The sequence below is a fragment of the Lactuca saligna genome, chromosome 5, assembly GCF_052625555.1.
Source record: "Lactuca saligna cultivar CGN05327 chromosome 5, ASM5262555v1, whole genome shotgun sequence".
Taxonomy (NCBI): domain Eukaryota; kingdom Viridiplantae; phylum Streptophyta; class Magnoliopsida; order Asterales; family Asteraceae; genus Lactuca; species Lactuca saligna.
In genome coordinates, this window is record NC_136421.1 from 317,069,259 (window position 1) to 317,141,347 (window position 72,089).

Sequence of the window (72,089 nt, forward strand, 5' to 3'; positions counted from 1 at the left end):
TTCCTTCTAAAATTTTATCCATAGACTTGTAGGAGCCCCCAACTCCCCGAGTCCCAGAGTAAAAGTGCAAAATTTCATATTTAAAATATGTACCAGGAACCGGGCGCAACAAATCTCCCCCCACTTATTTTAGAATTTGTCCTCAAAGTTTGCTATTGCGTCTGGAAAAATCTCAGGGTAGTGCTCCCTCATCTCGTCCTCCGGCTCCCAAGTCCATTCGGAGCTCTTGCGGTGATGCCGTTGCACCTTCACCAACTCGACCCTCTTATTCCTCAGATCCTTCGACTTCCTGTCGAGGATAGATATTGGTCGCTTGATGTAGTTTAGGATGCCATCCACCTGAATATCCTCTAGATGCACCACTGCAAAGTCGTCTACCAGACACTTCCACAGCTGGGAGATGTGAAAGGTATTGTGAATATGACTAAGCTTGACCAACGGATAAAGCCTATACGCCACCTTGCCCAACCGGGCTGCAACCCTGACAAGCCCAATGTACCTGGGGCCCAATTTTCCCCTCTTCCCGAACCATATGACACCTTTCCAAGGTGAGACCTTTAGGAGGACCATATCCCCCACCTGGAACTCTAGGTCCGAACGACACTTGTCGGCATAACTCTTCTGCCGACTATGAGCAGTCTGAAGCCTGCTCCGGACCTGCTGGATCCTCTCTGTCGTCTTGAGCACCACGTCGGTACTCCCGATGACCCTCTGCCCAACCTCACCCTAGCATATCGAGGTTATGCACTTCCTTCCATATAGCATCTCAAAGGGAGGACGGTTGATACTCGCGTGATAGCTATTATTGTAGGAAAACTCTGCCAAGGGAAGGTAGGTATCCCAGCTACCACCAAAGTCTAAAACGCATTCCAGCAACATATTCTTCAGGGTCTGGGTGGTCCTCTCACTCTGACCATCCGTCTACGGGTGAAAAGCGGTGCTGAAGTGCAGACGCGTACACAACTCGGTGTGAAACTTCTTCCATAATCTGGAAGTGAACCGCATGTTTCTGTCTGAAATCATGGGGACTGGCACTCTGTGTCGGGCTACTACATCTCGAATGTAGATGTCTGCCAGCTTCCCGACCAAAATGTTGTCCTGGATCGGTATGAAGTGCGCACTCTTAGTCAACTGATCCACGATGACCCAAATCGAATCCACTCCACGTATGGTCCTAAGAAGCTTCGTAATAAAATCCATAGTAATGTCTTCTCATTTCCACATAAGGATATCTAACAGTCGTGTCTTGTCGTGAGGCCTATGTTGCTCGGTATTGACCTTACTAAAGGTCAGGCATCTCTCGACGTACCGTGCTACATCCTGCTTCATACAGGGCCACCATTAGTCAGGATGAAGATCTGTGTACATCTTCGTCGCCCCGGGATAGATAGAAAACCTGGATTTGTGGGCCTCATCCATCAAAATCCATCGTATACCTCCCCAGTAAATACACCCAGACCCTACCATGTAGGGTCAGCAGCCCACGACTTTCATAGTCAAACGAGGCCACCTGACCTATGATCCGCTCGCACTTCCGGTTCTCCTCCTTCATACCCTCAACTTGCGCCTCTCGAATCCGATCCAAAAGTGGAGTCACCACTGTCATTCTCAAGAAAATATCTCTAATCGGGGCTACCTTGCGATGAAGCGCATCGACCACAACGTTGGCCTTCCCCGGTTGGAAGAGGATCCCACAATCGTAATCCTTCACCACGTCTAGCCACTGACGCTACTTGATGTTCGGATTTGGTTGATCCATGAGGTACCTCAAACTCTTGTGGTTCATGTATATGGTACATTGGACACCATAAAGGTAGTGTCGCTAAATCTTGAGGGCGAAGACAACTGCCCTCGACTCCAAGTCATGCGTCGGGTAGTTCGCCTCATGAGGCTTCAGCTGGCTCGAGGTGTAGGCGATAGCATGCCCTATATGCATCAATACCAAACCCAAACCCAAAATAGATGCATCACACTATACCAAAAAATCCTCTACGCCCTCTGGTAGGGCTAGGACCGGTGCCTCACATAGCCTCTGCCTCAAAGTCTCGAATGATGTCTGCTGCTCAGTACCCTAGCGAAAGACCACGACTTTCTTCGTCAACCGGGTCAATTGTACCACTATCTTGGAGAAATTATGAATGAATCTCCATTAGTAGCCTGCCAATTGTGACATCCCCAAAATCACGGCCAGAAAAGACAGGTTTCATTTATGCTTTTAAAATAATTTCAGAGTAAATCCTTTTGAATTGAAAGAGTTGCGGAATTTGTTCCCAAAAACAAAGTATGATAAAATAATATTTACCAAAGCATTTCATAAAGAAATGTATTTTCATTATATAATCAAAACTCGGGATGTCATGTTCTGATACAGACCGTAAAGCATAAACGATAACATTACAAGTCATTCAACGAATATATACATATACAAACTTATAAACAAAACAACTTGATGATTCATCCATCTTATGCCCTTGTGCCACTTCCTGTAATACAATTAAAACTGAGTGGGTCAGGCTTGGGAGTCTGGTGAGCATATTGGGTTTTCAACCCACAATAAATAATTTAGTTTAATTTCACCAACCAACAATAACCTGATTACCCATTCCCGTTATCCTCACTTTACGTCCCTAAACAACATTTATCTCAAGGGACCTAATCTAGGATTTTCATCGGTACGGACATTACTGCTAAGGGGTTTCCTCAACAATAGATGTCCTAAAGGCAACCATGAGGGGGATAGAGTACATCGGTGAACACATCGTTCACAACACTTACAGGTTATGAACCTGCTAGCGTTCCACTGGACTGTCTAGAAAGAGTCAGTGGTCATTGTCTATACTTCGCTAGATGACTAGGTCAACAATAACAACGAGGCCTCTCATTTGTTTATCACACATCATCTATCTACCCATGTTCTACCCAACATATTAGTAGATAAAAATATATATTTTTATACGTAGTTTAAAACCTGTATAGCATTCTCATTCAATACATTTTCCAAACAACAGATGAGACACATACACATAACACGTATTTCATAGAGAACAAATCATATCTATGAGATAGAAGAAAGTGAATATACATTCACACATATAACAACAAAATATACACATAACACGTATTTTATATAAAATACTTCATAATTATGCGTTAGAAGAAAGTAACTACACACTCACTTGATTAGAGATGATCGGACAACACTACGAATTGTAGAAGTAGTATTCTTCGGTAGATCTCGAAGATCTTCACAAAAATCGAGCTTCTCGCGGGCAGAGCTTCGGCTCGGGAATTGCACTTCTCGGGATCTTCGGGGCTTCGGGACTTGCTTCGAGGCTCAGGAATGATACCGGGGCTTCGGGATATTTCTTGCACGTAAAACGGGGTAAAAATGCGAGAGAGAGAGAGAGAGAGAAGAGTTTGAGCAAAAGAAATCGGCTGCCTTCGCATGCTATTTATAGGGGCTCAAATTCGGGGTTATGTTGGGCGCAATTTCGGAGTACGCTGGGCGTACTAAGCCCTACGTTGGGCGTACGCTTCGGATCAGACTTCCAGATGGCGAAGTCTCGGTGGAGCGATGTGGAAGAAGCTGGACCGAGCAATGCAGCTGTACACGGGGATTACTCCTAGGTACGCTGGGCGTACCCTTCGGATAAGATTGGTGACTCCTCGGCCTTGGATAATATTGGTATCTCCCTTACTAATAAACAAAACCGGTCATCCACGTGTCATTCAAAAATCGATTTCCTCCCAATGTAAATTCCCAATTATACCCATCCTTGGTATTACGTATCACGTATCATGAGAATCGGATTCAGAATCTTAATTTAAATTGGAATTTCACAATCTGAATATGGCAATTTCAATGTGCAAATCCGAATATAGATGGAAATCGAATGCAATATTCAATCAATTTTTGTTATATGGCCGATTAAATGCATCTTTTTATGGTATAAAGATCAATCGTATCAATTTTCATTATTATTTCGATTTCATCTTATTATGTTCAATATATAATATAATTCAAACATAGGAATAACAATTATTCTTTACTGCATTGTCTTCCACGAATCAATAATCATTCTTCAATCGGCCATAACAATCATTCTGTAAGTTTCTTATTTTTATCCAATTCTCAGTTTTTTGTTTATTCTGAAGTTGATATTCTTGAATGAATCTTCGTTATATGGTCGATTAAGGACATTAAAGCCAGTAATTCTGTAAGTTTCTTATTATCGATTATGGTTCTGATTGTGTATATGTATGCCCATGATTCTCGATTGCTGTGTTAATTGCAATAATACGATCATAACAACTATAAAAAAAAAACTTATGTTCTGTTCGTCTATCGGTCCTGTATCTGAGTATTGAATGTACGTTATCGATTGGTAAACATTTTACGCTCTGTTTTTTGTTTTTTCTGAACTTCATATGCTTGAATCAATTTTCATTATATGCTCGGTTAAGTACATTAAACACAGTAATCTGAATATGATAGCATTCATTAAGCATAGTATTAAGCACAGTAAACTGAATATGGACATTCAACAGGGACTTTATGGTCGGTTTGATATGCTTGAATCATTGTTTTTTGTATGAATATGCTTCAATCTGAATATGACAGCATTTATTTATTTTTTTGTATGAATATGAATGTGTTTTGTGAATAGTGTACAAAAATCCGACTTTGTGAAATAAGATTTGCATTATATGTTTGGTGTTAATTGTTTATATTAGTTTGGAATTTAAAACAATAATGTTCATTCTTACACTGAATATGGACATTCAACAGGGACTTTATGGTCGGTTTGATATGCTTGAATCACTGTTTTTTGTATGAATATGCTTGAATCTGAATATGACAGCATTAAGTAAGAATTTATAATTAAGTACAATGGACAAAAATGCCCTCGCCAATTAACTTTATGTTACTAATTTATTAAGATTAAGATTAAGATTTATTAAGATTAAGATAAGATTAAGATATTAACATTCAGATTAAGAATTTATGTTCCTGCTATCTAAATCAGTTTCTCAAATTTAAACATTTGTTATGCGACTGTATATTTATATCAACACTTTTATTAACAATATATATGCAATAAAATTTGAAAAAAATACATATAAAGGCATTGTAGTTTTATTTTTCATGTTATAATTAAGTCCAATGGACGAAAATGCCCTTGCCAATTATATAGGGGTATATAGTTTGTTTTACCATGTTTCTGAAAGAAACTGGGTTTACCCCTTCTTTGTTACAATTCTTTGTTTCACTTTTAATTACCGGTTTTACCCCTACTTTGTTTCACTTATCATTATTATTTTTAAGTATGAATGTTGTATAGGGGTATATAGTTTATGTTACCATGTTTCATTCGGATTCTGTTAGCATGTTTCTTTTAGATTTTGTTTTCTTTGTATGAATGTTTCAATATAACCATATTGTATTATTCAATTTGTTCATATATTATTAGTACTCCATACACATAATTCTAATTATTTTGTGTACTTTTTTGTTATAGTGACAATGGCAGAAAGAAAGATCACTTTGATTAAAGACTTGGACAATATGAAGGATGATTACACACTAAAAGTGTCTATCATCCGGCTGTGGAAATCGCTTTCAGATGGCAACCCCACTATTGTCAGATCAATTGAGATGATACTCATGGATGAAATGGTAAAATCTACTATTCTAATACCATTATTCAAAACCATTTTTTTTATTTGATCATTCCAATAATATTATTCAAACTCAATCATTGAAGATGTTATCTTCAATTGTGAACAATTTATATTTATTAAAGATTCCCTTTTTAACATTATATAATATTCTTACCCTATGTGAATAGTGTACAAAAATCCGAGCAAGTGTGTATCCAAGAGATTTTCAAAGGTTTGAGTCCAAACTGAAAGAAGATCAAGCTGTTTACATCCGATCCCCCACTATCGCTCCTAACAAATACACTTTTAAAATAAGTGATGTAACCTCCAAGTTAAATTTGCATGGAAGAACAACTGTTAACGAGTGTCTACACTTTCAATCCAAAACAACATATGGATTTTCTTTTGTTTCTTATGAAACAATTATCTCTGCAACAGCTACCTCTAATGAATCAATTGGTAATTTCCCTCCTTATTGATTGTATATTATATTTAATTCTTTAATTCTTTAATTTCACATCATTTTGACATTTTGTATTATCATTTTCTAGATATTATTGGTGAAGTTGTTTCATTAGGAAAGCTTGATTCCCGTGATGTCAGCAAATCTCTACATAGGTTGCCTTTACAAATCAGAAACTTAGAGTAACGAAAACTTTTTTTATATTATATCTTATATCTTATATATTACATTCATTACTTTACAACTTGCATGTACAATTTTAGTATTATATATTCATTTAACCATTATTATATTTGCAGAGGTTTGCAGGTTAACGTTACATTGTTTGGAGATATTGCATACCAGTTAATTTCTTATCTTGAAGCTCATAAACAAGTTGGTCATGTGATTGTCCTTTTGCAATTTGCAAGAATTAATGTCTATAACGGTATATTTTTTATACAAATCAACCTTATTTTAGTCTTTTATATTACTCATTCTATTGACTATTTTATTTTGTTTCATCAGCACCACCTTCTGTTAACAGTTATTATGAACAAACACGGATGTTCATAAATGCTAATCTTCCCGAAATTGTTACCTTCACAGATGGGTAACAAAACATTTTTAAAAATTCATCGTTTTTTTGTTTCTATTTAATGATTTAATAATTTTATTTTTAAACTCCTAAATTAAAAACAGATTGGTTGGATTACGAGGACTTCAAAACCCTTCTGCTTCTTTGACTGTTGAAAGCTCTAAATCATATTCGGAATCTGATGACTTCTTGAATAATTACAAAGTTAAAAATGTTGTCGATTTGATAGAATCACAAGAGGTATGTGAATATTTTATCTGTATTGATGTTATATTGTTTTCTATTTAACACATAATAAAATTATAAGTTTTTTAGGTCGGCAAATATATCATTGTCGGGACCATTTATGGTATTCGCCAAGATATTGATTGGTATTATGATGCGTGTACAAACTGTGGAAAGAAAGTTGAAACAGAAGATGTGTTCAACGGTCCAGATAGTGGTGATGCAAGTGTCGTTTTAAAATGCAATGGTCATAATTGTAAAAATAAGAAGATCTCTTCCGTTCCAAGGTTTTTTTACATTTAATAAAATATCAACTTAACAACTTAACTAAATTATTAACCATTAAACATATTTAATGTTTATTTATGTGGGAAATTTTTTATAGGTATAAAATACCTATTCGTGTGCAAGATGATTCTGGAACAATCACTCTAACTCTCTTTGATAGAGATGCTTATAGACTTGTCAAAAAACGCGCACGTGGTCTTATAGATCAAATCAAACAGGTATAACATAATTATAATTTTTGTTTTCTTAATTGCTGTTATTTATTGTATTTTCTTAATATTAATGTGCTTTTAAACATAAATATATTATATAACACATTTATTCCAGGCTGGGGATAATCCAAGATTATATCCGTATGACCTCAAATGTCTGGAGCATAAAAAGATGGCTTTTAAGATAGATGTTAATAGTTTTAACGTATCCAATAACTACAATCGGTTTGGGATACTTGGCTATACGGTTGATAGTAACGTTATCGATGCTTTGGAAAAAAAGTTAGCTGTCGAGGTATTTATATATTATTCTTATTTATTTTTTTAATATTATATTTTATGATCCATATTTTTCTTTAATGATCCATATTTTTCTTTAATGATCTTCACTAATAAATTGTAAATATATATTGATTGAGAAATATGTCCCACAAATTATATAAATATTTAAATTTCTGAATCAGGCAGGTAGTCCTGCAAATTATGATGATACAGAAATCGCATCTCATGAAGTATCCAACGAAACGAAGTCATTAAAGGTTATATTATAAATTTACATTATTTAATTTTATATAATCTATTTTAAAAATTACTTTTTGTTAATATTTTATTACTAAACCTATTTACAACATTTTGTTGTAAGGATGCGATATCGCAAACAGGTGATAATTTGACCCCAACAATGGCTGGCAAATTTGAAGCTACAAGTCTGTTCAAGTGTAATTCCCCAACAATAGTAAAAAAACGAAATGTTGGAGATACCATTGATGTTGATGATTATGATAATGTGAATTCATCCACCAAGGTCCCTCGATTGAATTCCAAAGTTGATGGCAACACAGGTCTATTAATACCAAAGCTTGAAAAGTAATTTCAGATTGTCCTTTTTTAATCAACAATGTTCTTGAATTTGGATTTTTTTTGGATTCTCTTTCACAGTATTGCTCTTTCTGGTGTCCAGTGTTCAAACATTGATACTTCTTGCTTTATTTTCGTTGGTATTCTATATTTTAATACGATTATGATTTTATGGTTATCATTATAATTAGACTAATCTTCTTTTAACAAATGTGTGGCATATATGTTTGTGTATTTATGTGTAAAAGAAGCAACCAACATAAATCTAAAACCTGTGTTGTTTCTATCTTCATGTATCACATTCAGCAGTATCTCATTCACTATAAAAAACTATTTTTTGGGTTATGGTTGTAATTAGATCAATCTTCTTTTCAATTATGTGTGTCTATTAATACTTTAACTGAAGGAAACCATTATGTTTTTACAGATTTTTTTACCAATATATTTGCAATAAAATATAAAAAAATTACAAAAATATAACATTCTACTTTTCATTTTCGTGTTATAATATTCCAGTATACTTTATTTATAAAAAACTAGGTTACAACCCGTGGAAAGCACGGGTGAAAGAATTATAAATCTTTATTAAACTATTAAGATTAAGATATAAACTTTGTTTCCTTTATTAGTGAACATTTAAGGAAAATGATCAAAGGAGAGATCAACTTGACCATTGAGTGAGAGCCGAGTATGTTTTTACCTACATTTATCAGTGAACATTTAAGGCTTGCGAAACCATTATCCCCTGGTAGCCTAGGTGTGCTAAGCACAGTGACTAGAAACATAAGAAAACAATAACCAAACTATAAAACTACTTATCAATAAACAATCAATCAGCCATTGATTACAAATCTAGATGTTTGTCTTCCCGTCTGTCATTTCTTCCTTCATAACACCAGCTAAACCTACAACAAAACATGGAAAAATAGAATTTACCAATATACCCCCAGCTAGATATAACCAACAATTCTCTGCATCTAACATTACCTTTCCTAATTATTCTAAAACTTCTGCAAACTAAAGTGATTGCCTCATCAGCGGAGTATAGCCATCTCCATGTTCTAATCTGGAACCATAATTCAGTGTAAGAATGAACATTATTGTTCATTATTCCAAACTAATATAAACAATTAACACCAAACATATAATGCAAATCTTATTTCACAAACAAAATACCTTTTAAAAAAGAACCTGATCGGCAATGGACATCTCTGAAAATGCTCTTCAACATGGACATATTGGTAATGTATTAATTTGTAATGTATTAAAAAAAAAATTGTAATCAACCTGTCAAATGAGATTTCTTAATCTTAATATTGAACACGCAGTCAAGGAAGAAACAATGCATCAGATGTCAATTTTGCCCTTTGTCAATTCTTTTGATCAGCTCTAAAATTTCAATCATTTAAATTCCATTAAAATTGTTTATTGATTGTTATAATATTCAACACGCAACAGCAACAAACAATGCATGGCATATTAATTAATCATTCTCCAGGTTCAAAGGGTAGAACGGTAATTAGAACAACCTGTTAAAAATAATGCTCATTCTTTGATACTGACATATTAGTAATTTCAGAGCAATGGTATATATTTTGTGACTTTCTGTGTTCTTCCCTTACAAAGAGTATAATGGTACCAGATCATTGATACTGAACAGAATCATTCACAACTTACTCATATGTTCCTGTTTCTTAAGCTCTACAAACTACAAAATAATCCACATAACAACATTTATATATGCTAAGGACGAAAATGCCCTCGCCATGGGATTCCTTGTGATGTAATAAATTAAGCCCAAAAGAACATATATCTGTCAGATCAATAAAGCACATACCACTAATATGTAATCCTATCAACGTATGCAAACTCTTGGTTTTTTTATACAGGTATTATAATTCTAAATTACTTCAAATAAATCCGAATAATAAAAATGAAATTTGAAAAGGAAATTTGAAAATGAAGATTGAAATTTGAAAGTACACCAGGTCGTATTCGGAAACAGTGTTGCAAAAGGTAAAATGAAAGAATTACATCTTGAATGTATTTTTCCTGACTTTCTTTACAAAAATTGTTTAAATTTGTAATGTTTCAGGTGGAATAATCATTTGAATCCAGATATAAAAAAGGATGCTTGGACCCTGCAAGAGGAATTAGCCCTCATGACAAATTACAAGTTATATGTATGTATTTATGTATGTATGTATGTATGAGTGATAGTACCTGTATGGGGAACATGAGATCTAGCAATAATGCACCAAGGACTGAAGCAACACCAAGTTGTCGGTAGAGAAGAACCAAAGCAACAATGAAACGAAAAGGTGCAGACCATAAAGTGTGAAGTGATTGGGTTGCTTGCTGCTGGAAAAGAATTAGAAAGAAAATTAGAAAGATGATAAAAATATATAATATATGACTAAAATGGAGGAAAATAGTAATAAAACAGGTTGCAAAAGAGTATAATGGTACCAGATCATTGATATTCAACAGGATCATTCACAACTTACTCATATGTTCCTGTTTCTTAAACACTACAAACTACAAAATAATCCACATAACAACATTTATATATGCTAAGGACGAAAATGCCCTCGCCATGGGATTCCTTGTGATGTAATAAATTAAGCCCAAAAGAACATATATCTGTCAGATCAATAAAGAACATACCACTAATATGTAATCCCATCAACGTATGCAAACTCTTGGTTTTTTTATACAGGTATTATAAATTATAATTCTAAATTACTTCAAATAAATCAGAATAATAAAAATGAAATTTGAAAAGGAAATTTGAAAACGAAGATTGAAATTTGAAAGTACACCAACTGCAAAAGTTTGACTTGTGTCCTAACAAAAATTCACGTTCTTAGCATATATAAAATCGCATTTTTACCTCTGATTGGTTTCACGTATTATTACAATCTTTGATTAATAATCGAAATATATGGCATTATTAAAATATGGTAATTTCAATGTGCAATTCCGATTATGGATGGAAATCCAATGTACTTTTGAATCAATTTTAGTTATATGCCCGATTAACTACATCTTTTTATGGTATCAATATCAATCGTATCAATTACATTTAAGTTTCATTGTTGGGTCGATTGGATTTTATTATGTTCAATATATAATTGAAACATACGAATAAGATTCATAATTTACTGCATCGTGTTCCAGCAATCAACCATCATCGACACTTCAGCAATCAAGCATCATCGACACATTGTGTTCCTGCAATCAAGAATCATTCTTCAATCGTCCATAACAATCATTTGTAAGTTTGTTATTTTTATCCGATTCCCTGTTTTTTGTTTTTCCTGAACTTGATATGCTTTAATCAATTTTCGTTATATGCTCTATTAACGACATTGACGACAGAAATTCTGTAACTCAATCATTGAAGATGTTATCTTCAATTGTGAACAAAAATGCCCTCGCCAATTAACTTTATAATTAAGTAAGAATTTATAATTAACTTGAATGGACAAAAATGCCCTCGCCAAGTAACTTTCTTATTATCAATTGCGGTTCTGATTGTGTATATTTATGCCTATGATTCTCGATTGCTTTGTTAATTGCAAAAATACGATCATAACAACAATAAAAAACTTATGTTCTGTTCATCTATCGGTCCTCTTTCCCAGTATTGAATGTATGTTATCGATTGGTAAAGAGTTTACGCTCTGTTTTTTGTGTTTTTCTAAAACTTTTTGTATGTAGTTAAAATTAATATAATATATTTACTTGAATATGTTATATACATACATATTATGTAGTGACTAATTAACGAGGGGATAGAGAAGGTTAGTTGATGAACTCACATTAGTCATTTCGTTTGTAGGGTACATGCTTTAGGGAATAGAGGATGCATGCTTGCTAAAATGATTTGAACTGATACTCTTAACACTACACATGTTCCACACTACGGTTACAGACTATAACCTTATTGATGTATGTCTGTTACTATGGATTTAGTTTGCTAAAACTTGGAATACAATACATTTACCTGTATTTTGGGATTTTATAATATTTAATCTTGAAAGTCAAAGAAACAATATTGAATTTAATACTTGAGAATAACATACATGCATTTATAAACACAATCTACTACGTCTTGCCCAAAATACCCTTAGAGTCTTCAGGGAATATTTTGCTTCTTTTACAGTAGTAAAAAATGAAACTATGTTGTTATCTATATACAAATATCATTGCATCCTACTATGTGACAAAATTGCCCCTGTCCATCCATATACAACTTGAAAGACTTAGCTTATGAAAGTCTGCTGCAAGGAAGGTATATGTCATATAACTTTGAATTGGAATTAGAGATTTCATTCCATGGTTGCCAAAAGGATAAAATTCAATTTAATTTTTCTTTTTATTGATGAAATTACCAAAATTCCCTTCCAAATACATTTGTCTAACAAATTTATATGTTTTAAGTATTTTTGTCATCGAATTTGAAAGAGGTATAGAAGGAACAGTACAAAAGAAAACATTTGCCAATAAAAAACTCAGAAAAAAAACCTCCAATGGAGTCCAATTATCGGTTTTTTGTTTTTTCTGATCCTGATATGCTTGAATCACTGATGCTGTCATTCTTTGTTTTTTTTTTATCTTTTTATATGCCTACTACTCCAGCACATATTGGTAATTTTCACATCAGGGGTATATAGTTTCTTTTAATATGTTTGGACTTGATATGCTTGATATATCATAATCTGTAACTATGGAATTCGAAGTCATTCATCAAAATCATCCTCCCTAATAGTATCTTTTCCAACAATGCTTATCTTTATATAACATAATAAACATTACTTCCAATAGTTACAAAGTAAAATAACAGAATGAAAGAAAAATGTAATCCAACAATACAGTACAAAAAAATTTATATGTGCAACAAAATTCGAAAACATTACATATAAAGGCATTGTACTTTTGTTTTTCACGTCATACGTAAGTTGAATCGACAACATTTTTTTTTTTAATTTCACAATAAATTTTAATATATAATGTTTTTGTATAAAGTTATATATTTTGTTCCATTTCAGATAGCAACTACTAACATGGACTCCTTTAAGACTAATAAGAAGATAAAATTAAATAATTTCTATCTGGATAATACAAAAAAATTACATTCGTACACTACATCAGTCGGTCAAATTCCAACTTCTACAAATGTTACTAACCCTGGTGATAACGGTACGTTCATTATATATTTTACAACTTTCTTTATCAATGTTTTTAATCTAAATTGTAACTATTTCATGTGTGTATATTTCATTATGCAGATTCAAATAGGAACATCTATCATGTTCAGGCTACAGAAAAAAGAAGAATAAGAAAATTATACTTGGACAATAAAAAAAAAAGGTTCGACCAAATGAATCCATACAACTACATCAACATCAGATCTTTTTAAAATAAATGAAAATGATAATTTACTTAATTTGTTATACACTTTTCTTGTTTATTGTTTATTTAAATTTAAATTTAAATATCTAAATTGAAAATTCTAACATGCTCATTTTTTGTATCATGTTTTTTTGTATATTAATATTCATAGAATATTTTCTGGAGTTACATTATTATTTAAAATTTATCCATTTCTTGTCACAATTTTTTGTTGCAGCCAAATTCAAAGAAGTTGTGCATCGAAATAAAAACCGATCGGCATCTACATCAAGTGCCAATGTTTCAAAAAAATCAAATTTCCAAACTTCTTCACATCTAAATGTTACAACTCCGTTATCTAACATTTCAAATGGTAACTCATTTATATTATCATTTTATTTTATAATATATATTATCATTCTATCACATTTAATAATGTATACCTTCAATCTTCTTTTACCAGTCATGAATATTTCCGATAACAGTTTTCAATCACGTTTACCAAACATCAGATTGGATTCAAACGGTAACATACTTGATTGCTTATACACTTTTTTTTTCTCTTTTTTTTAAATTTGTAAAATATAAATTCTGTCATCCATATTTTTTTATATTATCTATTTATCATTAATAGTATTCATATACTATTTAATTATTTAATATTTATCCATTTCTAATAAGATTTTATTTCCAATCAAATTAAAAGGAGTTGTCGATCGAAATAAATTTGGATCCACATCTACATCAAGCGCAAATATGTCAAAACAAACAATGTTACGTACTCCTCCTTCACATTTAAATGTTAGAAGTCCGTTATCTAACATTTCCAAAGGTAACTCATTTATTTTTCCATATTTTTTTATAATATATGTTGTTATTGTATCATATTTGATAATCTAAATTTCAATCTTCTTTTCTCAGTCATCGATATTCCCAATAACAGTTTTCAGACACCGTTACCAAACATGAAATTGGATTCAAACGAAAACGTACTTGATTGCTTTTATACCTTTTAACTTTTTTTTTTTAAATATATGTAATAAAATTTATTACATCATAGTCTTTTTATATCATCTCTTTATCAATATTCATATTTATATAATATTAAAATAATTATTAAACAATTTTACATTTCTGATAATCATTTTTTTTGTATATGAATTTAAAGGAGTTGTACATCGAAATAAAAGCACATATCGATCAAAAACAAGTGCAAATACATCAAAACAAGCAATGTTACAACCTCCTCCATCACATTTAAATGTTAGAACTCCGTTATCTAACATTTCCAACGGTAACTCATTTATTTTACCATTTCATTTTGTAATATATATTATTATTGTATCATATTTAACAATGTATACTTTCAATTTTTTTCCGCAGCCATGGATATTTCCAATAATAGTTGTCAATCGCCGTTAACAAATATTAGACAATTCTCTGTATTTTCAAATGGCGACACATCCAACAAATCATCTACAATAACATCAAAATCGTCTTCAGTCCTGTTAACTAATCCAAATAATAAAGCAAAGAAAAAAAGGGCAAATTTAACTCCTATTCCAATATTTGGTTTGAGATCCGATCAAGACAAAATCGATGGTCAAAATGATCAAAACATATACAACGGTATATCAAAAGGTAATTTACATACAAATATAATATTTACATTTGTTCATTCAATGTTTTTCACTTATATAAACTTACAAACTTAACATCTTAATGTCAACCTTAATTGACAGATTATTTGGATCATGGTGATCAGATTGTTGTATGCCAAACATGTTTTGCAAAATTATGGAAAGATGAATCTATCAAATGTAAAAAAAATGAGAATCAAAATTATTCTTTATGTTGTGGTTATGGCAAAGTTGAACTACCAGCTTTAAAGAATGCACCTTCAACCTATGCCCATCTTTTTACATCGGGAGATTCTAAAAGCAAACACTTCATGAAGAACATCCGTTCTTACAATTCTATGTTTTCTTTTACGTCAATGGGTGGAAAGATTGATTCCTCAATCAATAGAGGAAATGCTCCATACATTTTTAGACTTAGCGGTCAAAATTATCATAGTATCGGAAGCCTTTTACCGGAACAGGGGTTAAAACCATAATTCTCTCAGTTGTACATATACGATACTGATAATGAGATCGCGAATAGACGGACATGTTTTGGGTACACTTTTCACAATTATCACATTAATAGATATCTTATTCATCAACATTATCTTATTTATTTATCTTTTGTTTATATGTTCATGTTACTTGCAGTGGAGAGAATCAACGATCTACGTCAAATTCTTCTATCCTTGATAATGATATTATACAAGATTTGAAGTTGATGTTGGATTCAAATAATGTCTTGGTTCAGTTTTATAGAATGTTTAGGGATTGTTTTCATCAAAACCCTCATGTTGATATCAAGTTGAGACTTATTGGAAGAAGGGACCATGATGGAAGGATATACAACCTACCATCTGCTTCTGAGGTTGCCGCTTTAATTGTTGGAGATATTGGTGATTCAATTGATAATAGAGATATTGTTGTTCAAACATCATCAGGTTCTCTACGGCGTATTAGTGAATTACATCCATCATACCTTCCTCTTCAGTATCCACTATTGTTTCCATATGGTGATGATGGTTACAGGGTTGACATACCACATCGAGGTGTTACACCAATAAGCAACAGCAAGAGGCCCAATTGTACAATGAGAGAGTTTTTTTCTTATAGAATACAAGACAGAGATCAATATTTTTCACTAATTCTTAATTCAAAAAGGTTGTTCCAACAATTTTTGGTTGATGCTTATACTATGATTGAAAGTGAGAGATTACATTTCATAAGGAGCAAACAACAAATTCTTAGATGTGAGTCTTATGAAAAGTTACGTACTCAACAGAACCTAGGGAATAAAGATATATCCAACGTTGGACAACGTGTAATCTTACCTTCTTCATTCACTGGTGGTGCACGTTATATGATGCAAAACTACCTTGATGCCATGTCCTTATGTAAATGGTTTGGATATCCTGATTTCTTCATAACCTTTACATGTAATCCAAAATGGCCTGAAGTTAAAAGGTTTCTTCAAAACACTTCACTAAATCCTGAAGATAGACCTGATATCTTATGTAGGCTATTCAAAATAAAGCTCGATTCTTTGATTAAAGACATACGGGAGAATAAAATTTTTGGCATTGTTCAAGGAGGTATTAAACTTGTATTTCTTCCTAATAGTTTTGTTATAATGATTATTTAGTTTGTTAATTTTTTGGGTTATTTGCAAATATATTTCATCCAGTACAAAGATTATCTTATTTATAAAATTAATTTGCAGTGGTCTATACGATTGAATTTCAAAAAAGAGGTTTGCCACATTGTCATATTTGTGTATTTATGCATGCTGACTCCAAGCGGCCTACTGTTGAATATATAGATCCGATTATTTCTGCTGAGATTCCAAATACCAATGAAGATCCAGAATTGTATTCACTTGTAAGTGAATTCATGATACATGGTCCTTGTGGAGCTGAAAATATGAATTGTCCATGCATGGTTGACAAGCAATGTTCGAAAAATTTTCCAAAGCAATTATGTGATCATTCTTCGGTTGATGTCAACGGTTATCCCTTATATATGAGAAGAAACAATGGATATTTTGTTGAAAAATCAAGTGTCAAATTAGACAACAGAAATGTTGTTCCATATAACAAATATCTGTTGAAAAGATATCAGGCACACATTAATGTTGAATGGTGCAATCAAGGATCTTCCATAAAGTATCTGTTTAAATATATAAACAAAGGTCCGGATAGAGCTACAATTGTTGTTGACATCAACGCTGATTCTAATCACGAAAAGGTTGTCGATGAAATAAAAGAGTATTATGATTGTAGATATATATCTGCATGTGAAGCATCATGGCGAATATTTAAATACGATGTTCATTACTGATATCCTTCTATGATGCGACTACCTTTTCATCTTCCTGATCAACAACAAGTCATATATGATGCAGACGATGATATTGACGATGTTCTTGAACAACCTTCAGTTGCTGCTTCTATGTTCACATCTTGGATGGAATGTAATAAAATTAATAAAGATGCACGAAAACTTACATATGTTGAATTTCCTACAAAGTTTGTTTGGAAACCTGATGATAAGTTGTGGAAGCCAAGGAAAATTGGACGTTCAATAGGAAGGATTCACTATGTTTCACCTAAACTTGGCGAAGTGTACTTCTTACGGATTCTTTTAAATAAAGTGAAAGGTCCAAAATCATTTGAAGAAATTCGCACGGTAAACGGTGAAGAATTTCCTACTTTTCGAGATGCATGCTATGCTTTGGGCCTCTTAGATGATGACAAAGAATACGTTGATGCGATTAAGGAAGCAAGTCATTCAGGAACTGGTTTTTATCTTCGTTTCTTATTTGCTACGATGTTAATGTCTAACAGTTTGGGTAGACCAGAGTTTGTTTGAGAAAATACATGGAAACATTTGTCAGATGGTATTCTTTACAACCAACAGTGTAGATTAAAGTCTCCAGGTATTATAATTTCGTATCATTATATGTAAAAACGAATTATATATATTTTAAATATGCACGGTATAATTTTTTTTACCATTACATTGGTTAATATTATATTCTTTTTGACATATTGTTCATTTTTTACAGGTTTATCACTCAATGAGGATCAACTCAAAAACCTGACTTTGTTCGAGATCGAACATATTTTACTTCGTAACAACACGAGTCTTAAACATTATAAACAAATGCCTTACCCTGATTCCGACACAGTTTCTTCTTCAACAAATCGACTTATCATGGAGGAGCTGGAGTATGACATAACGCTTTTAAAGAAAGAGTTTGATAGTATGTTTCATGCATTAACAAACGAGCAACGCAATATTTTTCTTGATATCATGACTACAGTCAATGATAATAAAGGAGGTGTGTTTTTTGTTTATGGATATGGTGGAACAGGCAAAACCTTTCTTTGGAAGACGTTATCTGCAGCAATTAGATGTAATGGTGATATAGTTTTAAATGTTGCTTCAAGTGGTATTGCATCTTTATTATTGCCTGGAGGTAGGACAGCACACTCTCGGTTTATAATTCCGTTGAATCTTACCGAGTATTCTGTTTGTAAGATACCGCCTGATAGTGAACTCGGCAGATTAGTAAGAAAAAGCTCATTGATTATTTGGGATGAAGCACCTATGGTCCACAAACATGCATTTGAAGCTTTAGATCGAGCTCTGAGAGATGTATGTAAGTTTGATAAGTCAACCAACTCAGATATTCCATTTGGAGGGAAAGCGATTGTTTTTAGAGGAGACTTCAAGCAGATTCTACCTGTTGTTCAAGGAGGTAGCAGACAAAATATTGTTAATGCTTCTTTAAGCTCTTCATATATATGGCAACAATGCAAAGTCCATAGATTAACAAAAAACATGAGACTAACCGTTGGAAAGGATCCATCTCATATTCGAAAAATACAAAATTTTGCAAACTGGCTTTTGGACATAAGAGAAGGAAAAGTTGATGGTTTGAACGATGGTGAAACGATTATTGATGTTCCGGATGATATTCTCATTAGTGATCCACATGATCCTATAGGTTCATTAATTGAGTTTGTATATCCTTCAATCTTGGAAAACTTCAACGGTACGAGTTATTTTCAAGAAAGAGCTATACTAGCTCCAAAAAATGAAGTTGTCCAACAAATCAATGATCGTTTGTTAGCATTGTTTCCCGGAGAAGAAGTAGAATATTTAAGTTCAGATACTCTTTGCCAATCCGAGTTTGTTCATGATCAGTTTGATCCCAATTTATACTCCCCTGATATTTTAAATGGTCTTAAGGTATCAGGTTTGCCAAATCACAAGTTAATTCTAAAAGTCGGTGTTCCAGTTATGTTACTAAGAAACATTGATCAAAAAAATGGATTATGTAACGGCACTAGACTATAAGTGAAATCTCTTGGCAAACGTGTTATTGAGGCAATTATAATATCTGGAACTAATATCGGAAAGCAAACATTTATTCTAAGAATGTCTTTAAGTCCATCTGAAAAAAAAATTCCTTTCAAATTTCAAAGAAGACAATTTCCATTGGTTGTATGTTTTGCAATGACAATTAATAAAAGTCAGAGGCAGTCGTTATCAAAGGTTGGTCTGTATCTCAAGGATCCTGTTTTTTTACATGGACAACTGTATGTTGCCTTATCTAGAGTTCAGAGTAGAGAAGGACTGAAATTGTTAATTTTAGATAAGGATGGTAGACTTACAAACAAAACTTCAAATGTTGTGTATAAGGAAGTTTTTAGGAATTTATAAATGCTTCTAACCCATTAAATTCTAACAATTATGTTTTTTTCTGTTTTTTTGTAACATTTTTTTAAATAGTTTATTCTTTATATAGCATTGTAATCCATAATATTCAGTTTGTTTTGATATTTCATTTTTAGACTTTAATAGACGTCACATGGTGTTTTTTGATTCCTCCCTCATTACAAAAAACATTGATTTGCCATCACACTTCATAAATCATTCACATATTCAAAGATGTATTTTAGTTATCTTCATATTTAACTTTCGATGGATTGATTGCGTTTCTATTTAACATAGATTCAAATTTATATACTTTTTTACAAAATTATATTAATTTTAATTTTAAATAATCATTACAAATAATGCTAAACAAACTTAATTCTTATTAATAATATAAATATGTTTTCCAATTTTTGACCCGTGGTTTCCACGGGTTGTAACCTAGTTAATAATTAAATTTAATACTTTAATTAATTAATAAAGTTCAAAAATTCATATCTTCTTCATACGAACTCTGTTTTCGACGTTCTTTATATCCACGCGTAGATGAGACTAAGCTCTACAACTTTCGTCAAGACTTTGTCGGCTAATTTGAATTTTGAATTTATTTTTTATTATTTATTTTTAGTAGGCCGGGATAGGAAAACTCTGTTATAAATTCATAACTTCTTCATCCGACGTCCGTTTTCGTCTGTCTTTTTACCGTTGCATTACCATTGACGAGATCTTTGATTCTCATTTAGATTGTGTCGGCTAAAAACCGCTCTAACATAAATTTCACTCTTTACGTCATTCAACGTTGCCGGTTCTGTCGCGAAACTTTGACAGATCATAACTTCTTCGTTATAACTTGGATTTCGGCATTCTTTATATATTCGAAAACCTCGTTTCAACTACTACAACATTATCCATAGATATCAGCTTTATCTAACATTTTATTTTGATGCTTATTTTCATTCTTAATTTAATTAAGTCACACAACTAAGCACGAAACACATAATACTCATATAATACACATTTATTATTTCAAGATGGGTTACAAAGGTTAACCTAGACTATTATATCAACATTAATGACTAGCCCAGAAGCACAGGCATTACACCAATCCCAGGAAAATCTGAATCTCATATGGAGACTTCAGAACCTCCCATCTCATCACGGCCTCTACTTTGGCCGGGTCGACCAAAACATCGTTCTGGTTGACAAGGTGCCCAAGAAACTGCACCTCGCACACCAAGAACTCACACTTGGAGAACTTGGCATACAAGCTCTCCCTACTCAGGGTATCCAACACCTCTCGTAAGTTCTCCTCGTGTTACTCCTGCGTCTTGGAATAAACCAAGATGTCATCAATGAAAACTATCATAGATCGATCCAGCATCGGTCTGTATACGCGGTTTATGAGATCCATGAATGCAGCAGGAGCATTGGTGAGCCCAAAGGGCATCACCGCGAACTCGTAGTGGCCATAGCGAGTCCGAAAAGCCGTCTTCTATACATCCTCATCTCTGACCCTCATTTGATGGTAGCCCGACCGCAAATCTATCTTGGAAAACCAAGATGCCCCATGAAGTTGGTCGAAGAGATCATCAATCATCGAGAGTGGGTAACGGTTCTTTACCGTTACCTTGTTCAGCTCCCGGTAGTCTATACACATCCGATGCGACCCGTCCTTCTTCTTCACAAACAGGATCGGGATCCCCAGAGTGAATTGCTTGGTCTAATGAATCCCTTGTCTAACAGCTCATGCAGGTGTGTATACAAGTCTTGCATCTTGGGAGTAGCCAACCGATATGGTGCCTTGGTTATCGGAGTTGCACTAGGGACCAGGTCGATCCTGAACTCTACCTGTCTCTCCGGAGGTATTCCAGGCAACTCCTCTGGAAATACGTCTAGGTACTCTCGCACTACTGGCACGTCACTCATAGTCGCATTGCCTGTCTCTCGGTATCCATAACATAGACGACATGCCATGCGCAACCATGTTATAGGTAGCGCCTAGCCCTCACTGTTGAGCATAACGTCGGTCCATGTTGTGGCCTCTCGCCCTGAATCACCAACTCTCCCCCATTTGGGGTTCTGAACCATACTAACTATTGCACGCAGTCGATCATTTCCCCAGTGGGTCTCAACCAATCCATGCCTATGATAACCTTGTTCCTACGCAACAAAATTGGAACCAAGTCTATTAGGTAGCGCTCCTCATACAATCTCAAAACACAATCTCTAAAGACCTCTGATGCTCATATTGATTGGTCGTCAGCAATCTTGACCTCTAGAGGGTAATCTAACATGCCGAAGACTCAGGAAACCTCTTGCTAAGTGCGAGAGAGACAAACAATAGTGTATCTCCAAATCGAATAATACCTGGACTGGGATATCGTCCATGTGGAACGATCCTAAACAACACATGAAATATAAACATAAATATCATAAATGACATATAATAAGATCTAGGGAGAAGAAAACATACTCGTCACCACATCCGGCGCGGTACGCGCCTCCTCAACGGTCAACTGGAAGGATCAAATCCTCGCCACCGGAGTATCTGTCTTGCCCTATTGGCCATCCATAAGCTGCAGGGTCACTGGAGCTGGCACCACCACTGGCGCTGCTGTTGCTGTCAATCTTCGGCAATTGGCCTTTTTATGACCCTTCTGATTGCAGTGGAAGCAAATTAGGTATGATATCTGGAATGTGGGGGTGGGGACAGTACAATCCATGCTAAAGTGCCCGATCTTGCCGTACTTTGTAGCAACCCGATGATCCCAATATACAAACTCCCTCATGCGGCCTGCCGCATTTCCTATGCCGGCTCTAGCCCGATTGACCCTTTGACCTAGTGTCGGATCCCTTGGGTTTCTTCCCCGAAACCCCACTAACTTACCCAACCTACGCCTTCCTCTTTCGGAGGTGCTCTATATCAATCTCTATCAATCTCACCCTAGCTATCATGTCATCCAATGTCAGGCATGCCGAGTAGCTGACATGTTTCTGAATGTCAGCTTTATACATGTCAAGATAGCGTATCTTCTGCATCTCCTCACCCCCGCATACTGTGGCACCATCAAATCCCTCTCTTTGAACTTGGTGGTAATCTCTGCCACCGACTCAATCGTCTGTCTCATATCAAGGAACTCCCTTGCCAGCTACTGAATCTCCACGGATGGCGCGAATTCAACCCTAAACCGGGCCACAAAATCTGACCAAGTCATAACCTTAATGGTTGAGGCCCCCAAGGAATCACCAACCGACTCCCACCAATCTCTGGCTCTGTCTCTCAAACATCCTATTGCATACTGGACCTTCGACCCCTCAGGACAGAAGCTCGTCAACTGAGCAGACAACATGTCTGCGATCCACCTCCTGACAACAAGGGGTCCTTTACCCCCGTGGAAGTTTGGCGCACCACATCCCCTGAAATCCTTGAAAGAGAGTGTGTGTGTGTCCGTGTCTGGCTATATGCAATGTCACTCATGAACGCCCTAAGGCGATCCTCCATCCGCTCGATAATCCCATCCTTGATCGACCCGAAAATCATCGGGGTCACCTCAAGGATGCCTATCGTGATATCTGATGCGATGAACTCGCGCAACCTCTCCTCAACTGGTTCAGAAGTCGAACCTGAACCCGATCCTGATCCTGACCCTGATCCCGATCCTCCTGCTCCGTGATGCGTAATCATCACCATTATGAAACAAAACATGCAATTATTAGGGACACACATAATCTCGAGAGATCCTATACACTTTACAAGTTCCTTGGTTCTACCTCGGCCCTCCTTGACTCGAGTACGAATCCTCTGTTATCAGTAGTACGGTCCCATACTACCTTCCACATCTATCCGTACTTTCCTCAAGGCTTGCCTCGACTTCACCAAGTCCCTTCCACTACTGTTGCACACTATACTAATTCCACCCTAGGTTTACCCTGGGGTAACTCCTCCAACCCACTCTTCGCCATCAGCTGCATAACAAGTCCCTGCTACCTTTACCTAACTAACTCACGAATACCATTATACATTATTAAGACCATATAATTCTTCGAATGAGAGACCCTACCCTACAACGGTTGGACTCATACAAGAGCTGTGAAATAGGGCTAGACCTAACCTTCTGAAATTATTCATCCCTCACAATATATAATTTAACATATTTGTTTACTATTTAGTTAAAACTAACTAGAACTATTAAAGCACAAAGCAAGCAACATTTAGGCATTGAGTAACCCAAACCAAGTATATCCTATTCAGACTATCCTTTCACTAACTATTCAGTACTATCATGCAGTTCAAAAGCACATACAACAGGCATATCAGGCATCTTCCTAGATCCTTAACCATAATCTAGCATGTAGTTCTCATAATCATATCATATCATAACATAAAATGTATGGGTATCTTGGGGAAAACTTACTTGAGCTCGGTTGGTTGCACGCATCACACACCTTGTTTTGTCTCAAAACTCTTTATTTTAACTTTTGGAATAACTGTTATCTTGTAAAAACCTTTTAAACCCTCGATTTGAGTTCAGACACTCTCGAAGGTGTGTCCGTATCCCTCAAACCAAGGCTTCGATACCAACTTGTAACATCCCAAATTTCGAGACCAAAATTTTCATTTGAATAAAGCGGTTTATAAAAACATCACCGATTAACATCCTTTCGTAAAACATAATCACATGTCTCAAAACCATATCATACAAATAGTAATATCGCCAGAGTACAATCCCAAAAACATCATAGTGCGGAAATCCTATGTGTGTGTGATGCGCAGCTACCGCGCTAGCTCCTTCCCCTTCACTGAAGAGGTACCTGAAATAAAGCTGAAAAGTGTAAGCATGAAGCTTAGTGATTTTCCCCATCATACCACATACCACATAACAATCATACTGTCGGGCAATTCTGGGGTGCCCGACTTGTCCTGTCTGGCAATTCTAGGGTGCCAACCTTCCCTATCCGACAATTTTGGGGTGCCGGCCAACCATGTCCTTAAGTCAAACCATTCTAACATAAAATCCATATATATATATATATATATATATATATATATATATATATATATATATATATATATATATATATATATATATATATATATGACTAAAGATGATCAAAATCTCAATCTAAGCTTTTAGAATTGAAATGAAGCATAATTTCCTCTCCCTTAATTATAGCAAAACAACTTTTCCCAATTGAAACCCTTTTGTTTTCTATAATTAACACTTAACATAATAATCATGCTCCCACTAACATGATAACTATTAACATAACACTTATGCTCCCACTAGCTTTGACATGTATCTAGAAATTAGTTGGACTTCTAGAAATCAATACTTTATTGACTCTCTTACCAAAGTTCAGATTTCTGATACTAGATGCTTTGATAAAACTTTATCAAAATCATACACCTTTCCTTAGATAGCTCACATGTGTGTCTAAACAATTTTAGAGAACTATGAAAAGGGGTGTCATAATCATAATCTCAATTTTTTAGACCTTTGCCATTTCTCACAAGTCTATGTTAGTGTGCTGGTTACTCACACACGCTCCACTAACGACTTTGAGAATGCAAATGTCATAATTGCTATATACTAAAAATCTACTTAGTGAAAGCGTTTCCTCACCATCATTTTCATGAATCGGAGAGAAACCTTATGACACTTAGATTTTATGGTGTATGTGTTCCTTTCCATGTGAATTTTGTCAAAACCATAATCACAATACAAGGTTAGTGATAATTTCAAATTCATATGGACTGAACTTGTGCAGTCTTAACTTCTTGCCATCTAGCAACACAAGGGCCTGCTATTACTTCCAAGTTGTTATGCAATCAATTAAGAACTCTTAGAAATCCTATGCAAAGACAACTTTAACTGGAATGGACAGAGAAATGTCAACATGATAGATTATAAACCTCAAGTCGTGTGCTAGTAAAGAACTATAGATTTTATCCTTGATTAGTTCTTGAGACTTTCAAGACCTTTTAGACTCCCACTGTCCTCTTGACATATAAGGCCTCGTTTGTTTTTCTACAAAAGTACTTTTTAAGCACTTTTCCCTTCTGGCAGGTAGACGTTTCGCAAGTGCACGTCTTCTTTCGCAAACTTGGAAAAAGACAAAAGACATTTAACCACTTCCAAAAAAAAACAACACCTAAGACTCTCTTGTCAAGAACCATTGCTTGACAAAAAAAATATTCAAGGGAAAGTGCGGATTCTTATCAAGACTAACACTTCATGCAATTGGCCTAATTTGATTTATGTTTTATCCAAAACATCACAACTTACCAATTTCAAATGTACAAGAGTAGAAAACATTTTACTCTTACATTTGACTAGTGTTAATAACCCTTCTTCAAGATATGTCACTCAAGTTACAATCTTGGAGTACGACTCTAAGACTTTGTTTTTGGAACGAAGTATGACTCCTCTTCTTGATTTAACCATTCCAACAATTCATGCCTCCTCTTCTTAGCCATAAGAATGCACTAAGATGTCCTTAGAGGACGAATTGTGATATGGTTTCTTAATTATTAAGATGATCATAAAGCATGATACTAAAGTACTCTCCCATCCTTTTAGATTTGAGAAACTTTTATCTTTCTGCCAAATTTGATTATTCTCATTCATTCTGCCATACATCGAATATTTTCCAATATTTCAGAATTATACTTAAACTTTTATGTATAACCATATTTACTATACTTTAGTAAATCATGACGAATAGTCTTATCAATCTTTGTGGTGGACTTGACCAGTGCACACGAATGTGTACTCGATCCCTTAGTCCTTTCCAAAGATGACAATTCTCATTCATCATACAACTTGTATGATTCCAAGTTTCAGTCCACTTGAAACTTGGGTGATGAGAATCTTTCCCTATTTGGTAAATTATGACACTACCACAACCGAAGAAATCAAATCCATTTTCTAATATTGCTATCAATGGAATCATATAAACAACCATTTTTCACAAATGCCACTGTAAGGATATTTAAAATTAATAAAATAAAACCTTATATTTTATTTAAAACTTGTGAAAAAACTTATCCTTACAATGAAAATGCATATGAAAATTTTGTTGTTATCTATTCCTAAGCAATATATCATAACTCTTAAGCAACAACTCACATTTCTGATCACCGAACCATGCGATCGAAATCCATCTTCACAATCAAAATCAACATATACTTCCTTTAAGCTTCCTCTATTCGATTCTACAAAAACATCAAAATGTGATCTGGTCACATCATGTATAAGAATCTCAAATATGAACTTAATAGAGTTAGATAATGCACTTTACCCGAAGTAGAGTCAAACTCTTTGACTTTACCAACCTTATGTTTGTTCAGGTAAATTAGGTAGCTTCGCAACCAATGCCCCTTCCTTTGGCAATAGAAGGTTTAGGAAGTTGATCTTCTAATCAAATTTGCTTTACTAGTCCTCAAATCATTTCTGATTCAGCAGCACCAAGCAAATAGATAAAATCATAAAGGGTCATGTCATAGTCTGTTTCATAATAGTCCTAAAGGAACTCACCGTGTAACTTAGAAAGTAATTGAACATCCAACTTTCTCAAGACTTTGACACCCAACTCTCCTGACTTGTCAATATGTGACTTCATCTCCAAGATGTGATCACACATAGACCATGCTTGCTAATAGGGCTTGAGTGACCTTGAACTTGTGGGTTATGGAGAATAGTTGGAGGGGGTAGAGGAAGTGAAATTCCAAGAGATTTGGGAAGATCATAGATGTCTAAACTAGACATCTACAATGGGAGATACTCAAGTTAGTTCATTTTTAAGTCCTTAATATAACACCCAATATGAAATATTAAGGCTAGGACCCAACACAATATTTTATAACTTGGAAGAGGGATGCCGTAATCCAAGCTATAAGATATTTGAAGGTAGGCGAATGACGATTCACCAATTTCCACCATGAAAAACGAAATAATTTATTAGGTTTCAAATGGATTTGAAACTCCTAGATCTTTTGAGATTCATTGAACTTTTCAATGGCATGTTTCAATCTCGATTGTGCCCTCTCAAATTTTGTGACTAGGATACCGAGGATCACAAAACAAGGTGTGAATAACCATGCAAATTCACTTGGTACCCTTAATATTATCACCTAATAGATGTGCCGGTTACCCACATGCGCTCCACCGATCCATGACAAACATTAAGTCACCCTTTGTTATCCTTACTAGTCCATGTTAGTGTGCCGGTTACCTACACACGTTCCACTAACGACTTGGTAAGGTACAAAGTGTGAATTTCATGGGTTAGCACCAAATTCATATTTTCCTAAGTAACTAAGATTGGGTATTTATAAAAGGTTTAGTTACTTAGTATTTATCATTAATACTTTTAATGAAGAGAGAACTATAGTTACTTAGTATTTATCAGCTAACGACCCTCCACCTGTCAAGAAAGCGGTGGGTGAGAGTGGACACTCATTAAACTGCCATTTTATAGGCAGTAACTTTATACCCCCTTATAGACCGGCTTCATGAATGAGGCCTACTAGCGGTAATGCTGACTTTTAATCTTATACATATATATAAATATTAACTTTTAATATTATAATAGTACGATGGTGTATTTTACACAATTAAAATACTTGGTGGTTTAATCTAATAATTAAACTATACTCTTAATTTAATTAATCTTAAACCATGCCATTATGGAACTATTAACTATTTTAATTAAACACTTTAATTAATTTAATGAAGTTCATAAAGTTTGAATTTTAGCTTTTAAAATTATAGGGTTTGGAATTAAAGTGTACATGGAGGGTGACTTTACAAATTCCAAAACTTGAGGGCAAGTTTGAAACTTTTCAAAACCCTTGGATTTTCATCACTTATGAGTTTAATTAAGGTCTTAAAAAAACTTTAATGAGGAGACTCTTGAACATCCATAACTTGAGGACAAGTTATGGAGTTCATAAAACTATTTATGACAAAAGACTCTTCATTTTGTAACCTATGTCAATTTTATGAGTTTTTAGAATTCATAAATGTGACTTTTCAAGTAACTTGACGACAAGTTACAAAAAACACATATTATTACCAACTGCTAGATTAATTTGGATTGAAAATAACTATCACATAATTTTTTCTATTAATCTAAACAAACTCATAAACATGAACATTAATAATCAACAATTTTCAAGCATCGTATAAACATGTATAAAACTTGAAACTTTGACTATAACTTTATTTTGATGAGAATAAACATTACCATAGTACCAAAAACAAATTTTATGAACAAAGACACTTTGTGGTAATGATTCTAATCCAAAATAGACCAAAAAAACACGAATATATGCTGTCAAAGGGTACAGCTCGTCGAGTGCATGAACAAACTCGATGAGTTGGATAGATTTGTTCATGGACTCGTTGAGTCTGCTGTCCAGACAACAAAAAATCGTTTTTTTTTCCAGCTATTTGCATCAAGTATAATTGAAAAACAACCCATGGCTCTGATACCATTGTTGGGTTTTGGTATAATACAACATCCTATGGTGCACATACAACCCTAAATACCTTGGATCTATGTTTTCACTAATTATACATGCAAATGGTTTCCAAGGTATTGAACCTATAGCTAGCATGCAATTATCATACAAACTACATAAAATACTAGATAGTGCAACATACCTTTTTGTGTGGTTGAAGGTCTTGATGTATTTGGCCTTAAGAACCTAGCCCCAATAGTGTGGAAACCTCAAATGAAGTCACAACACATCAAAGACAAAGGTAGGACTTGAGAGAGAATCTCCATGCACTCTAAAACCTTCATGAACTCCAAGAACATGCACACACACTAAAAGTGGCAGTTTTTATGTCATAACATATGTATTTATATGTGTTGAATTCTAAGAGTCATGGGTATAACCCAAACCCATATCCATGGATTTTATGATCCATGGTTCATGTGGCTCAACTCTTTATGTATCCATACATAAAATTGGTCCAACATGGATCATAAGCCCAACACATATAAAATATAACTAATTACCATAATTAGTCCCCATAGTTTTAATTAGTCTCTTTTGATCATTAAATTAATTCCAAATTAATTCTTGATCAATACTCATTAAAACATATGATTTCATATTAATATATTAGAACTTATAATATATTAATAAATCATATATAACCTCTTCTCTCAAAAGTCCATCCTAACAAATTGTCCTGATGATATACAACCCAAATGGACCATGCTACTATCGGGTCGAATACATACCAATAATAGTTATGGGCTTAGATACCTAATCAAACATTTAACACACACAAAATGGCACAAAGAGCTCAAGAACACTCAAAATTCGATTAAGGTTTCGTGAGGATGGTCTGAGGATGCTGGAGGCTGTAAAGGAGACCCTATAAGTTGTTTAAATATAGTGCAAACCCATTAAATTGGGGTTTTATCCAGACAGGCCTACTCGTCGAGTCGGGGCATTTAACTCAGCGAGTAGGTCCTTCCACCCACGTCTAAGTTTCGCCTCGCCTTGACGAGTTGGGGCCTCAAACTCGTTGGGTCCTAGAGTAAAAGTGCAAAATTTCATATTTAAAATACGTACCAGGAACCGAGGCTACACGAGTACGTTGGGCGTACCTCTTTTTATGCGGGGCGTACTGCTCGAACAACGTATGGTCGGGGTCGGAGCCGACTACACGGGGTGTAGCCAGGAGTATGCATGATGTACTCCGTATGTTCCCACTTTTACCAAATTTATGTCTTAACCCCTTAAGACAACTATCCTAACCATAAATCTGACCATTATAAGATGTATTATTCCATAAATTCATTGACTTTAAGCCTTTGCATGGCTAGAAAAGTCCCAATGTAACAATCTTAAGCTTCCAACACATTCAATTGAATGGAGTCAAAATCTCGATAATAAAGCTCTTCTATTATTGTTACTAGACCTGGCAAAATATGACACGGCACGAAAACCCGACACAAAATTAGTGGGTTTGGGTCAGTGATTTCGATAGTTTATGTAAATAGGTTGACACGACACACACGATAATTAAACGGATAAGGTTAGGGTCAAAACTTTGAACTCGAAGATGACTCGAATATGACCCGTTTAAATATATATTATTTATTGTAAATCTCATATTTTTATAAATATATTATATGTTATAGACTTGTAGTTGGCCAAACTTAAGAATTAGAAGCAATATTCAAAATTCAAAGTTACTTAATTTTAGTCATGGTCACAACCTATCCCTTTTGCTCTATAATTTTAACTCTTTTCATTTTCCTTCTAAAATTACTATAAATTTTGTCATTCCATCTCTTAACTCCTATGTTTAACTTTTTTCTTTTTGCATCCACAACTTCTACTTTCCAACCTTTAAAATATTTCAACTCGATATGACACAACATATTTACAATGTCTAAACTTTAACCCGAAACCCGACACGAAAATAAAAGGGTTGATATGGCACGACACGATAATTAAACGGGTCGAGTCAAGTTCTTTCAACCCGTTTAATGTCTTGACACGATACGAACCCGACACGACACGACACTTTTGCCAGGTCTAACTGTTACGCATACAAAAACAAAATGTGTGGGTGTGAAGTGTTAAGTTTTCAAAGCCGAGGGGCTCTTAAACCCCAAACAATCAACTCCCGCTATGATGCACGCTCTTTCTTCGTCTCTCTCCCGCTCAAGCTAGGGTTTTTGCGCTACCCTCTCTGATCTGCAGCTAAGCAACCATTCGCGTAAGTTAAGGTATTAAGTTATGGATCGTACGGTTTCTCACTCGTTTCGTTAGAATCTTAATTTCAGTCTATGTAGTTTTTCAATCGTAACTCGAAGGAAAATATTTGTACTCTTTTAACCCAATTTAGTAGCAGCAAATGTATTTTTGGGTGCATTACTGCAATCGATCAACATACAAATCAAAACACTGATATGGCCGATGTATTTAAGAATGTTTGCTAATTGTGTATTGTTCCTCTTAAATGTCAACAGATCATACACAACGATTGGACTTGACGATGCCTCGGTGAGATTTTCTAATTTTCTTCACTTTTTGTTTCTTCCTAGTATTGAATTCGATATATTATGGCTATCATGAGTGTTATGACTTGAACTCCCCAATTTGGTTGAATTTTACAGGTATTACTGTGACTATTGTGACACTTACTTGACGCATGATTCTGTAATTCCTCTTTCATCCACTCTCCATCTATTTCATCTTAATGTTGATATTGATTCCATTTTAATTTGTAATTATACTTTCATATATGGTATGTAATTGCTATGGAGTAGTGGTATTACTTATGAATCAGGGATTACTATGCCTCCATGAGTGGGGGTGGGATTTTGCTTTATTTTGGTCAGGAATGGTGGTTGTAAAGTTACCAAGAGAAGAGGATGAGGATCCATTTTTCATTTCATCCAAGTTTGATATACTGTCTAGGTTGATGGATCATGCCCAAAGTGTTGATGGGCGAAGAAAATCCATCTGACCCATTTTTGCCACTTGGAGCCATATCCATTTCTATTTAACGGCTATGAATAGTTTTCTTACGGTGATGTGATTGACATTTTTGTTTTCTTTTTCTTCAGCCTTCTGTAAGGAAGCAGCACAATGCAGGGTACAAACACAAGGTACTTTGCTCTGTGTAATCTGAAATACCACAACAAGTTTATAAGATTTGTCTCTAACATGAACATGGGTGTATTGTATATGAGTTACAGGCAAATGTTCGAATCTACTATCAGCAATATGAAGCACAACAAAATCAATATTTGATTGACCAAAAGGTGAAGGAGCATCTTGGACAAGCTGCTGCATATCAGCAAGTTGGTGCTGCTTACAATCAACTGAGGCCTCGACTTCCTATTCCAATGATGCAAATTCCTGGGAATCCGCAGATGCCAATGAACCCATCATTAATCCCTGGAATGAGGCCACTTGCCCCTTTGCCCAGACCCATGCCTGGTACTCTTCTGCTACCCAAATCATATGAATCATGCATCCTCTTCAAGTGTTATTATGCTGAGACAAACATTTTTTTTTTTTTTTATTTTGTTTTGATCTGCCAGGATATCCTGGGATGCCTCCAATGTTCTCACCACCGGGCACATCTTCCATGCCCGGTCAGGTCAATCCGTCAATGCCCGGTCAGGTCAACCCGTCCATGCCTGGTCCCGGTCAGGTGAACAATGGTATGCCAAGGCCAATAACAATGAATGCTCCAGGGAGCTCAGGAACCCCAACCCCTACTTCAGGTGCACCTCCAATGTTTAACCCAAACATGTATCAACCCAACCTGAATGCACCGCCATCTGGAGGTTTTGAGACTTCAAATGCCCCTGCGCAATCTCAGGAAGCTGACCATTGATCTCTTTACAATTTACAAAACACTGTCGTGTCTTTTTTTTTTTGTATGAATTTTGTCTCGTCTAATGCCAGCTATATTCTTCAATATTTTAGAATTCACCTTGTATGAAATGCCTCATTGAATTTACACTTCGTATTTCTCAGTATTTTGAAGGTGAAAAGATGGTAGCAAGCAGTTATTGCATGGATTTTAGACCTAATATACTGCACGCACTTTTTTTTTTTTTTTTTGTACAAAGAAAGCATTTGACAAACGTATTTTTGAGTTTTCCTTGCTATATAACCAGAACGATGTGTTGGTCTATTGGATTTGTCTAGGGTTTAGGGTTTTGTTTTATATAAATCCAGATATAATCTAAAAAGAGAAATTTTTTTATCAAGGTGGAAGACAAACGGCGAACGGGCAACAAACTCTTTCGCTAACCCCTCCTGGATGGTGAAACTAATCTTTTTTAAAAACTACATTCATCGATCTTGGTATATAACATTACCAAATGTATCAAACCTGAATGATATAAAGATGTGTTGGGTTTCTATATACACTTCTTCATGTTTGGTCACTTTGAATGATGAGGCTTTTAAAATAGCATATCCCATAGTGAAATCTTAATCTTTCAAGCCTGCAACTGAAACCTATTAGATCTATGCATTTTTCCTTCCTATTCATCCATCCAAAATACGTGTAGAACAAAAGCATGTGTATTAAATTCGAGATAAATGTCATAATTTGGTGCGAAATACGTGTAGAACAAAAGCATGTGTATTAAATTTGTAAAAAGTAAAAGTGAAGGGACTATTTGAGTAATTGATTTAAACTTAGTGAGAACTGAGAAGAGAGGATAAGGCAATTCAAGTTATTGAATCTCCCAGTTTTACAACAGTGACGCTGTTTCTCTTTCCGGACTCTGACCTGAACCTAGGGCCGACGTGAAAAATGGCGATAGCCGTTGCGTCTTGCTGGTTTAATGCGTTAGCCTCCACCAGCACTTCTCGCTATACAGTCTCTTCCCAACGGTTGTTTTCCGCGTCACAAATACCGGCTACTCGTTTAGTCATTCCGAAAGCTGTTAGTCAGAGTCAAAATCCGAGGAAGAGAACTCCCAAGGAACATACTCACAAATCGTCACCTGAGGTATATTCAGTAATTGAACGTCGGGAGCTCATTAGTAGCGTATGTGTAAATTCAGTTTGAGTTTTTTTTTTTTTTTAATGTAACTTATTGCTGTTCCAGTTAGTTCGGTTGTCATGGTGGTCAGGTCACAGGCGGCCTATTATTCGTTAGTTTTTAGTTTATAGAATTTTCTTTTTTCTGATTAAACCTTTTCATCATCCAATGGCCGGTGTTGAGTTGAGTGTTGACACCTGACACGCCATGTGATGCTATATTTGGATCTTCCTACAGCTCTTAGCGTTTGTCTGAATTAGCCGATGAAGACCTGGTTTAATTCCTAGTCCACAAGGTCTCATTTGAACAAGATTCATTGCTGCTTGGGATTTTTTGAGCGATCGGATTTTTTTTTCTTTCTCAAAAGAATCTTGTGTGATATAAGCCAATTCAAGAACACATTTCCCTTAGTTATATATGCTTCTTATAGTGACTTGCTTGTTGAGCATGCTTACTTATTTGTTTGGTGTATTTTCATCCAGAAAGAAGCTAATTCTCAAAAAATTTCAAGAAGATCAAGAGATGAAAGAAAATATTCAGATGCTGACAATCGCAGTGGTATTAAAAAAACAGAAAAACCTCAATCAACAGCTTTCAAGTCATTTGGTACACAGAGAAAAAGTGCTAAAGGTTTTATGGGTAACTTGACGGATCAACAGGTATTGACAATTTTTTTTTCCAGTTCATAATTTGATACTTTTCCTTCTACTGATAATGTAGGGAACCACATTTAGTAGTCAAGGGGACACCATCCAAGGGTCAACTGTTTGACCCCTTATCTGTAAAACGATCCCTAATTTACTTTTCTTTCCAGGCTGAGACTGCTAAAATTCAAGATGCTGCCTTTCTTAATGCTGTTGTGAAGGTAATTCTAACTATTTTAAACCAAACTCTTCAGCCTTCACGAATATTAACACCCTATCATTTTGTTTATAAATTATTATATTATGCTTCTGCATCTAATTAAATAGAGATGCCAACACCCTTGTAGTTCTCATTGCTCACCATGGTCAGTTAAAATTGTTTGTTTCTTTATTTCCTTCAGGTTTATTGCACTCATACTGCACCTGATTATTCTCTTCCTTGGCAAAAGCAAAGGCAGTTTACAAGTACAGGAAGGCATGTATTGATCCCTATACCTTCCTAGAGAGAAAAAGAAAACTTCTATTACAAGCTGCAATTTCATATGAAAAGTGTAATCATTTTTTCCTATGTCCAAAGTAAAATGATTGTTTGTCATTGTTGATGCAGTGCTTTCATGATCGGTGATGGAAAGCTTTTGACAAATGCTCACTGTGTGGAACACAACACACAAGTAAGTTTTTACACTTACACTGTTTATTTCTGTATCATGTCAATAATCAGTGGAGCTTTGTTGCATTCTGTTTGTTGATTTCACTCAAGAGGCCAACCAATGTTAATATAATAATATATTAATATTGCAGGTCAAAGTCAAGAGAAGGGGTGATGATACCAAGTATGTGGCTAAGGTATACTTTAAAATTGAATTCTTGTAATTCTTTGGCATCAAATGAAGATAGTTTTTATTATTAACAAATGTTTGTACTTGACAGGTTTTAGCTAAAGGTATGGAATGTGACATAGCTTTGCTTTCAGTGGAAAATGAGAAATTCTGGAAAGGAGCCGAACCACTTCAGTTTGGCCATTTGCCTCGTCTTCAGGTTAATATCCCTGTCCACTTCCCACCTGTTATAAATAGAAAAAAAAAATTGGTTTATGCATTTTGCATTTTCCTCAACAGGATGCAGTTACTGTTGTAGGGTATCCGCTTGGAGGAGACACCATTTCAGTGACCAAAGGTGTTGTATCTCGAATAGAGGTTTGTTGACTTTCTTAAATTCTAGTCTGCTTTCTGATTGTGTATAAAAGGAAAGTAAGACTAATAGTGTTGGTTTGTGAGTGACAGGTTACATCGTATGCTCATGGATCAGCTGAACTGTTGGGCATTCAAATTGATGCAGCAATCAACCCTGGTAAGGGCATCATGTGTTAGATCATATTTTACTAATGTCATGTCATGTCATGTTTCTTCCTGCTGTAACCACTGCTTATACCAGCCATTTTGTAGGTAATAGCGGTGGTCCTGCTTTCAATGATCAGGGAGAATGCATTGGTGTGGCATTTCAGGTAACCAACTAACACTGTAATATTTATCATCTTCTTCTTCTGAAATGAATGGAATGGAATTATATATTTGTATTTTTAGGTGTACAGGTCTGATGATGTTGAGAACATTGGGTATGTAATTCCAACAACGGTTGTGTCTCACTTTCTGGATGACTATGAGAGAAATGGGAAGTACACCGGTGAGAGAATTTATATTGAATGCAAACAAACATATTCATATGCTGTTGTTAGTTAGTTAGTTACATTAACTAGTCGAACCGATTTGATGAAAAAAAATAATATATATATACATTGTTTCAGGTTTCCCTTCCCTTGGAATATTATTGCAAAAATTAGAGAATCCAGCTTTACGTGCCTGCTTGAAAGTGCCATCTAATGAGGGTGTTCTTGTCCGCCGTGTGGAACCCACTTCTGGTGCCAGCAGTGTTTTGAAGGAGGTATTATTATATTTTCTGGTTTACAATTTACATATAAAGAGATGCTCATTATGTATACATATATATATTTTTTACAGTTTTTGTTATTTCTTAGGGGGATGTGATTGTAAGCTTTGATGGTGTAGATGTTGGATCAGAAGGGACAGTTCCATTCCGATCAACCGAACGCATTGCATTCCGCTACCTCATTAGTCAAAAGTAAAGCTTTTAACCATTTATTGTTGTCATATTTACACTGATTTTTTTTTTTTTTTAAATTGTGATTATCATAATATCCCTACCTACCTCACATGCACAGGTTCACTGGTGATACGGCAGAGGTTGGTATCATCAGAGCAGGGGATTTCATGAAAGTCAAAACCGCTATGAATCCACGAGTTCATTTGGTAGGATTTGAACAAAATCACCTTCTAATATGAAGAATCTTTTTTACTTGTAAATATAGAGTTATCGAGTATGTATGTATGTATGTATGTAGGTACCATATCATATTGAAGGTGGTCAGCCATCATACTTGATAGTAGCTGGCTTAGTTTTTACTCCTTTGTCAGAACCTTTGATAGAGTAAGACTATTATTCCCTTCCTTTCATTAGTCTAAACACTTTTTCTTCATATCAAGTACTTGCTAATGCTTTTATCTTTTATCCTGACAGTGAGGAATGCGAAGACAGCATAGGGGTAAAATGAAGTTTGATTACTTTTTATTAAACACAAGCTTGTTGGTTGGTTTAGAGTTTAGAAGTTGATGATTTGTGGTTTGTTTTCTTTATAGCTGAAACTATTGACAAAGGCACGGTATTCCATGGCAAGGTTCAAAGGAGAACAGATAGTGATCTTGTCACAGGTAGGTATTAAATGTAATATGAATATAAAACCTTTCTTCAAATGGTATTTGAATGTTTTGTTGACCTGACCATGTATATTCAACTTACTTAGGTATTAGCAAATGAGGTTAACATTGGATACGAGGATATGAGCAACGAACAGGTATATGTATATTTTAACCCAAATTTTACTAGTGTTTTTATGTTAGTCGGACTCAGAAATATTAAGTTTAGTTTGTTGCTTAAAATGATTGGACAGGTTCTGAAGTTCAATGGAACCCGAATAAAGAACATTCATCATCTTGCTCATCTTGTTGACTGTGAGTAGAGTTGTTCTCATTCTCTCTATAGAGTAAAAAACTTTTGGAATCTTTTTATGTATATAATTTATGGAAAATGTTGGTTGGTTGGTTGGCAGCATGCAAGGAGAAGTACTTGATATTCGAATTCGAAGACAATTATCTTGCTGTATTAGAGCGAGAGGCTTCGTCGGCTGCATCATCATGCATTCTTAAAGATTATGGTATTCCATCCGAGAGATCCAGCGATCTTCTGGAGCCATATGTGGACCCCATTGGCACTGGAGAAAACCAAGTGATGGACGACAATGATCTTGGTGTTGGTGACACACCCCCCATCACAAATTCAGAGTTTGGTTCTGATGGGCTTCAGTGGGCTTAGCTTAATCAACAACTTGTAGTTGCAAACACACTCAGTCCGCCATTTTTTTAGGCTTAGGCACCAGGCACCATCAGCAAAGTTGAAGTTTGAAATACGGGAACTTATTTTTACTGCCTGCAGAGAGGAGAGAGATACAAGGAAGTTGCAGCAGCCAATGGACAATTCAATACATGATGGTAAGTAGGCAAACCATTTGTTGTACTTGTACTTGTAGTTGTAGCTCTCATGATTTCATCATTTTTAGGGAAACACCCAAATTTTAATAAGTTCATTGCGCTCATTTGTTATGGAAAATAAATTCAAAATTATACTTGACAATTTAGTCTAATTCACCAGGGATTGTAAGCTTTTTCTGTTCCCACAAAAAATATTTGAAAACAAAATATGATAAGTTGATTCACATATTCTATGTGTTGGTAGTAGGGTTATTCAGCATTTTTACCATTTTGATCTGTTATAGGGTTATTATTCGTCGCTGAGTTGCCATTGTTTTGTCTACCTTGACTTTTTTTTTTTTTGTCAGAAGTTGGTATTTTAATATGTAATTTAGGACAATATACAGAAAAGCCAGCATATTTTGGCAATATTTTTTGTGTTTTATGTCATATCTAGGATGGAATTCGTCATCATAAGAAACCAATAAATGATGAACTCAAATCCAAAGTTCCAAACTTGATTAACAGAAATACAGAATGACCAAATCAAAAACCAAAAATAAAAAGTTTGCTCCTGAAAAAATAGGTCTTCAGATGAAAGAACACAAACACAATTATGAGATTATGACCACAGAGACACATAAATGACAAAAAGAGGTACGAAATTAGGAATCTGCTAGCTGTGCCGCCTAAAAATTTGGGATTTCGGAATGCTGAAAAAAGTCCCTTCCTTTGGTGATCAATTTTGGACGATTCTTGTTTTCTTTCTCTGTTTGTTTGTACCTTAAATCTTTTGTGTTGTATTATTGCTTGTTTGTTTTATAACTGTTTCCTATCAGACAATTATTGTGTTTCTTTATCTTTTCCTACTTAACCAGTTTTTGGGTGGTTTAGTGGTAAAAAGACTTTAGATAAAACATTTAAAGTAACAGCACACATGCTAACTCCTGGGTGATGTATTGTATCTACATAATCAAAATTTTTTGGTCCTTGTTTACATTTTTAGTTGGTTGTCCTTGAAGATTTTGACTTCAAACTTAAACTTTAAGACCGAAGGGTGCTCAAATGCATATGAATACTTATAAAAATCATATCATTTTTTGTTAATAAAATTAGATTGTTATTTTGAATATATATATATATATATATATATATATATATATATATATATATATATATATATATATATATATATATATATATATTAATCATATTTAATATATTAGTTTATAAAATGAAAACAAACAATTGTTTTTTTTAACTCGACCAGTTATGTCGAACGCTACACACGTTCATATAGTATCCTGGATCACTGTATTTCTTCTCTCAAAAAGGTTTCACAAAAAGGTAAATTACAAGATGAGTTTGTCAATAAATAATATTTATGTCCATTCCTCTTTAACCTTTTAAGAAATGTTGTTTTATTTATTATTTGATTTCGTGGATGAATATCTTATTCAAATCTAAATGCACCTCACGTTTTCCTTTTAAGGTCTACATTTAAATTATGATGAAGTTTGATTGTAGATAAAACAACGATAATAAATAATACTCCGAAACTTAAATTGTTGTAAAATCTATTCTAAACCGTTGAAAAATGAAAGTAAAAATCTTACAATATCGATCTTGAAAATACCAATTACAAACAAAGTTTTTTATTTTATTTTATTTTATGGAATATGGCTTTAGGTGGATTGATAATTTAACTTTTAAAGATCTAAATTGTGTACCTTAAAAAGATAGAAACAAAGACTTTGTAGCTTTACTCTTCAAACACGACAACTTTCCTTTTAATAATAATAATTAGTGGGACACAAAGAAGTTAGGACTAGTTTTTTCTGAGATTGATCTTGGATCTGTCATGGAATCGTTCGTTCTTTTTTCGAATCGGTCTCGTTTTAGATTGGTTCGGTCTTGATCTTTTTTCGGAATCGGTTCGAAATTGGTATTTTTATTCATGTCTAATTACATCTATAAATTTTGGGCATAAAATTACTATGCAAGATCCCTTGGGGTCTATTAAGAAGCTCCATAACATTTAGCGCAAGGAAATCAAAAGTGTCAATGACATAAACACATATTGATTTTCAATCACACATTCTCATGCTTTGCCATTTTGCATGAAGTAATTTTTAAAGAAGTCAGCCTTACAGTAAAACTATCACTCCTCAAACCCATGAGAAGGGAAACCCATATTAGATCTACATATGTGTGTTTCCTTCCTATTTATTAATAAAAAATAAACACAACAATTGGTCTAAGTGTTGACCTTCTTTGTAACGTCCCAAAATTACAAAGAGATTTTTCAAATCTAAAATATAATAACCAGTTAAAACATTTGTTTCAAAAACCACCACGTAATATTCATTTGATTAAAACCATAAAATATCAAAGTTAGGTTTACAAACTGCGGAAATGAACATCTTCGATGCGTGTGTACATTTCTACCGAGCTCTTCTCACGAACGACTTGCAAAATATAATCCACAACTGTAAGCATAAAGCTTAGTGAGTTCCACAATATACCACATATTCCATCATACATACAATGCATCCACACAAGATCTCGGCTCTAGCGCCGAACAATCAAATCTCCTATCCACGTACATATATCATGCGTAACAAGCCCAACCATAGGGAGTATACGGGCCCTATCCCTAACTCTATTGTCAGGGGAGGAACCATGCTACGATCTAACCATAGTCTTTCCTATCAGTGATGTGATCCAACCATAATCCTTCATATCAGTGTTATGATCCAACCACAATCTTTCCTATCTGTGTTGTGATCCAACGACAATAATTCCTATTAGTGTTGTGATCCAACCATAATCTTTCCATATAATTGATAAAGTCATATATAGTTAGGGAGCAGATAGACAGTCGAACAAATGACCCACCCGAGAGTGAATAATCAGACAAAAACATCACAATCAGGTATTAAGGCCAAGAGTTTTCAGGTTACCCAACTTAAACTACCTAGAACCCAAGCTATCATTATCACATAATCATGTAACATAACGACATAGCAAAATACCAATATGTCTATACCCTTAGCAACTGGCATTCCCTAGTTACCCTATCGTTGGCCACTTCTCAATTAAGTCCTTCGCTGGTAAGTCATACATAGTCCATATAACCTGTCTACCCTAGTTACTCTAACCAAACATAACCCCTAACAATACCATACAATCAATAGGCAAGACCTTTCCATTCTAGCATATAAAGACACTAAGTGTCCTATACTGCACATATATAAAAATGAGCTATCTCAGCCACTAACATACTTGTGCTCTAACATCACCTCTATTCTAACATACAAGGGATATACAATAGGACATGTGACATAGTGAGAAACTCACCTGAATTGCAGAACCATAGAAGCACAACCACACTCTAAGTCCTTGTACTACTCAATCCTGCGAACCGACTAATCACCAAAAGAGATAAATCCTCAATCAACAATCTAAGTCCTCCAAATTTGACCCCAAGTCAAACTGGTCAATAGTCAACGGTCAAATTTAAACAAAGTCAATAGTTAACTTAGCCAAATTCAATGTCACGTCGTGACACTCTATGTGTGACATCATGAGAGAGCAAGGACAAAACAGTCGCGATTTTGAGCACTGTCCCGTCATGACAAACCTTTTTGTCACGTCGTGACTTCTAGTAGAAAGCCAAAATCTTCATTAAGTGCTTAATTCCTTCAGATTAAGGCCTATAACTTCAGATCTAGTTCCTTTCACAGACTTAATGGAGAAAGTTTCCAATTTTATCCATTAGGACTCCATCCCAACGCTAGATCTACAACCCTAAATCCATTAAGCCCTTCCTATGACCTTAACTTGTTCATGGACCCAAAATAGCTCCAAACATGACTCTTTTCTCATTCTCAGAAACATAAGGACCATTTGAGAGTCACACCAAGCTTCGGAGTTCCTCAAACTCGAAGTGTAGCACCTGGTTCCTGGTATGTATTCTTGATTATTAACTCTCCTTATGTATTGCATTTTAATCTTGGACTCGGCGAGTTGAAGGGCTAACTCGCCGAGTAGGAGCAGGACTAGTCGCGGGTTCAGCTCTGTCTGGACTGAAACCCTAACCCAGGTGTTTGCACCTTATTTAAACGATCTAACCCAGCCTCCATTTCCCCTAGCACTCCTAGAGATCTGTAGAATGAAACCCTAGCCCCCTTTGTGTCCTTGTGGGTGATTTTTAGCATTGTGAAGGTGGTTTGGAGCTTGGGAGTTGAAGGAGAAGGTTGAAGAGTGCAAGAAGGGAAGAAGATCCGGAATCTACTCTGTGAAGGGCTTCTATTCAGGTAGAAAAGTTCCTACCTTGATCTTTAGTTCATTGAACCCCCTTCTTGTCCCTAAAAAGAGGTTTTAAGCCCTAAGAACCTAAATCTCTATGTGTTTATGGTTAATGTTCTGCAAGGACTTCGGATTTGGACCTTTAGGACATCCTAGTAGCATAAAGTCTATGGTTGAGGTGATTGAGGTCCCTATTGAGTGTAAGACCTCTTAAAGAGCTTGGAATTGCATGTTTGCGCTCATAGGGCCGTGCATGCACGTAAAGTTTGCAACTTTATGTGGTAAACATGCCCTAGGACCTTAGATCTGTGGTTTTGAAGCATTGCATGTCTCAGATCTGGCCTACTTGGGAAATGGGTCGAGGAACTCGGCGAGTCCCAAAGTGGAACTCGGCGAGTTCTATGAAGATGGTCTTAGACTCGGCGAGTTGGATGAACAACTCGGCGAGTCCTATGAAGATTTCCTGGAGCTCGCCGAGTTGTTCTTCAAACTCGGCGAGTCATATGAACTTTCGCAGAGCAAGAGGGGTTTAAGCGTTGAAGGATCAACCCTTCGTAACCGCACGCGGAATTAACCGTGTAGCGAAGTCCCCAAAACCCCAAACCCTCGTATGGGGTGTTCTGGTGTGGATTGGAAGCGAGTAAGGGGATCCGCTCGAGGAACTCGGCGAGTTGCTCGCGGACTCGGCGAGTCGGGACTCGAGTCGGCCCCATAGTCCCGAGTGGTGAGTCAAAGGTGACTCAGTGAGTGTGGAGAGGGACTTGGCGAGTAGGACCGGATTAGTAAGGGAAGGACTCGGCAAGTTGCTTGTGGACTCGGCGAGTCCAGTCAACTGGAAGTTGACTTTGACTTGGATTTCGACTTGGTCAAGGGTAAAAGGGTCATTTTACCCTAAGAACATCTAGCAGTGTTTGACTGATCGTTTTGTGGGATTTATAGCCGGAGGGCGTCCGCAGCAGCAGTAGACAGTCAGTTTCCGATCAGATTAGCAGCTACTTTGAGGTGAGTTACCTTCCAGTAGCGGTGGGTCTACGGCCACAATGCCGGCCCACCAGTAGGAGTTGTATGTAGATGATTGTCTCTGTGATATTCATCTAAGGGATTGCTACTACCTGTGTTGTATTTATGTGCTAGTGACAGTAGGGGGAGATAGTCCCCAAGATATCCGGTCGGTAGGGCCGAAGGGGTAGTCATACCCAGCCATGTTAGATAGATTCTGATATTGTGATACATGTTATGTGGTAGTAGTAGAGGGGAGCAATAGTTTCCCCAGTATCCGGTCGAGAGGACCGAAGGGGAGGCCAGCACCCAGATATGCTAGGCAGTATTCGGTCGAGAGGACCAAAGGGGTAGGTCGGGCACCCAGATATGCCTGACAATTTATGTATGTTATGTGATTATATGGTATGTGGTACAGTGGGGGAACTCACTAAGCTTCGTGCTTACAGTTTTCAGTTGTGGTTTCAGGTACCTCTTCAGCTAAGGGAAATGAGCCGGCGCGGTAGCAGCATATCACACACACTCTTGTTTCCGCAGTTATGAGTTTATTCTGGGATTGATACTCTGATATTTTGGTTGTTTACATGTTGTGGATTTCAAATTTGGGTTCTCGATGTGAAATGGTTTAATTAAAAAATGTTTTAATTATTAGTGTTTCTAAGTAAAGTTTTAAAAACGAAATTTTTGGACGTGAAAATTGGGTCGTTACACGAAGAGCATTCATGGAAGGGACCAAAAACATCTAAATGAGCCTAAACTTGACACAAGAAGAACAAGTATCAAGATTTAGACTTTATACCTCCAACAAATATAAAATCTGAAGGGAATGAGGGATCCAAGCTAGCTCATTGCTTCCTTGCACCACATTGTACTTCTGCTTCTTCAAGTATCACCAAAAGCCAAGAAAAAGGGCTCCATTCAATCAAACAAGCCCAGGAGCATGAAATGGGTATAGGATTTTGTTGAGAGAGGTTGACTTTAAATTTGGAAAAAACCCTAAAAATCACGGGCTTGGGTTGCAGTTGCTGTCATGTCGTGACACCCTTCATGTCACGATCTTTAATTGACCTGACATGTCGTGACGCCCTTCATTAAATTAGTAATTTATTATATTCAAAAAGTTTCACCTAATAAAAAACCTTAATAGGCATTTTCACTTAAAAGTTTTTTATCTTCAAAATATTAAACCTATAATATATGTTTTTTAGTAGTTGTTTATAAAATCTAAACCACAACTAAATAATTTGCTATTGTTTCTTTTAAAAAGTTGGCTAATATTCTAATTATATGTATGTTAAAATGTTTTAGTTTTTAAAAACCGGATTCGAAAATCCAATCCAACCAAATTGTAATTTGGTTGGATCGGATCAGACTTGAATTTAGTTTGGAATATTCGCATCCATGTCTTGAAAACCGTAATCAATTTGGATTCACTTGATTAAACGAACACCCCTTAAAGGATATATCAGATGTACAGCTCATCCGATCTCATCAATAATTTCCTTTTTATCATTTTCTATTATTAGCCTTTATCTTGCTTCCTAGTTTGATTAGGTTTCCAAGAAACTTGTATACATACTTGGCTTCTTTTTTCTTTGATAGATTGAATGCAAATTAAAAAGTAAGAATCCACAACGGGGTTCTTCATGGTATTAGAGCAGGGGAACAAACTTTACTAAAATCTAAATGGCAGGCGGCGACACACTAGGAAGTTATAATGTCAACTCCAATCCTTCGTCGGATCCTAGCTCCCCGTTCTATATTCACCCCACAGACTACCCACCACAGGTACATGTGAACGGATTTCTTACTGATAGCAATTACGCAGATTTGTCACGGGAGATGAGAGATTTTCTATTGTCAAAGAACAAATCCGATTTTATTGATGGAACCATAAGACAACCATTTGTTGAAGCTGTGGAATTGAGTGCTTGGCAGCACTGCGATGCACTTATAAACAGTTGGCTGACAACGACTATGGAGAAAGAAATACGTAGCAGTGTAAAATGCGCCAACACTTCCAAAGAGGTCTGGGATGATCTTGAAGAGCGTTTTAGAAAAGAAAGTGCACCACACGCTTATGATTTAAAGCGAGCACTAACTATCATGAGGCAATACAATGTCGTTGTATCTACCTATTTCACAAAATTAAGGGCTATATGGGATGGAATTCATTCTATTTCTCCAATTCCAAGGTGCACATGTGGAAAATGCACATGTGATATGGGAAAGAGACTTGTTGAGTCAAGAGACGCATATACGAGTTCCTTATGGGACTCGACGACATATATGGAACAATCAAGACACAAATCCTAAGAACTAAACCAATGCCAACTCTCGGTACCATTTATAATCTCGTGGATGAAGACGAACAACAACGTAACATAACGACGTCCAAAAAACAAGTTTCGATGACAACCTTTCAAGTTAATAGCCAACCTTATGAAAAACTCAACCCAGAGAAACGAAATAATAATTTCAAAGGTCTCAAGTGCAAGCACCGTGGAAAGAATGGTCATACCATTGAAGGCCGCTTCGAGAAAATAGGGTACCCTAACTGGTGGGACTCTCGTCAATGCAAACATACATGAGACCAATGGAAAAATTTTAAACCTAAACCGAAGGCAGCAACTATAGAACTTGAAAGCCCAATACTTGGCCTCAATCTTGATTAATACTATAAAGTGATAAAGCAATTCACAGGATCAACAAAACCGGAGGTCAACATGGCTGGTAACTTAAATTTCAAAAGGCCTTGGGTAATTGAATTAGGAGCCACTGAACACATAGCCTGCAACACTTCCAATCTGTCCAACCTAAAAGACTCAAAAGATGGAATCCTAGTTAGCATACCAAATGGAGATCAAGTTCCAGTTCAAGGAGTTGGAAGCATCTCTCTCCCTAACGATATAAGCATCAATCAGTGTTGTAAAACTCACCGAGTTTGCCGATTACTCCTCCGAGTACTCGCTACTCCCCCCCTTGCCGAGGCGAGTTACCTAATCCCGAGTACTCCCCGATCGACCCCTTACGGACTGAGTAGTGTTGTGAAATTCGGTCAACTCAGTGATTAATATGTATAATATACTTAATGGTTTATTATTTAACACACACACATGTGATTATTACTACATATTTATCTTAAATTTTCAGTAATTATTCACGAAGTGAGACCATTATGTGTTTTTCGTTTTTTGTGTATTCACATATATCCGATTTTGTTATATATTTCAATCAACTTATGATTTTATCTTATGATTTTAACATATATATTTCCCTAAAAATATTTCTACACAAATTTCCAAATCCGAGTACTCCCGAGTACTCTCGAGTACTCGCTACTCGGTAGTCGGCCGAACAGGTACCGAGTAACGAGTTCTACAACATTGGCATCAATGATGCCTTATATATTCCTAACTTCAAATGCAATTTATTACCAGTGAGTAGAATCACAAAAGTTTTGAATTGTTTTGTGACATTCTTCCCGGATTTTTGTCTTATATAGGACTTATAGTCGAGGAAGTTGATTGGTGCGGGGAGATGCGAGAATGGTTTATATCACTTGGAAGGATCGGAAAAAAGAGTAGCAGTTGTGGCTAGGGATGAGCGTGGGATGGAACTGGTACCGACCCGTACCGTTCCCGATTTCCCGAATACCAAATTTGATCGAAAGTTAATCTCGAATACCGAAACGAATTAACATCACCGGTACCATTACCGAGAATGGTACCGGTACTCGATACTAGTACCGGTACCGGCGGTACCGATTCTCGAATTTCATGTATTTTAAGTACCAAGTACCGTCCCATATTTTTAAATTTGGCACAGTTCAGTACAGGTACGAGATCGGGATTTGGGACAAACTGCTCATCCCTAGTTGTGGCAGTCAAACTTGACTTTAACATTTGGCATAGGATATTAGGTTATGCATCCAACAATAAATTACAACATATTGATTCGATAGGTAGCTTAGCTAGTAGTGAACATTGTAATTCATGTGTAAAAGCAAAACAAACCAGAATTCCCTTTTCTGATAGTTTAATAAAAATCACTGATTGTTTTGATCTCATACATTGCGATATATGGGGTAGCTATCTTGTGCCATCTACCACTAGGGCTCAATATTTTTTTTAACTATTGTTGATGATTTTAGTCACGCCACATGGGTGTACCTGATAAAAAATAAATCGGATGTCATTTATAGCTTGATAGTGTTTTGCAACCTGATTCGTACACAATTTGGGAAAGATATCAAGAAGATTAGAAGTGATAACAGCGGTGAGTTTGTTTCTAATCAAATGATAAAGTGTAACGACCCGAAATTCAAGACCAAAAATTTATTTTAATAAAACATTACTTTAAGCAAAGTCATCATTTCAAAACATAATCAGAGTATTAATTTTCAAAACACATGTTCGTTATCAGAGTAAACATTCCCAGGCTGTCTAATCTATGGTGTGTGCCATGCGATCACCCCGAGCTCTTCCCTCCGCTACCGGAAGTACCTGAAACCAAAACTGAAAACCGTAAGCACGAAGCTTAGTGAGTTCCCCACCCTACCACATACCATGCATAATCACATACTGCACATATTGGGCCACACCCGCTATCTTGGGCCTCGCCACCTGCCTCGGGCCTCGCCCGCTACAACGGCCCCACCGCTCCAGCCCCCGCCTGGCTTCGAGCCGCGCTCGGATATAGACCTGTTTCACTTAGGCCTCGCCTGTCATAGGGCCTCGCCCGTCAACAATAATAACACATAAACATATCTCAGGGCCTCGCCCGCTAGCAAATAATAACACATAAACATATCACAACACATAAGCTAAACTCATACGACTGATCCTGTCCTAAGGCCTCGCCTATCCTAGGCCTCGCCCTTGTCCTGCTATTGATGAGTCATGGAACCCCATCCATGCTCCTACTGGTAGTGAGATACGGGCCCAACCCACTCTCACTCTTTCTCTAACTTGGGCCTCGCCCGTGTTCTGCTACTAATGAGATGTGGAACCCCATCCACACTCTGCTATTCTTGAGATACAGGACCTCGCCCACACTCACCTACCTACCAGGCACATACATGTATCACACAGACAACAAGTATAAACTATCATATAAACAAATCCTTGGGCACCCGCCCGCTATTAATGAACCTCGTCCGGAATATCATACTAGCATACTTTGCCTAGGGCTAACCCCCGGGCCTTCTACTCATAACTACATGGGCCGACATTGTGGCCTTAGACCCATTCAAACATAGGGAAACTCACCTGCACTGGCTGAACTTGCTGATGATCTCACTAGCTGCTGCCCGACAACTCTCTGAACTCCTGCTCCCCTTGCTCCCGGAACTACCAATATCAAAGCAACACTGAGTCTAGCTGACCCCCGAGAGACAACCAAGTCAACTCTGGTCAAGGTCAAAGTCTTGGTCAAGGTCAACCTTCCAGGTCAACCCTACTCGCCGAGTCACCCTACTGACTCGCCGAGTTCATATGTTCAGAGTCCTTCCATTTGCGTCTCGACTCGCCGAGTCAATCCATGACTCGCCGAGTCTACCGATTTCTGAGTCCTGACCTGTCCAACTCACCGAGTCTCCACTCGACTCATTGATTCGAGTCTCAACTCGAAGGGTTTGGGGTTTCGCAACCCGACTCGCCGAGTCCAAGAACAGGCTCGCCGAGTACAAGGCAATCTTCATCTGACTCGACGAGCTGTTCATCCCACTCGTCGAGTTGCTTCTGCTATTCATGCTACTCGCTGAGTCCACTCAAAGGACTCGCCGATTCCATTCAGATCTCCTTACATGCAGAGGACTTTTGAGTCATGCATGGACTCCAAACTGTAGATCTACCCTTCCCAAGCCTATTCCTCACGTAAATTTGCAAACTTTACGTGTAGAGAAGGAGATCTAGGCAAAATACACCATAAACTAGGGTTTAAGGCAAAGAGGCTCCATAATCAACTCAAGGGCTGATACTTTATGCTTCTCAAGACCATAATATGCTTAGATCTAAAGTAGCAACTTCAAATCTGGCTTCTAACTCAAAAGAGGTAACTAATCATGGCTAGAAAACCCCCAAAACTCACAACCATACTAGATCTAAAGGCGAGAACGACTTAATACCTTCAATAACTCAAAAAGCTTCCCTAAATCTTTAGATCTAAGGCCAATCCTTGAAGCTTCAATGATTCCCCTTCTTCTTCTTCCTTCAAATCATCCCAAAAAATGGCTTGGAAGCTTGAATGAGCAACAATAGGGCTTAGGGTTCGATGTTCTGGGTGAAAGAGGCAGTAAAGGAACCCTAGGGGAGAGAATGAGACGTTTAAATAGGCTCCAAGTCCCGAATTTAGGGTTTTCCTCGCACACACCAGACTCGCCGAGTCCCCTTGGCCGACTCGCCGAGTCAGTCACTTACTCCTCGACCCGGATCCCGCTCGGACTCGCCGAGTCGCCCTTTAAAATTAGGGTTTTCTTTCCTTTCTTGGCCTTCCAGACTTTGGGTGTTACATAAAGCTTTATGAGTACAATGGAATTATTCATGAGACTTCACGTCCATAGACCCCAACAAAATGGGGTAGTCGAAAGAAAACATAGGCACTTACTGGAAGTTGCGAAAACCTTAAGATTTGAGGCAAATCTACCCATTAAATTTTGGGGGTGAGTGTGTTTTGACAGCCACTTACATCATCAATAGGCTTCTGTCTAGAGTCATAAAGAACAAGACACCATATGAAGTCTTGTTAGGTTGCAAGCCACAATATGAGCACGTAAGAGTTTTTGGGTGCTTGGTTTATGCCAAAGAGAACAAAGCATCAAAAGATAAGGTTGAAGAAAGGGGGAGGGGCTGCGTTTTCTTGGGATACCCACAAAGACAAAAGGGTTATCATATGTACGATTTAAAGGATAAAAGAATCATAGTGTCAAGGGATGTGAAGTTTTTAGAACATCACTATCCTTTCAAAACTGATAGTGAGAATCACCATCGATGCACTTATGGGCAAGAAAGCATCAAACTTAGACACAACTTATGGCCTGACAAGGCTGATCTCGAACAACCAAGCATTGTCGAAAATTATGGTGATACTCTTGACACCACTAACGACAGTCAAGCCACTATTAGCGACAACCTCGCCCAGAAACAAATGAGTAACCCAATATCGATAGTCAAAATACAAATACTAGTCATCAACGACGTTTTGAGAGTACCAGAACCATGCCTTAACATTTTGGCAAGTATGAAGTAACTTTGCGACCTTCTATAGATAATTCTCTCTCTAGGGTCACTTCAACAACCTCGACGGTACATCCTATGTCTCAGTATGTTTCTTATGAAAACTTTACTAACACTCATAAAGCTTTCTTGACTGCCGTCTCATGTCAAGATGAGCCCAAATAATACTTACATGCAGTGAAACACTTAAAGTGGAGGGAAGCTGTGAAGAATGAGATAACAACTCTTGAAAGCAACAATACTTGGATATTGACGGATTTTCCCCAGGGAAGAAACCCATTAATTCTAAATTGGTTTATAAGATTAAGTAGAAACCGACTGGAGAGGTTGAACGATATAAATCATGGCTTGTTGCAAAAGGATTCATGCAAGTAGAAGGTGTAAATTTTCATGAGACTTTTGCTCCTGTAGCGAAGCTTGTGACCATGCGTACTATTTTAGCAGTAGCAGTGCAACGAAAATGGAGTATTCATCAGGTAGACATCAATAATTACTTTTTACACGGAGGTCTTCACGAGGAAGTTTACATGAAAATTCCTCAGGGTTTCGCTAAGGCTAGCAAAAGTCGTGTTTACAAGCTTTAAAAGCCGTTGTATGGTCTTTGCCAAGCTTCTAGGTATTTGTACAAGTTTATAGAAGCCTTATTAGCTATCATTTTCCGACACTCAAAAGCTAATCATTCTCTTTTTATCCTTAAAATCCAAAAACTTTATATTGCTGCTCTCATATGTGTTGATGATTTTATTCTTTCAGGAAATAACAATGATCACATAGCTCAGATCAAGACCTATTTAGACGATAAATTCAGCATCTAGGACTCGGGGCCGTTAAAATATTTCCTTGGTGTTGAAGCAACACAAACCCCAAACGGAATGGTGCTAAGCCAACGAAAGTACACCATGTACATTCTTGCTGATTATGGTTTTTAAGGTTGTCATCCAAGTTCATTGACAATGGAACATAATATTCGTCTTGATGATGTTGATCAAACTCCCCTTACCGATGTCGGTCGGTTCCGTCGTCTCATCGGTCGACTTTTATATCTTTAGGTTCCTCGACTTGACATCACTCTTGTTGTCAACACCTTGAGTTAGTTTGTCTTCGTTCCTCGACAGATGCATTTTGATATTGTTCTTCGTATATTACACTATCTCAAGGCTACTCTGGGTCAAGGGATTTTTTACCTTCCACTGTGAATCTACTTTTGAAGGCTTTTTGTGACTCTGACTGGCTGGGGTGCTCTCCCACTCGATGCTCCAAAACCAGTTATTTCATTACCTTGGGTGGTGCTCCCATTTCCTGGAAAACAAAGAAACAATCTGTTGTATCTAGTTCCTCAGCAGATGCTGGATATCGAGCCATGGCCTCTACTTTTAGTGTTGTCTTATGGCTTCGTTGGTTATTAGAAGAACTAGGAGCACCGCAATCAGGTCCTACTTCTCTTTTCTGTGACAATCAGGCAGGTATACATATTGCAAACAATTCAGTTTTCCATGAATGTACCAAACATGTCAAGATGGATTGTTTTTTTCGTACACGAACGTATTGAATCTTATCAAATTCAGCCATGTGCTATTAGTACTAAGTTGCATACATGTTCACCAAACCTCTTGGCACTGACCCGTTTCGTCATCTTCTTGCCAAGCTAGGCGTTCGTAATCTTCATGCTCCAACTTGAGGGGGAGTAAAGGATATATCGGATGTATAGCTCATCCGATCTCATCAATAATTTCATTTTTATCATTATCTATTATTAGCCTTTATCTTGTTTCCTAGTTTGATTAGGTTTCCTAGCAAGTTGTATGACTTCTTTTTTCTTTGATCGATTGAATGAAATTTAAAAACTAAGAACCCACATCAGGTTTCTTCACCCCTAAATAAGTTCAGAGATGGTTCTTACTTGGTTGAAACTCCGTCGAACCTAAATAAGTAAAAAAGATCGCTTCTAACCATATCATGTGAGTACTTGAATCTTGGAAGCTCTTTACATTGAGATCATTTATTTTTTGAATATAATTTTTTTCTTGGAAAAAGGACCATTTATCAATATATTTTTTTCTGACTATAAGTTACTTGTGAATTCTATCCGTACTAGTTGTTTGTACATGGTTTGGTTGATCAAAAATAGTGTTTTTTCTCCGGTGAGTTTAAGATGTTATTGTTTATTAAAACCACACTTTTTAAACATCAAGTAAATATCAATTTAGGTATATTTGGGTTATACTAATTATCAATTGGTCAATTATAAAAAAAAAAAAAAAAAAAAAAAAAAAAAAAAAAAAAAGAGTAGAAGTATACTCGACTGTTTTGACATTTTTACTTCATAAAAACTGATTTTTTTTTAATAACAATCATTATTTATTATTAATACCATATTTAATATATCAATGTTTGTTTTGTGTGAAGTCTTTTACCTTCATTTCTTTCCAAATCTTTTCAGATCCATGTGAAAAGTTTAAGAAAAAGTTAACAAAGTGTTTATCTCCGATTCCTTTCTTTCCTTTTTGTATCTGGGAAGGGCATAATGGGTAAATTGGACTTTTAGAACGAATCTCCTGGTTTTGGTTTTCAATAGTAACCAAGTTTTTAATAAGTTGTTACCGAAATTCACTGCACATCAAACTGAAAACTATACTTGTACATCAGGCATTAATAGTTGTACTTTAGTAGATCGGAAAATCACCGAGCCTCCATAATTGGCGGAGGTGTGGCCGGAATTATTTTAATTGATTCGAAATTCTATTAGACGTAAGAAGACAAGAGTCCACCACAATCACATGATACCACAGGGGCAATCTTGTCCCTTTCCTAAACCCACTTGCTGTATCAATTTTGACACCCTGTGAAACAACCTAACCCATCCATTTTTCTCCCATTTTTGCTAATAAATAAATAAACTTCAACACATTATTTTCATATTGTTTCTTTATGATTTAATAACCTTAAAAAATATTTATTGGTGGTTGTATGTATTTTTTCACACTGATAATTTAGAGACTAACAAATCTCAAAAGTGCTTCTATTTTTATTATCTGATTCTTTATGTCAAGTAATGATCTTCTTCATATTAAATGCTATAGAATTTATTATCTTGTTCTATTATTTAATGTTATATAAATCACTTTAAAAAAAATATATAAAGTTCCTAAACACGACTAACTTTTAAGTTGAAAATTTAGGAAGTAGTAGCATAATTTCTCGGCGGTGGTTGGATGGGGTCTAGTCTGTTGCCCATTTTCTCTCTAGAACCATGAGATGCTGCACAACATACAAATTATTCTAAAGTGAATATTTTTTATTAAGAAAACTTGAAATGTAGAATCTTTTTATTTATATTACATGAAAATGGCAATATTTATATGGAATCCAATAGTTGTGAATTCACGACAATTACTGGTGGATCAGTTAATGATGGCATAGAATATACTATAAACCAAGTTTGACTGTGAGAAATATACCTCAAAGATTATTTATAAAATACTATACGATTAAAATGATAATATATTTTTATAAGTAACTATTTAAGAGTTACCAAAGGGCTTTTAGTCCAGCGGTGTCGGGTGTTGTCTTCCCTTTTAGAGGTTGAGGGTTCAAGTCTTATTGAAAATATAGATAAAATTAGGAGTAGTTTAGGTCTAGAATAGGTTTGTTGTTCTAAAAAAAAAAAACTATTTAAGAGTTGTAAGCATCTTAATCTTGATACCTTTGGGGCAATTTTCACACCCCTTCCATTTTTAACTAAGTTCACCTATTGAATAACATATGCTAATCTAACCACATTTTAGGTTTATATATATATATATATATATATATATATATATATATATATATATATATATATATATATATATATATATATATATATATATTAAAAGTAACCATTTTCTCCGGAATGGGAATTCTAGAGCACAACAAAACGAGCCAAACCCACTATTCTAGCCCAATGCTGTATATAAAGAACCCACACCCAAAATGTGGAATAAGCATTTCGGAAACTAAAATTCCGAACTTGTTGCTACCGAAATTTCGGATACTGATTTTAAGCCTATCTACCACGGATTCAACAAACTATGTGAGTTCAACTGTTTTACTTACCTGCGTTTTAGTTTACAAACAATTTTCTCTATTCTGGAATGTGTAAAACAAATTTTGAGTACGAGAAACAAATTCATAATAACTTAATTTTCATAGTTATATTTAGTTTTAGCTATATAATAACCATATAAATACCTTAAAATGTGTTAGTACCACTCCTTGAAAAGGAAATAAGTCTAGATTACCAATTGCAAGTGACTATGGTATGGTACCAACACTTCGGAATACGAAAAACAGTTATGGAATGGTAGTCCGAAATGGTAATGTGTGTTTGAAATTTGTGTCCACGAGTCTGAAATATATGTGCCTGGAATCTATGCCTTGGAATGTGTGCAATACTTTTGAATGATTGATTTGACGTCTGAAATGCCAGTTTGAAATGTGTGCATTGGATTGTGTGACCTTTGTAATGCCCCAAAAATACTAAGTAAAATTTTTTGATTTTGAATCAACCATTCATTTCAAAACCATCAAAGTATGCCAATGTAGAAAATAGTTATTAGAGTACAATCTAAAATCATAAAATGCAAAACACTTGTAGATGCTTTGCGATCATGCGGAACACTTCCCCTTTGAACCACAAGTACCTGAAAAACATTTTAAACATAATCGTAAACACAAATCTTAGTGATTTTTTTCCCAAAAATTACCATATACCATACGTACAGTTGTAATGGGCTACCCCCATGCTCTTTTCCTTACAATGTCATGGGCTGCCCCATGGTCTAACATCCAGGTGCCACGGGCCACCCCATAGTATTTCCTTGAAATGTCTTGGGCTGCCCCCATGGTCTAACATCCAAGTGTCATTGGCTACCCTCATGGTCTTTCATGAAAATGCCATGGGCTACTGTTGGATTAGGTGTCTAAGCCTATAAGTATTATTGTTATGTATAGTAGCATGGTCTATTTGGGTTGCATGGCATCTGAACAATTTGGACAGACTTTTGTGAGAAGAGGATATTTATGATTTATTAATATATTAAAAGTTCTAATATATTAATATGAAATCATATTATTTAATTAATATTGATCAAAAATTAGTTTGGAATTAATTTTGTGACCAAAAGAGACTAATTAAATAAATGGGGATTGATTTGGTAAATCATTCATTCATATATAGTGGGCCTATGATCCATAGTTCTTCATGTTAGGATAAATCCATGTGGTGACCCATGGATACTCCATGGAGGTTAAAACTCATGGATCATGAGGAATATGGAAAGTCATGAGTTACATGGTGTAACCCTAATGTGCACACTATATAAGAAGCCTTATAGCTCTTGAAAATGGTACTACGAAGTGACTAGTGATAGACACATGAGGGCTAGCCGATTTCGAGTGTATATAATCTTCTCTCAAGTTATTCCAATTGTTGGTGGTGTTGTGTGAACCATTTGAGGTGCAACACTTAGGGCACTAAGCTCTTTAAGGTCCAAGGAATCAAGCTACAATAAAAGGTATGTCATTCAACTATAGTTTATATTGTATATACTCCATAATATGCTAGTTAGGATGATACCTTGGAAAAATTGTTATTTGCATATATAATAGAGAAAACATAGATCCAAGGTATATAGGGTTGCATATACACCATAGGAGTATTAGAATGCTCATAACCCAACAGTGGTATCAAAGCCAAGTTTGTTTTCCTATATACTTGATGCAAATTGCTTAAAAAATCGATTTTCTGTTGTTCTGGACAGTGGACTCGCCGAGGCCACTGATGGACTCGCAAAGTCCAAGCACAAAACAGCCCAACTCGCCAAGTTTGTTCATACACTCGACGAGTTAGAGCCCCTGACAGCAGATTTTTGATGTTTTTGGCTGGAATTGGACTAGGATCATTACCCTAAGCTGTTTTTGAACTTATAAACTTGTTTTTGATGTGGTAATGATCATGCTTATCCAATTTAAAAGATAATTATCAAAGTTTCATGTTTTTTATTAGTTTATATGGTTAGGCTAATTACATGAAATTTATTTGATATGAATTATCTTGTACTTTTGAGTTTAATTTAGATCATAGACAAATTGATTGTTTTTGTATGTTACAAGTTTGATCTAAAGTTTTTTGATGAAATCCATAACTTGTCCTCAAGTAATGGAAAAGTGAAAAGTCTTTCTTTTAAAATTCATTAAATAGGTTATAGAAAATGAAGAGTCCTTTTCATAAATGGTTTTATGAACTCCATAACTTGTCCTCAAGTTATGGATTTTCAAGATTCTTTTCATTTAAACCTATATTAAACTCATAAGTTATGGATTCCAAAGGTTTTTAGTAGTTTCAAAACTTGCGCTCAAGTTTTGGAATTTGTAAAGTCACTTTAGAATACTTTAATTCCAAACCCTAGAATTTTAAAGTTTAAAATTCTACCCTTATACTATATTATAACATTATATATATATATATATATATATATATATATATATATATATATATATATATATATATATATATATATATATATAAGAACAAAGTTAGTCTTACCATTAGTAGGACCCATTCACGAAGCCGGTCTATAAGGGGGGGTATAAGGTTAGTGCTTATAAAATGACAGTTTAATGGGTGTCGACTCTCACCCACCACTTCTTTGACTGGTGGAGGGTCGTTAGACGAACGGGTAGGATAGGACTATAATTATCACTTCATTAGAAGTATAATGATAAATATAAAGTAACTAAACACTTATAAATTCCAAATATTAGTTACTTAAGAAAATGTGAATATGGTGCTAACCCATGAAATTGCATTTTTCACCTTGTTAAGCCGTTAATGGAGCGTGTGTGGTTAACCGACACACTAATCGGGACCAATAATGCGTAGTAAAGGGTAGCTTGATGTTAATCATGGATCAATGGAGCATGTGTGGTTAATCACCACATTGATTAGGTGGCTGTAACATTGGGTGTCCCAAGCTAATTTGCATGGTTATTCACACCTTGTTTATGATCCTCGGCCTCCCAGTCACAAACTTGAAGGGCATAATTAAGATTTAAACATGTCATTAAATTTTTCAATGAATCTCAAATGATCTAGAAGTTTCAATTTACTTAAAACCTAAAATTCTTTTTCGTTTTTTGTGGTGGAAATTGGTAAATCGTCATTTACCTACCTTCAAATGTTTTGCAGTTTGGATTACGACATCCCTCTTCCAAATTTTAAAATATTGTGTTGGGTCATAGACTTAATATTTCATTTGGGTGTCATATTAAGGACTAAAATCAACTAAACTTGAATTTTCTCCCATTTGTAGATGTCTAGTTTAGACAAATCTGGTCTTCCCAAATATTTTACGAACAAGATTTCCTCTTAAAGATGATTTTGCACAATACGATCAAGGTGAAAGATTAATCCTTTTATCGTGTTGTAGTGTAACTTCACTTCCTCCACATCCTCTAATAATTCTCCCAAACCCATAGGTTTTAGGTTACTCAAAGCCCTATTGGCAGGAAGGAAAGTTTGTATGTGCTCACGTCTTGGAGATTAAGTTACATACTGACAAGCTGGTAGAGTTGGGTGTCGTGTTCCCAAGGAAGTTGGTTGGGTTCTTCAAACACTTCCCGAGTCATAGAGTGAGTTCATCAAGGACTGCTATGTGACAGACCACAACATGAACTTATTGATCGTACCTATTTGCTTGTTCTTGCTGAATCAGCAATGATTGGGCAAACTGGAAAAGCAAATTTGATTGGATTGGGAGATCTACTCCTCAAACTTCCATGGATATTGGTAATGGGCTAATGGCAGCATTCGAAGTCCAGAAAAGTTTTCTCTTCCCAATGGAAAGGATCGGCCATAGTCAACCCGGTTGACCAAATGGTAAAGAGAAGGGCTAAGTCTGAAATTGTCCCATGTGCCATTCCCAAAGAGTCCATATGTTTCTGTTTCCAAGAGAAGAGGCATTGGTTGCGAAGTTTCCATATTAACCTGAAAGACCACAAGGATGGTAAAGTCAAAGCTTGACTCTACTTTTGGTAAGCTATTGTCTAACTCTGTTAAGCTCCTATTTAGAGATTCTCAATACATGATGTGACTAGGTCACATCTTGATGTTTTGTAGAATCGAAGAATAGAGAGGAAGCTTAAGAGTAAGAGCATGTTGAGTCTGATCGCGAAGAAATGGATTTTGATCGCGTGATTCGATGATCAGATTCTTAAGTTGTTGCTTAAGAGTTATGATAGATTGCTTAGGAATAGATAACAACATTTTTTTCCACTTTTATTTGCATTGTAACGATAAGTTTTCTGCAATTTTACAAATAAAGAAATTTTTTGAAATTTATCTTATTTTAAAATTTCCTTACAATGACATCTGTGAAAAATTGTTGCTTGTATATTTACATTGATAACAATATTGGAAATATGAATTTGATTCTTTTGTTTGTGGTAGTGTCAAAATTTACCAAATAAGGAAAGATTCTTATCACTCAAGGTTCAATTGGGCAGAAACTTGGAATCATGCAAGTTGTATTATATGATGAATGAGAATTTTCATCTTTGGTAAATTAAGACTAATTCCTTGTTCACATGTATATGTGAGTCAAGTGAGGATTAGAGGATCAGGCACACTAGGTGTGTGCTGGTCAAGACCCACCACAAATATTGATAAGACTATTCGTTATGATTTCCTAAAGTTTAGTAAATATGGTTATACTTACAAGATTAAGTATAATTTTGAATCACTGAAAAAGTTTCAATGTGTAGCAGAACGAATAAGAAGAATAGAATTAGGCAAAAAGATAAAAGTTTCTCCAATCTGAGAAGATGGGAGAGTACTTGCAGTATCATGTTCTGTGATTATCTTAGTGATTAAGAAACCATATCACAATTGATTCCCTAAGGACATCTTAGTACATTTGTTTGGTTGAGAAGAGGAATCGTGAATTGTCGAAATGGTTAAATCAAAAGATAAATCATACTTCGTTCCAAAACAAGTCTTAGAATCATACTCCAAGATTGTAACTTGAGTGACATACTATTAAGAAAGGTTTATAACACTTGTCAAATGTAGAGTAAAATGTTTTCTTACTCTTGTACATTTGAAATTGGTAAGTTGTGATGTTTAGGATAAAACAAAGACCAACTAAGACCGATTGTGTGAAGTGTTTATATTGATAAGAATCCGCACTAACTCTTGAATATTTGCTTTATCAAGGAATGATTCATGACAAAGAGAGTCTTATATGTCAAGAGGTCAGCGGGAGTCTTAAAGATCTTGGAATAGTTTGAAGAACTATTCAAGAATAAAACCTATTGTTGATCACTAGCACACAGATTGAGGTTTGTAACCTATCATGTTGACGTATTCATATTTTTGTGTCCATTCCAGTTAAAGTTGGCTATGCTTGGGAGTTCTATGAGTTATTAATTGTTTGCATAACAATCTGGAAGCAATAGTAGGCCCTTGTGTTGTTGGGTAGCAAAAAATTAAGATCGAACAAGTTCCGTCCATATGAGCTTGGATTTGTCACTAACCTTGTCTTGTGATTATGGTTTTAACAAATTCATATGGATAGAAACACATACACCATCAAAATCTAAGTGTCATAAGGTTTCTCTTCGAATCATGAAAATGCTAGTAAGGAAATGCTTTCACTAAGAAGATTTTAAAGGATTAGCAGTTGTGTATTTGCATTCTCAAATTCAATTATGATTACAACATCCCTTTTCATAGTTCGAATTGTGAGAAATGGAAAATAGTTTGAACATTCGAGACTTATTAGTTTAAGTTCTGAAAGGTTCAAACACACATATGTGCTATTTAATTTGAAAAAGTGTATAGGCTTGATAAGTCTTGTAAAGACTGATGGGTTTGAGCCAAAAGAACATCCTATATGCTCATGCAAACCCTAATGGTTGGATCTAGGTTTATCTAATTGTACATGCATTCATCCAAGACTTTCAAACCCTAGATCTAATGAGAAGAATTCGAAATTAAAGATACAAATCAGATCTAGATCATTTCCTCTTGTTGCTTACTTGAATCTTATTGTTCTTGGAGCTTAGAGTCACAAGTGTAACTCCTCTAATGGCTTACAAACACCAACTAGCAAGAGGGTAGTATTTGAGAGAAGGAGGAGGCACACAAATTCGGCTCTAGGGTTCTTGGAAAGCAAGTGGCCGAAAATTGCATGCATAGGGTCCTATTTATACTGTGAGCAGCTAGGGTTTCAGTCAAAACCTTAATAAACAGCTTACACCCTAAGCAGCCCATGGAACCTTCTGGAATAAAGTCCATGGATGAAAATATGATGGAATCTCATTATAATTTCGTTCAACCCTTGATCCATTAGGTTTCCCAGCCCAAAAAATTCAACTATCACCTATTTGACAATTTAAGTCCCCTTTGTTCAATTAATCTCTTTTAATCACCAAATTAATTCCTAATTAATTTATGACTAATATTAATTAAATAATATGATTTCTCTTTTAATATATCATTCTTATAATATATTAATAAACCATAATATCTTCTCTCTCTCCATGAATCACCCTGTCAAGTTGCTATGGTGAAGGCAACCCAAAAGGGCCATGTACAACCGGGTCAAGTACCCACCAAATATGGTTACGGGCTTAGACACTAATCCAACAATCTCCCACTTGGATAGGTCTAGTAACCATAAATGCAAGTAGAATCCGATTAGCAATCGTAGCTCTCAAAGACACTGTCAAAATTTGATCTTATCAGTAACCTGTCCTTTAGATAAGGGATCATGTGATCCTCTGTTCTAAATATCGTGCAGACAATTACAAGGAACATATTCATACTTATTCTCCAACAGTTTGTTTCTTGGTCTTAGATTCGTTTGATGTAGAAATTAATTGAACACATCAATTCAGTCATGACCGGGCCCGACACATAAGTCAAACCAAATCATCGAGTGGCCAAGATATCGCTTTTACCCTCTTAGGATAAAAGGAACAGATAAACTTCGACTTATATGCATTTACTATTCACTAATCAAATCATACACAACAATGCGTTTTATCACATCAAGTTACTGATGCGTTTATGCATTATCAATGTACAACCAATTAGCAAACAATAAACCATATATTTAGGTTTTAAGACCATATGATATTATCGTCTTGCGTTCACTCATGATTAATTCCATGAAGTGATTCCAATAAGCGTGGGTTTATTCCATTGCTCAAAACTTGTTCATAAGCACTCATGAACGTTATAGCATACTTTTGCTATGTCTAATACCCTTTAGACAATCTACACACCCATTCATGTCAGTCTTCATTCATACCTACTTCCAACATATGAACGACTGTGGACCGTTTGAATAATCTTATTATCCAGGAAGTCAAAACATGAAAAATGAAACAATAGGTAAACAATAAACACAAGACAATAACTTTACTTATAAATAATACCATTTATTTAATCATCAAATTCCAATTACATTTATCTATTACACATTTCCAACCTATCTAATCTAAACTAATAATGTCCCTAAGCCCAATGCTTGTAGCGTGCTGCAGGTGCTTAACCCTACTCAGTCCCTTCGTAAGCGGATCTGCTGGGTTATTCTCTGACGATACCCTCTTGACTACGAGGAGTCATTCCTCCACCCAATGTCGAATAAAGTGATATTTTCTATCAATATGTCGAGATCTACCATGATCCCTTGGTTCCTTGGTCAAGGCAACCGCTCCTTCATTATCATAGAAAATTTCCATAGGCTCCTGTATGGCTGGCACAATTCCAAGGTCTCCAATGAAATTCTTCAGCCATATTGCCTCCTTGGATGCTTCGCTCGCTGCAATGTACTCTGATTCGTACGTTGAATCAACTACAGTCTCCTACTTGGAACTTTTCCAAGTCACTGCTCCTCTATTAAGGGTAAAGACCCAGCCCGACTGTGAACGGTAGCTATCCATGTCAGTTTAAAAATTAGCGTCACTGTACCCTCGCGCCTTTAAGTCATCACTCCCACCGAGGACTAGAAACCATTCTTTGGTCCTCCGAAGGTACTTAAGAATATTCTTGACTGCAGTACAATATGATTTGTCAGGGTTCTTTTGATATCTGCTGACCATGCTCAAAGCGAAGGCCACATCAGGGCAAGTACAAGTCATAACATACATGATCGAGCCAACTACGAAAGCGTAAGGTTCTCGGCTCATCTCTTCTATCTCGGCCAGGATACTCGGACTTTGAGTCTTACTCAATTTGGCATTACTTTGGATTGGTAACTCCCCTTTCTTGGATTTCTCCATACTAAAACGTTGTAGTATCTTGTCCAAGTAAGTATTCTGACTAAGTCCTATTAGTCATTTACTCCTGTTTTTCACTATCCTTATTCCCAAAATATAGGCAGCTTCTCCGAGGTCCTTCATAGGGAAGCACTTCCCGAGCTAGGACTTACTTTCCAGCAGTGTCGGGATGTCGTTTCCTATGAGTAGTATGTCATCGACATACAATACAATGAAGCTCACTATACTCCCACTGGCTTTGACATATACACATGATTCATCCTCGTTTCACAGAAAACCAAACTCTTTGACTTTCTTGTCGAAACAAAGATTCCATATGCGAGAGCTTGCTTAAGTCCATAAATGGACTTCTCAAGCTTACACACTCTATTGGGATTCTCCGCATTGACAAAACCCTCTGGCTGAGCCATGTAAACTGTTGGGTTTTGAGCATTCTAACACTCCTATGGTGTACATGCAACCCTATAAACCTTGGATCTATGTTTTCTCTATAATACATGCAAATAAGAACTTTCCAAGGCTTTAATCCTAACTAGCATATTATGAAGCACTTGTACTACAAAGTACTAGTTAGATGACATACCTTTTGATGTAGCTTGATGTCTTCAAGCTTTAAGAGCTTAGCCCCAATAGTGTGGAATCACAAATCACCAAAACACCTTGGAAGACTTTAGAGAATATGGATACTTGGTTCTCTCTAGTGAAATTGGCTAGCCCTTCATAGTGTACCCACACTAGTGCCAATTTCACCAACCAAGGACATCTTTATATAGTATGGAAACTAGGGTTAAACCCATGACCTTTCATTTCATATGATCCATGGGTTAAACACTCCATGGACTATCCATGAAAGCTTAGCCCAACCTAAATGAACTTGGCCCATTCCATATATACAAGAGTCCATATTTAATTAGTTCATTTTGATCACTTAATTAATTCTAAATTAATTCTTGATCAATACTAATTAAATAATATGATTCCATATTAATATATTAGAACTTATAATATATTAATATTAATCATAAACATACTATTCTCAAAAGATTATCCATATAAATTGTGTCGGTGAAGTGCAACCCAAATGGACCATGCCGGGTCGGGTCAAGTACATACCAAATATAGTTATGGACTTAGACATTAATCCAACATAAACATCCTCAACCAACTTCCCATCAAGGAAAGTGGTTTTGACATCCATTTGACATATTTCATAATAATGAAATGCAGTAATGGCCAACATCACCCTAATAGACTTTATCTTCGCAACTGGTGAGAAGGTCTCATCGTAGACACCTCCAGAAGTTTGAGTAAAGCCCTTCGCAACCAATTGCGCCTTATAAGTGTGCACATTCTCATCCATGTCGGTCTTCTTATTGAAGATCCATTTGCACCCGACCATCTTACGACCTGATACATGATCAACCAAGCTCCAAACTTGGTTATCGTACATGGACTGAATCTCACTGTCCATCGCCTCTTTCCATTTCGCAGATTGCGGGACTGCCATGGCTTCCTTATAGTTGTTAGGTTCGTCCAAATTCACTAGTGTACTATCGCTAATGAACGTATCCCCTTCCATAGTAATATAAAAACCATAAAACTGGGGTTGAACCCTAACTCTTTTGGAACATCTAAGAGGTACGAACTCGTTAATCGGTTCAACTAGAGTTTCATCCTCGGGTTAGAGGTTCCTTTATCGCTCGACTCTTGAATCTCTTCAAGGTCGATTGGCCTTCCACTGTCCCCTTGGCTTATGAGTTCTCTCTCTCTCTCTCTCTCTCTCTCTCTCTCTTTCACACTCTCTCTCTCTCGGAAAACCCCTCTCCTCGCTACGAAGACAACATTGTCACTCGGTCTATAGAAGAGATATCCAAAGGACTAGTTCGGGTAGCCGATGAAAATACATTGGTCACTATGAGGTTCAAGCTTGTCGTGAGTCTCTCGTCTTACAAAAGCCTCGCAACCCCAAACCTTGATATATACCAATGAGGGAGCTTTCCCTATCCACATCTCGTGAGGTATTTTGGAAACCTTCTTTGTAGGGACTAAGTTAAGGATATGGGCAGCAGTCTCTATGGCATACCCCCAAAATGAGATAGGTAGTGAAGCATGACTCATCATGGAATGGACCATGTCTAGCAACGTTTGATTACGCCTCTAAGCTACACCATTCAACTACGGTGTCCTAGGTGGCATCAATTGCAAAACGATTACGCATTCCTTGGGGTAGTTATGGAATTAAAGACTTAGATATTCTCCTCCTCGATCGAATCAAAGCATCTTGATTTTCCTGCCTAATTGATTCTCCACTTCTTGTCTAAACTCTTTGAACTTTTCAAAAGTTTCTGACTTGTGCTTGATTAAGTAGACATACCCATATATGCTATAATCATCGGTGAAAGTCACATAGAAGTGGTTTTCATACTTTGTGGTGGATCTAAAGGGTCCACACATCGGCTTGTATGAGATCCAATAAACCCTCACCCCTTTCACAAGTGCCAGTGAAGGGTGACTTGGTCATCTTTCCAAGTAAACAAGACTCGCACACGTCATCGTCCTTAAGGTCGAATGACTATAATAATCCATCCTTTTAGAGTTGGGCTATGCGTTTCTTGTTGACATGTCCAAGACGACAATGCCACAAGCATGCTTTATCCATACTATTAGAAGAATCAACACACAACACATCATTTCCTAAGTTATCTACAACCATCATAGTCTCGTATATTCCATTACAAGGCAATGCTTCAAAATATAAAACATTATTAAGATAAGCATAATAGAGCCCTTTTCATTAGCAAATGAATATCTAAAACCTTATCTATATAAACCATTAAATGAAATGATGTTTCTTGACTTATCTGGTGAATATCAACAATTGTTCAAATCTAAACTTAATCCATTACTAAGCATCAAGGAATAAACTCTGATCTTGGTGACAGGCGACGATCTTCTGTTCCGCATTATTAGATTTATCCATTCATCCTCCACATCCCTATCTCTGCTTAGTCCCTGCAAATCAGAACATATGTGAAAACCACATCCTGTATCAAGAACCCAAGAAATAGCATGTGATGAATCATTAGATTTAATTGTGTAAATACCTATGAAAGATGGCTTGATCTTTCCATCCTTGATGACTTGCAGATATTCTAGGCAACTTCTCTTCTAATTCCCTATCTTGTGGTAGTGGTGGCACTCTGCCTCCTTAGGGTTGGAGTTGGGTTTAGCAGAAAATTATACTTCATCCCAATTGTAAAAGCTTAGATTAAGATTTTAATCAAACTTAGTCAAGTATATATGAATGATATATTGGAATGGTTCAACATAAGGAAATTCTATATATGGAAATGTTAATTGCGCTCTCAAAATTCGATTATGATTACGGCTTCCCTCTTCATAGTTCGAATTGTGAGAACATGGCAAATAGAAACATTATAGCAAAAGACTGGTCAAGTATCATGTCTTTATGTGAGACATTATGAATCGTATCCCATATGCTTCGGGTATAGGATCGATTACGTATGATATAATATTTCTATGTGTTCTGAATTTTCCAAATGCCTAGGGCATTAACCAATTTGGAAGGACCACATTGACAAATTCTGAAAAGAGGCAACTCTTGTTCAGAAGTGATAGTCAAAATGAGTATATATAAAGGTTTCCATAGGTGGAAGTTATACATTAAATCCGTGTAAGATTAGAAAACTTAATGCAAGAAGGATGTTCAAAGGAATGTACTTTGAATATGAGACTTCATTTCCACGGAATTGCTCTCCATTGGAATACTTTGTAATGTTTGTTGCCAAGTCTTTGTGACTTTTGGGCATAGTCATTACAAGAGGATCATTGCATGTAAGTTTAGAATATGACAAATTATAGTAAATGGCAAGATTTTGGTATTCTTACATTTACGATAAGGATTTGGAATTGTGAAATAAGCATCATTGAAATGTTGTAAATTGATCTATTTTACAAAGAAAGGACCATAGGTAAACATAGTGTGCATGCTTGGAGCATGGCATACCTATTGTTTAATTCAAGTATAAAGTTGATTATTCGAAACATTATACAATAATGAGTAATCAATATTGCACTCAAAAGTTTTGGGGCCATATAGGATTAGTATTATTCTTGTGTTTCTCTTTGCATGTTTTGACTTCCCGAATAACCAGGTTATTCAAACCGTCCACAGTCGATCATACTTTGGAAGTAGGTATTGAGGCAAGACTATCATGAAGGGGTCTGTAGTCTATCTAGCTGTTTTAGACATAGTTGCAGTATTCATGAGTGCTCCTGGAATAAGATTCGAGTATTGGATTAAACACATGCTCATTTGAATCACTTCATGGACTTTATCACGAGTGATCATGAGACGATAATATCTTATATTCTTCAAATGTAGAGATATGAGTTGCAGTCTACAAGTTGGTTGCACATTGATAATGTGAAAACACACCAGTAACTTGGTGTTATAAAACATATTGTTGTATGTGATTTGATATGTAAAAGGAGCAAGCATATGATTTGAAGTTTATTTATTCCTTTTACCCTTATAAGGATAAAACCGATGCCTGTAGGCCCCTTGATGATTTAATGATGACACCCCTAAGTGCTTGGCCAAGCCTGGATTGATTTGATTTGTTCAATTAGTCAGTCGTCATAAATCAGAAATTGGGAAACAATAGATGGACATAGAGAATGATTATAATCCATGTCTCAGTCCTTATGATATCTTGAATGGAGGAATATATGATCTCTTATCTGATGGACACGTCATTGACTAGATCAGAGTTCGACAACGGCTTTTAAGAGCTACGATTACTAGTCGGGTTGGAGTCATGCTTGCAGTAGTAGTTATTAGGGGGTTTTTGGGTGAGCTTTTTCTCTGTAAAAGTCCTTTTCATAAAAGCCCTTATTGACTTTTAACTTTTGCCAAAATAATTTTTAAAAATATGTTTGGAATAACTTTTAGCCTCTTACCTTTTAAAACCGCAAAAGTCACCAAAAGTTAGCATTTTGTTACTTTTAAAAAAGGAGTATTTTCTTATTAGCCAAAATCTATTCTAAAAGAAATTTTAAAGTTTCCAAACATCTTATTAAACTTTTTGACATTTTCAAAAAGAAAAAGATAAAAAGTCATTTTAAAAGCCAACCCAAACATCCTCTTAGACTTATCCAAGTGGGAGACTGTTGGATTAGGTGTCTAAGCCTATTACTATTATTGGTATGTACTTGATATGAGAGTAGCATGGTCCATTTGGGTTGCATGGCATCAGAACAATTTGGATAGACTTTTGTGAGAAGAGGATATTTATGATATATTAATATATTATAAGTTCTAATATATTAATATGAAATCATATTATTTAATTAGTTTTGATCAAGAATTAGTTTGGAATTAATTTTGTGATCAAAAGAGACTAATTAAATAAATGGGGATTGATTTGGTAAATCATTCATTCTTATATAGTGGGATTATGATCCATAGTTCTTCATGTTGGGCTAAATCCATGTGGTGATCCATGGATATTCCATGGAGTTTAAAACCCATGGATCATGAGGAATATGGAAAGTCATGAGTTACATGGTGTAACCCTAATGTGCACACTATATAAGAAGCCTCATATCTCATGAAATTGACACTAAGGAGAGACTAGTGATAGACACATGAGGGCTAGCCGATTTTGAGTGTATATAATCTTCTCTCAAGTTATTCCAATTGTTGGTGGTGTTGTGTGAACCATTTGAGGTGAAACACTTGGGGCACTAAGCTCTTTAAGGTCCAAGGAATCAATCTACGACAAAAGGTATGTCATTCAACTATATTTCATATTGTATATACTCCATAATATGCTAGTTAGGATGATACCTTGGAAAATTTGATATTTGCATGTTTAATAGATAAAACATAGATCCAAGGTATATAGGGTTTCATGTACACTATAGGAGTGTCAGAATGCTCATAACCCAACAGCTACCCCCATGGTCTTTCATACAAATGCCATAGGCTACCCCCGTCATCTTCCATGCAAGTATCACAAAGACAACTAGCACCCTACATAGTATAGTAAGAAGAATCACTTCAATTTGATGATAAACAATCACACACTCAAGTTTCTGCTATAAAGGATCCTCACACTGAACATATCCAACACCACCCTAATTAATAATTAGGGTAATAACCCATAATCAAAGGTCTATTTCATACTCTCTCTCTCTTTCTCTCTTTCTTTCTTTCTCTCTCTCTCTCTCTCTCTCTCTCTCTTTCTCTCTCCTTCTCTTTCTCTCTCACTAGGGTAAAAGTCCATTCTACCCTTTCTAAGCTAGACCAAACCAAACATGACCCAAGGCCTAAAAATGGCCCAAGCACACTTCTGGGAGTACACCATGCGTACTCCTTCCTTACGCCTTGCGTACTGAGTTTCCACAGAAAATGATAGGGGTAAAACCCATTACGCGTTGCGTACGCAAGGGTTACGCCCTACATAACCCTCTATTGTCCAAACCCACTTTTTAAGCTCTTAATACCTAAATACTAAACATTAAAATCATAGATCTTAATCTTAGGAAGGTCTTAACTGATAAATTCATCAACTTTAAGCTTTTGCATGGCTTAATAGAGCCAAAAATCAAACCCTTGGTCCACAACACTCTTTAATAGCCTCAAACTCTTGCATGAGTGTGAGGTAACAACAAAGATTCATTTTTATTACACGTGATCCTAAAAAAGAACATAAGATGACAAACTTGAGCTCTGGAGTCTCTTTTACTCACAAGAACCAAAACCATGGGACCAAAAATCGAGGCTCTAACTTAGATCTAATCATACAACCATAAAGATGAGAGCTTTATACCTCCAGAAGCTTGAAAAGGTGATGAAAGTTCCGGATCTTCAAGCTTCAAGCCCACCAATCCTCAATGATAAACTTCTCCTTATTTTATAAGGCACCAAGAACACTCTAAAGGTCCAAAAAAATCTCAAGGATTAGGGTTTTGAAATGGCCATTTAAGGAGAGTGGAGGTTGATTATGAAGAGACCTCAAGAGACTTAAGGTGTTTAAATAGGGGCTTAACCGTAAAATTTAGGGTTTTGGGTCAGCTTGAGTACGCCATGCGTACACACCTTATACGCCCGTCATAATGCATGAGGTCCATGTCACTTTTTAATGACACACGCCCCACGTACACATCAAGTACACCATGCGTAGGGACCAATTTTGCAGTGAGTTTAATAATTAAGCTCTGAGTGAAAAGTACCTAAGAACTGAGTGTTACAACTCTACCCCACTTGAATCATACTTTGTCCTCTAAGTCTATCGCTACAAATAACTATGGTTTTTGCTCCTTCATCTTCTCTTCTGGCTCCCACATCCATTCTAAACCCTTCCGGTGTTGCTATTGCACCTTCACTAAACCCACCTCCTTGTTTCATAGAGTCTTTGTTTTCCTATCGAGGATTGCAACCGGTCTCTCTATGTAGTTCAGGCGCTCGTCGACCTGAATATCCTCCAATGACACCACTGTGGAGTCATCAACCAAGCACTTTCGCAACTGATAAACGTGAAAAGTGTTGTGAATCTGACTGACCTCCTCGGGTAGCTCCAAATAGTATGCAACCCTGTCCACCCGGGCAATAACCTTGAAAGGACCAATATATTTGGGGCCCAACTTGCCTCACTTCCTGAACTGGATGATACCTTTCCAAGGTGAAACCTTTAGGAGTACCATATCTTCGACCTAAAACTCTAAATCCAATCGAAGCCTATCAACATAACTCTTCTGCCGGCTCTGTGCGGTCTGCAACCCATGACTCGCTGACCAACCTCAACCCAACAAATAGGGGTTTGACACTACCTTTTGTAGAGCATCTCTCTGCATCAAAACAATACCCAATCTTGAAATTGATGCATCTTAATATACCATGAAATCAACCACACCCTCTCGAAGATTCAAAATCGAAGCTTCGCATAACTTCTACCTCAAAGTCTCAAATGTTGCTTGTTGCTCATGCCCCCAACAGAAAGTGATAGTCTTTTTCGTCAGCTTGGTGAATGGAACTGCGATCATGGAGATATTCTCGATGAACCTCCGATAATACCCTACTAACCAAACTTCGAATCTCAGATGGAGACCTCGGTAGCTCCCACTGCATCATGACCTCAATCTTGGCTGGGTCGACCAATATACCTTTCTGATTGACAAGGTGTCTCTTAACATACTGTCACACACGTATTAAGAAAATTAATTTATCACTATTGGTTTCACTAAGAATATAGCACATGGAAGTAGGGTCGAATCCTTAGGGACACAACCTAAAAGTCAATGTCTTTTTGCATCAGGCACAATCTAGTCAAGAAACAGAAATATAAAAGGGGGATTTTGATTAAAACTAAAACCTAA

General features: G+C 36.0%; 5 protein-coding genes across 6 annotated transcripts; all 5 read left to right on the plus strand.

The window, feature by feature from the left end:
* Positions 1-3,882: 3,882 nt before the first annotated feature.
* LOC145047103 (uncharacterized) lies at positions 3,883-8,297 on the plus strand. The gene is made up of 15 exons (XM_078995348.1): positions 3,883-3,947; positions 4,031-4,106; positions 4,156-4,217; positions 4,735-4,799; positions 5,520-5,677; positions 5,850-6,120; positions 6,213-6,306; positions 6,424-6,551; positions 6,632-6,716; positions 6,806-6,941; positions 7,017-7,213; positions 7,312-7,432; positions 7,542-7,721; positions 7,891-7,965; positions 8,070-8,297. The coding sequence occupies exons 1-15, from the start codon at positions 3,883-3,885 to the stop codon at positions 8,295-8,297; spliced, it is 1,941 nt and encodes a 646-aa protein (XP_078851474.1).
* Positions 8,298-17,652: 9,355 nt separating this feature from the next.
* LOC145047104 (uncharacterized) lies at positions 17,653-19,665 on the plus strand. The gene is made up of 2 exons (XM_078995349.1): positions 17,653-18,100; positions 18,368-19,665. Exons 1-2 carry the CDS (start codon positions 17,653-17,655, stop codon positions 19,663-19,665), a joined length of 1,746 nt encoding a protein of 581 aa, XP_078851475.1.
* Positions 19,666-31,658: 11,993 nt separating this feature from the next.
* LOC145048710 (C2H2 and C2HC zinc fingers superfamily protein) lies at positions 31,659-33,533 on the plus strand. Of its 2 annotated transcripts, none has more exons than XM_078997295.1 (6): positions 31,659-31,785; positions 32,029-32,062; positions 32,176-32,218; positions 32,629-32,670; positions 32,761-33,004; positions 33,109-33,533. In XM_078997295.1, exons 2-6 carry the CDS (start codon positions 32,055-32,057, stop codon positions 33,405-33,407), a joined length of 636 nt encoding a protein of 211 aa, XP_078853421.1. In that variant the 5' UTR covers positions 31,659-31,785; positions 32,029-32,054; the 3' UTR covers positions 33,408-33,533. The 2 variants fall into 2 exon arrangements, with proteins under 2 accessions (XP_078853421.1, XP_078853422.1); XM_078997296.1 differs by having other exon boundaries at positions 31,670-31,775.
* A 724-nt stretch (positions 33,534-34,257) lies between these two features.
* On the plus strand, positions 34,258-39,066 carry DEG2 (DEGP protease 2). Its single transcript, XM_078997297.1, has 20 exons — positions 34,258-34,538; positions 35,054-35,230; positions 35,386-35,436; positions 35,617-35,690; positions 35,823-35,886; positions 36,017-36,061; positions 36,146-36,253; positions 36,334-36,411; positions 36,499-36,565; positions 36,661-36,719; positions 36,799-36,898; positions 37,020-37,156; positions 37,251-37,354; positions 37,455-37,542; positions 37,635-37,720; positions 37,811-37,835; positions 37,930-38,001; positions 38,094-38,144; positions 38,241-38,301; positions 38,400-39,066. The coding sequence occupies exons 1-20, from the start codon at positions 34,341-34,343 to the stop codon at positions 38,660-38,662; spliced, it is 1,908 nt and encodes a 635-aa protein (XP_078853423.1). The 5' UTR covers positions 34,258-34,340; the 3' UTR covers positions 38,663-39,066.
* Positions 39,067-45,813: 6,747 nt separating this feature from the next.
* LOC145047105 (uncharacterized) lies at positions 45,814-46,443 on the plus strand. The gene has a single exon (XM_078995350.1). The coding sequence runs from the start codon at positions 45,814-45,816 to the stop codon at positions 46,441-46,443; it is 630 nt and encodes a 209-aa protein (XP_078851476.1).
* The last annotated feature ends 25,646 nt before the right edge of the window (positions 46,444-72,089 follow it).

Coding starts and splice junctions, on each gene's coding strand:
- LOC145047103 (XM_078995348.1), top strand. CDS start 3,883: ATGGAAATCGAATGCAATATTCAATCAATTTTTGTTATATGGCCGATT. Junction 6,307..6,423: donor TTACAAATCAGAAACTTAGA/GTAACGAAAACT, acceptor TTATATTTGCAG/AGGTTTGCAGGTTAACGTTA. Junction 7,214..7,311: donor AAGATCTCTTCCGTTCCAAG/GTTTTTTTACAT, acceptor AATTTTTTATAG/GTATAAAATACCTATTCGTG.
- LOC145047104 (XM_078995349.1), top strand. CDS start 17,653: ATGCGACTACCTTTTCATCTTCCTGATCAACAACAAGTCATATATGAT. Junction 18,101..18,367: donor AGCAAGTCATTCAGGAACTG/GTTTTTATCTTC, acceptor CATTTTTTACAG/GTTTATCACTCAATGAGGAT.
- LOC145048710 (XM_078997295.1), top strand. Junction 32,671..32,760: donor ATGCAGGGTACAAACACAAG/GTACTTTGCTCT, acceptor TATGAGTTACAG/GCAAATGTTCGAATCTACTA. Junction 33,005..33,108: donor TTTGCCCAGACCCATGCCTG/GTACTCTTCTGC, acceptor TTGATCTGCCAG/GATATCCTGGGATGCCTCCA.
- DEG2 (XM_078997297.1), top strand. CDS start 34,341: ATGGCGATAGCCGTTGCGTCTTGCTGGTTTAATGCGTTAGCCTCCACC. Junction 36,412..36,498: donor GTGTTGTATCTCGAATAGAG/GTTTGTTGACTT, acceptor TGTGAGTGACAG/GTTACATCGTATGCTCATGG. Junction 37,836..37,929: donor AATGCGAAGACAGCATAGGG/GTAAAATGAAGT, acceptor TTTTCTTTATAG/CTGAAACTATTGACAAAGGC.
- LOC145047105 (XM_078995350.1), top strand. CDS start 45,814: ATGGCAGGCGGCGACACACTAGGAAGTTATAATGTCAACTCCAATCCT.